The 71,322-nt window shown below is 42.6% G+C and overlaps 4 protein-coding genes across 6 annotated transcripts in view; 1 reads left to right on the top strand and 3 right to left on the bottom strand.

Annotated features, from left to right (window-relative positions):
• stxbp6l (syntaxin binding protein 6 (amisyn), like) overlaps positions 1–7,453 on the bottom strand; it is an 11,673-nt gene extending 4,220 nt beyond the window's left edge. The window contains exons 1-5 of the mRNA XM_040126059.1: positions 7,372–7,453; positions 6,025–6,192; positions 3,153–3,283; positions 2,691–3,018; positions 2,489–2,587 (exon numbers count right to left, since the gene is read on the bottom strand). Coding sequence (XP_039981993.1) covers positions 2,489–2,587; positions 2,691–3,018; positions 3,153–3,283; positions 6,025–6,178 — 712 coding nt within the window. The 5' untranslated portion in view covers positions 6,179–6,192; positions 7,372–7,453. The remainder of the gene's footprint in view (positions 1–2,488; positions 2,588–2,690; positions 3,019–3,152; positions 3,284–6,024; positions 6,193–7,371) is intronic.
• Positions 7,454–22,289: 14,836 nt separating this feature from the next.
• Positions 22,290–42,301, bottom strand: ddhd1b (DDHD domain containing 1b). The gene is made up of 13 exons (XM_040124651.1): positions 41,284–42,301; positions 39,581–39,757; positions 38,995–39,123; positions 37,791–37,938; positions 37,586–37,695; positions 33,405–33,511; positions 32,914–33,170; positions 29,993–30,068; positions 29,618–29,767; positions 29,255–29,319; positions 28,725–28,903; positions 26,275–26,532; positions 22,290–22,588 (listed from the first exon to the last, which is right to left on the bottom strand). Exons 1-13 carry the CDS (start codon positions 42,017–42,019, stop codon positions 22,404–22,406), a joined length of 2,577 nt encoding a protein of 858 aa, XP_039980585.1. The 5' UTR covers positions 42,020–42,301; the 3' UTR covers positions 22,290–22,403.
• Positions 42,302–42,770: 469 nt separating this feature from the next.
• On the top strand, positions 42,771–50,134 carry cgrrf1 (cell growth regulator with ring finger domain 1). 3 transcript variants are annotated; one of them, XM_040124655.1, is made up of 6 exons: positions 42,771–42,923; positions 44,148–44,284; positions 44,669–44,879; positions 45,587–45,734; positions 46,251–46,358; positions 47,362–50,134. In XM_040124655.1, the coding sequence occupies exons 1-6, from the start codon at positions 42,898–42,900 to the stop codon at positions 47,713–47,715; spliced, it is 984 nt and encodes a 327-aa protein (XP_039980589.1). In that variant the 5' UTR covers positions 42,771–42,897; the 3' UTR covers positions 47,716–50,134. The 3 variants fall into 3 exon arrangements, with proteins under 3 accessions (XP_039980589.1, XP_039980587.1, XP_039980588.1); XM_040124653.1 differs by having other exon boundaries at positions 42,772–43,001; XM_040124654.1 differs by having other exon boundaries at positions 42,774–43,001; positions 44,702–44,879.
• A 98-nt stretch (positions 50,135–50,232) lies between these two features.
• Positions 50,233–63,088, bottom strand: psmc6 (proteasome 26S subunit, ATPase 6). Its single transcript, XM_040124652.1, has 14 exons — positions 62,948–63,088; positions 62,446–62,525; positions 61,571–61,610; positions 61,022–61,074; positions 59,994–60,061; positions 57,865–57,979; positions 57,591–57,678; positions 57,234–57,295; positions 57,024–57,147; positions 56,395–56,456; positions 52,265–52,385; positions 52,091–52,171; positions 50,695–50,766; positions 50,233–50,608 (listed from the first exon to the last, which is right to left on the bottom strand). The coding sequence occupies exons 1-14, from the start codon at positions 63,030–63,032 to the stop codon at positions 50,490–50,492; spliced, it is 1,170 nt and encodes a 389-aa protein (XP_039980586.1). The 5' UTR covers positions 63,033–63,088; the 3' UTR covers positions 50,233–50,489.
• Positions 63,089–71,322: the final 8,234 nt, after the last annotated feature.

The following is a 71,322-nucleotide window of genomic DNA, read 5'->3' as shown; positions in this document are numbered from 1 at the left end:
AAATTCACAATTTTGAGTTTTCTGTATCTTTAACTGCAAGACTGCCCTCAACCCCCTGTGTCAGTAAGTATCACCCTGCTGAAGTGCCTGTAAGCAAGAGTCTGCAATAGATAGACAATTCCCCTATCTGATTCACTGAAGCATCATACTGCACTGTCATTATCAATTACACCACATATCACAGGTCGACTGAGGTTAAGCATGAAGTGCTGTTGAACTGTAACTTGGTACTTTGCTGCAGCCTGGCACGTCTCCCACCGATTACACTGCCCCTGTAAGCGGGTTCAATAGTGCGACGGGCTCCCTCTTAGTCTCAGAGTCCCGGGCTTCCTAAAGACTGGCTATTGTATCCACCTCCCTGAAACAAACAAAGTCTCCTCTCATCTGACCGCCACATCACAGAAGAGCCTTTTTGCTGCAGCAGTGAGGACAATAGACAGAAAGACAGAAGGGAAAATGACCCAGAGAGACACGAGCCCAGGATAGTGAGACCTGAAGTTTGCTGTTTTGTGTCCCACAGTCCACTGGAAAAGCAGCACCTTTCCCTATTAAAATCCTAAATGTCCCGAAGGCCGAAGCGGTCTTCCTGTGAGCCAAGAAAGGTGTTCGTATTGTTTGACTCTCAACTCCACCAAGCATCTTCTCTGCAGGAGATTTTCATGGACCGGAGCTGCTAGAGCACTGTGATACCTCTTCTCTCTCTGCTAAATACCCATTTAGGGATGCAGTTAGGAATACCGAGGACCCACAAAATGTTGCTCTGCAGCCTCAACAGTTCTGCCGTCCTCCTCACAAGTCTGAAGGAACAGATCGTTTCTTTTCAATCGGTGCAGCTTTCTACACAGGGCAGGTAAAGGCCCATAGCTCACTCACACTTCTCTCACATAAACACGACGCAAAGTGTACTTCTACGCTCAAGTCTGTTTTCGTGCACTTTATGTGTGCAGTAAACTGCAGTGATTGTGTGTTGAGCTCTAAATGATGAGATGAATTATTGGAAATATTTGCTTTGTTGCAACTCTTGGAGAAAGATGTGAAAAACCATTGGGTCAGGATCAGACTACCCAATATCAGTCTGATGATGGTCTGACCCCCCAGAGGTGGGGCCACTGGGAAAGGAAAAAAATGGCGAGTGAGACAGTTGTTGACTTTTCCGTGACACGTTCAGTGACCAGTAGGAGCACAGAGTGTGCTTCTGTACACAACTATAAACATGGAGCAAAGAAAGAGAAATTATGTTTCCTTTCATTTCAGTGAAGCTGTGACTCTTTGGCTATCAGCCTCAGGAGCATTATACCAAATTGAGGGATCAGTTAATATTTTATGAAGCCTATCTTAAAACAATATGAACATCCCCGTATGTACAATGACAGCGTTATTGATCACAGTTTATCCACCCCCTAGAACCTGTGTCCTTCTCAGACTGCTGAAGCCTTATACTAGCTTCGGATGACCTTTAGAATGAATGTTTACACAGAACGAGGGCTGCGGATTTTGTCTCCCATCACTTACATTGGAATCGCTTCAGGAAAGGGACCTCTTCACAGCCAGTATGGGCAGGAGGAAGAATACAGCAACCAAAAACTATTTCAGCATGGGCATGCATGTGAATACTGTATTGAGACAGACTTGGTTTCTGCTGACTAGGAAGGAAAAAGAATGAGCCCACCTCCACCAACCAGTGACCATGACTGGTCATGTCTCTCAGCTAAAATGACACAATGACCATCTCAAAAGGAAGAAAAAATATTGTGTAGTCTCATACTGGAACTAGACACATCCAGAGGGTTGTCAAGGGTGCAGATCTCATGTAGCAAACCAATAAAAAAATCAACCAAACTGAATAAATACAAACAGACAAGGATAACATAACAAGAGCTTGTGTCCTATAACCAAAAAAAGGATGTATATGAGAGTGTGTTTATCCTTACACAACTAAATAGTTAAGAGGATACATCCTAGTAAAGAGCTATTGTTTTAGCCATGGTTTTAATTATTACATGCCATTAATCGTTTCCAGCCCTGATTTAAAGGATTGCTCGAGCAATTTAGTGTGTCACGTCATTCATGTTTCGTTGACTTGTGAGAGACAGATTTGAAAATAAGTCTAATGGTCAAAATTGAAGATGTCCTCACTTTTAATCACTAGTACGGATCAAACTCCTACATTTCCCATAATGCATCCAATAGCATCTGTTCTTGACTGTTAAATCTCCACATCTTTCAATCTCCACACCTCCACTTTATCACAAAAGCTTTCTGATATATAGACTGTACATATTCTCCAAGCACAACTGGAGAGCACCCTGATGACATCACTATGACACCACCATAGTTACTTTCCCCAACTTGACAAAGCTTCTCCGGAGCCACAGACGACATGAAACAACTGTTTCACACCCAAGTAGGACTAACCATGGCATGTGAACTTGATCAGACTATGAACAGTACATGCATGACCCGAGTGCCCCTGGGATCACGGCCTTACCCCGCCCTGGTGATCGACTTTGGTTTGCAACCATCATTTTCTTCATACGATTCAAGAAGGCTTTGCAGCGGTAGATGACCAGATTCATAGTGCAGGCATCTGAAAGAACAAGGACAGCACATTACAGATGGTCACATATCGTAGATAATCACATATCGTATGCATAGTATGTATATATACTTCAGTGATCATGTGGCACTACCTCCTGTGAGTTTGGACTGGCAGTTGATGAACTCTGTCTGTTTGAGAGGAACGTAGCTCTTCCGTCGGGCCTGCAGGGTTCTGGATGCAGACTCTTGTGAGGAGTCACTGGGACCAGCACTGATCTCACGGTGTGCATCCTGGCTTGCTCTCCCCTGGCGGCCCAGCTTGCCCAGCTTCCCAGCCTTTCCCGGACTCCCCGCTTTCCCCTCCCAGTAGGTGTGGCAGGCGTGGTACAGGATCTGGACAAAGATACACTTCTCTGCTGATGAGGTGGCCACCCACTGGTCCACAGCATTGTCAAACACCAGGTCAAACTCTGGGCTGTCCTGGAAGAGCAGGGTACAGGAGAACAAAGTGTACCTACATATGTGTTTGAACATATACAGTATATATAAACTTATTACACAGATATAATGACAGACCACCACTGGTATGAAGAGAATGTCTGAGTGCTGCTGACCTTGCTGGGGTTGATGCCGTTGACCTGTCGGAGTTGCTCCACCGTCCACTGGGACCTCCTGGTGAAGGAGGAGGAGCCACCAAATTGCTTCACCTTTGTAATGAGGAGCTGATGTGGCCTCCTGTTGGTCACTATGTGAACAGATCATATACAGAATAACAACATCCCTATTGAAAGTCTTCAAAAATACTTCTCGATGGAACAAGCGATTCACATAATTGCTGAAGACGCTGGGAAAGTTATACTGAGCAATTTTAACCGGACTTTTGTTACCTTGAATAATTGATCATTTTAGTCTATGACTTACACTGATCAACCACAACATTAAAACTAGGTACCAGCTTGAATATTGTGGCCGATCGGTTAAAGTCTAAGACTAAGTCAAGTGACTGACTGTGTATAGTAAATGGTTATACAGTTAGATTTGGTGATAAAGGTTTCTACTCTTTGGGGGAGTTCTCAAAGAATCCGAGCTGCAACGCATATGAATATGAGCAATAGAAACACAACAGCAAAGGGCTCTATCACAATCACATAAGGAGGAACCTACAGCAAAAAGCAGAGTTGGCGATTGTAATCGACGGAGTGTTCAGTATGTCAATGTCCATGTTTAGCAGTGGAGCTATCCAGTGTGTTACTTCCTGTTTAACCCTAATTTTCTAATCTTCTGATCTATAAACATCTCTCCAAGGTCTAACTGGCTCCAAATAGTAATATAATGCAACTATTGTTATTATTTTCACATACAGCACTGTAGTAGTAGAGGTAAAGCCCATTTCAACACAACAAGGGTTAAAAGAAAACAAAGAGAACAAAAGCCACAGAAACAATCATGATAGGAGTAAAGTAACTTGCGGAGTGAGAAGTGGGGAGCTGTTTTAGTAAAAAACAGTGCTGCATTGAAGTCAAGTTGAAGAGCGGAAAAAACAGTGTGGAACATCAACGAACAGTATGCGTGATGCGATTTACCACACTGAACACACACACTGAGTGATGCGACTGCTCAGCTTGGAAAAAAACACAAAAAAAAAAAAAAGTAATTCAAAAAAAAAAAAAAAAAAAACTGAAAGTAGTTAGTGTTGAGAGTTCAAGCAAGCCAGGTTGTGCCAGTAGCTGACAGATGATGCAGATGATGTGAATGATGGATGATTGAATGCGACAGCTGATATTGAACACCTGACGTGAGCATGACTTCAGTTCGCTGCCTAAACTCACTCAAAGTCTCATATTTGATGTAAAAATAGTAGACATTTATTGATGCATCTGAAATAATTGTGCATCCCAAAATAATTTCTAATTGGAATCAAAGAAGCCATTTTCCTGTGTTCACACTAGAAATATCCTTTTCAAGCAAACATAATGAATAATAACTCAAAATATAAACAGTGAACATACTTTCCTGTCTGGAAATGATACATTAACCAGCAGACAACACAACACTGGGGCACTACTACAAATTTCAAATTAGAAAAAAGTTTTTTAGTTTAAATACACTACAAGAGGTGAGGAACTCTTTTTTACACAGATGAAGCTTTACCTTGTGTCCTAACAAGCTTTTTATGTCTTCCTAACTTGGTATATTAATCTTTGTTCTCTACGTACTGTATGGTAGGTGTTAGAATGAGGTATTACGGTGGTTCACAGTTAGATTGTGTTTTTGGTGGAAAAGCTGGCCCTCACTGGGATTGAATGTGACCAGTTTCTGCAGCTCTTTATCTTCCATGTGCACTGGCAGCTCTGCTCCTGCATCTCTGCCATCCTGTATTCTCTTAAACAATGGCTGCTGTGATGCATCGTTCAACAATGCATCTGTTCTGAGCCACAATAACTGGGTTTAACCAACACAAAAACAGGCTTCGTTTGCAAAAGTAATGCTGAAAAACAAAACAAACAAAAAGGCTGGCGTGTGAATGTGTCTTCAGGTTAGAGTCCACAGACTGGCTGGTTGTTTACGGTCATGTGAATGAGCTGCTCTCTCTTGTCTGCTGCCATGACATTACCCATGAGCAAAGCTTTGAAAGTGAAATGGCTCAAAGTGGTTCTCAGTGGCCAACAGTGGAGGTCCTTTGTTGCGTGTCATACCCCTCTCTCTCCCCGTGTTTCTTGTCTGTATGTCTACTGTCACTATCAAAGAGGCGAAAAGCAAAAAAATATTGTTGTTTTGTTTTCTATTGAACATATGAGTGTTTTCTGGTCTTGAGCAAGGCATTGTTGTTTGTCAACAACTATTACAAAAAGGATTCAGTTATCAAAAGACTGTCTCCTGATCTTCCACAGCTGTGTTGAAGGTGTGGTTGAGAAAAGCATGGGGTTAAGGTTAGGAAGCAATCAAGGTCATGGTTGAAAGAATGTTGACTGTTGGCGGGAAAGCAGCAGCAAACGACAGTGTTTAGTGTTAAAGTCACACAACAGCCATTTAAACATAAAAACATGACAGTATTTAGGCATCTGAATGATGAATGCTGTCTTTTTTTTTCTTCTCCTTTAAATAATTCCAGTTACGTTCAAGGTGAGCAAAAAATGCAACAGCCAGTACCTGTGAAAGCTCATTTTGGCTCCATGTCGGTAGCACTAGTCTAGACTTTGATTGTTTAACTATAGTTCATTTTTAATTGATACATTTAAAATAGATACATTTATTCTTGTAAATCTCTGTGTTCGCCATGGAAGGGAGGGAAGCTCCAGCTGCTCAGCTGACAAGACAGGGTCTTTCTTTAAAGATGTAAATGATAACAGGCCAATCACAGCTCCTGTTACTGATCTGAGGGTTGGCTCTTCTTCCATATTAATTTCTCCATCTGTGTGTAAATTACAGACTATGAATGCTTAGCCAGTGTTCCCGAATAAAGGAGGTCCAGAGGTCGGATTTTACCTGACACACAGATGAATGTGGCGTAGTCTCCTTTGGCTCCAGTCGGCAGGAAGGACATCCTCTTCCTTTTCCTCCTCCGCACCTCCACTGCCACCAGCATCCGCTCATCACGAGGGATGAAGATCTCTTTGTTGATGGCAGACTGAATGTTCATTGTGGTCCTGAGACCTACACATGTGATGGATGGACATGACTGTGCTTGTTAGGCCTGTTTAGACACTGAACTAATGTCCGGACAGTGTTGCTGTGCAAAAAGACTAAACAAGCCACAGGCTCAAAAGTCAGGTCTGTTGTTTTCTGCCAATGAGTCTCTTTAATGAGAACAGCTGATCAGAGAAAGCAGCAGAGCTGATCTCAGATCATAGCCCTCACAATATGGAAATATGTCAATGAATGATTCTCTGAGGGTTACAAACATGACATAACAACGACTTTATATATTTTATAGTACAACAATATCATATAGCACTTCATATGATTTTTGTTCTTTTACAATTGCCATAGTGACTTGATTTAGTTTGACTTGATATGAGATCAATAAAAACAATTCTCATGACGTTGTGTGGTACAAAATCTAGAGAGAAAATGAATCATCAACAATATGATCATTTATTGTTAAAGCAAAAAACTGCAGTCACGCTCCACTTTGAGGATGTGCTGCTTTTCTGTCACAGTAAGCTGAACATCGCTTTGTTCTGTCGGTCAGAGAAAACCAGACACCTGAAGTCAACACATCAGGCTCTGGGAGACTTGGATGGACATTTTTACTGCTTTCTGTTGTTCCAAAGACCTAACATTTCAGTTCCTCAGAAAAATAATGAACTGATCAAACAAGAACAATGGTTAGTTCAGCACTTACAGAATCTACACCGATCACCGGCTGAAAGGTCTATGTATACATTAGTGTATGTACAATCTATTAATGAATACAGAGCATTCATAGATCCACTTGAAATGTCTTGTGCTTTTAGTAATTTCTAAAATCTTTCTCTTCAGTTGAAGTAGCAGTACCACCATGTCAACTTTTTCCATTAAACTTCCTGTATCTCCAGATTCTTCTACCACTGGACTGTGGTAGAAGCTGTGTATAGCTGTTAATTGTTTCCTTTTTTTACTTTAAGTTGAGTATATTACTTTCAGCTGTTGCTGTTAGGAAGAAGTTTATGAAATGAATTACATTTTTGTAAGGTAACCAAGTGATTCCTAATCACAGTTCAACATACCTTTCAGTACCTAGTATAAAGTCCACAAAGGACCTAATGATGTATTAATCTTTTACTTTCCTACAGTACATTTATGATTAATGATTCTACACGTGCAGGTGAAAGGGGTTTGTGGTTAGCCTACCTGTTATTGTCCTGTTCTCCACCCAAAAGCTGGATCGTTGACTCTTGCAGCGGTTTCTGGTCCAGGGAGACAGTCTTGTTAGTTCAAACGTTAAATTAGTGGCCTGTTAAATTCACTCAGTATTTCCAAGGATTCCGTCATGAATTTATACCCAGGCACACCAAACGGCGTGCCTTGCTGTGAAGGCACAAATTAACCACAGTCCATCCCATTTCAAGAGGTTGACATGCACGTGGTTAAAGGCTGGAAGTCAGAGAACAGTCGCCAGCTGTCTCATGGAGAGCCAGAGCCAGAGCTGACAAGCACTTTAACAGCGTGGGGGGGGCAGCTAGGGTGGTAGATGTGTGCTGTTCTCCTATGGAGACCCAAATTGTTTATTATTAAATACATTATGAAATCATACGAATGAATAACCATTAAACTTATTACTCTTTTATTATTTCATCCCTTTTATTGTCACGTCAGTTGTTAGTCAAGTTACTTGTCTTCATCAGCTGTTGCTTTGGTCTGAACGAGTGGACTGGAAATCACATAACTGACTCTACCCTTTATGTCTTGTTTGACAATGAAAAATAAAAAGTGCTAAAAGGTGGTGTTGTGAAATAAACACAGATTTGGAAAAGGGGCATTTTGATAAAAACTGCTAGAATGAAATTAAAGAGAACATTAGTAATAAATAAATAAAGCACTTTAACTGGTTTTAGTGAAAATTCTACTTTTTTCAGGAATATGTGAGCGAGCATGGTGAAATGGCTTTTATCAACAATATTAGATATAAATTAGCCAATATGGATGTGACTGATCTAGAGCTTCTTTTCATTAACTGCTGTTTCATCCATGTTACTTCCTTAAATGGTAAGTTAATGGTAATGCTGTTGCACCTCTCAGGTGTAATGTCACGATGTATTCCACTGCAAAACTAACATAGACCTCAGCAGCAGCTCCACACCTGGGGCTCAAACCAACAGCAGAATGTGCAGATTGTGTTTTTGATATGAAACATCATTAGCTTTTCACATGTCAATACCCAAGGGACAGTATGAAAATGATTGTGGTAGGGCGGGGGGCTGAATGTTATATTTCATTTTCCAAAAAAAACCAGACCCTCCCAAGGCTTACTTCTAGTTTTGTTGGAATTTCATCTTGACATTGAAAAAAATAAAATACCCTTCCCCCCAAGACCTCAAAACAATGTATTTATGGCAAACACAACTAAGAGGTAAAAAATACTGCTGGTCTTCTACTTTTAATAAAGAGTTGCTGAATAAATTGATTTATAACCAACAAATTTGTAAACTGTGAACAGGCTGAATATATTCACCCTGCACTGAGTGACAAGAGATAGCCTAAAAATAAATATGAATTAGACCAGATATGAGATCAGATGTCTGACTGTCCGTCATAATCAAAGTAATGACAAGTTGCCAAATCACATGGCCAAGCATGTTGAAGACATTTCCTCCAGACAGATTTTCCAAAGAGCGCTCCATTATACAGCACATCAAAACACAGAAAGAAAGCTTGGGGCAGCATGCACTCTTGCTCGATTGTCCACTAAGCTCTTTTCGCACAGTAACAGTTGTTACCAAAGAGCTGAATGAGAGAAATTGGTGGAATAGATTCTTTGCAATTTCTGTTGCCCTACTCAGGATTCAAAACAATACAAATAAATACTATTCATATCAGATTGTATTATAGTCTGTGAGACGTAAGATATCTGAATCGCATAAACCAATTTCATACATTATATGAAGCCTGAACTGCCTGAGTAGGCCTGCTGGGGACTGTGTTGAAGAAAATTTATGAAGGGTAGAGCTGTATTAAAAGGCCCCCTTAAACTCCATCTATAAAGCAGGAGGACACTAAGCTATAAACTGTAGATTGAACTAATGATAGTCTTCAGCCTTCAATCTGAACTTTATCAGACATCAGTGACGTTTTGTCTGACTGAGTTTATTAGTAAACCAAAACCATGACAACCCAGACCTGAGACCAGGAGGCAAAGTTTCAGTCTTACACGCTTCTCTGTGCTTCAAGTACAGCAATCACCCACCCAAACTCCCATAGAGACTGTGTCTGCCCCCCATCTAAACTAATTAACTCAAAATAAACAGAAGAGGAGTTGTACACAGAAACCTAATAAAAGAATAAGACCACCACTGCATAAGTACAACAAAACAGGAGAATTAAATGCGGACTCTTAAACATTAGATCACTCCCATCAAAGTCCGTATTAGTAAATGATCTCGTATCAGATCATCATATTGATATATCTAGTCTCACTGAAACCTGGCTGTCTCATGGTGAATATGTTGCCCAAATGAATCCACTCCCCCCCGTCATACTAATATACCCATATTCCTCCAGGCACCGGCCAAGGAGGTGGAGTTGCAGCCATTTTTAATTTGAGCCTAATAATCAACACTAAACCTAAACTCAGTCATAACTCATTCAAAGCCTGGTTCTTAGTCTTACACATCCATCATGGAAAACTTTAAAGCCTATTCTATTCGTTATAGTGTACCACGCTCCTGGCCCATACTCTGTATTTTTATCTGAATTCTCAGAGCTTCTATCAAGTTTAGTCCTTAGTACAGATAAAGTAATTATAGTAGGTGATTTCAATATTCATGTGGATGCTGATATTCCTGTTACTGGACTACACACTTTTATGCAGAAATGTCTTTTCTAGATGTCTATCTGATAGTGCTGTAGTTAAATTTAAGGAACTGATTCCATCAGCACTGAATTCGCCGCCATGTTTCAATATAACAGAGGAATCCTATGCTGACTTTAGTCCCTCCCACATTGACCATCTTGTTGATAGAGCTGCAGGCTCAATTAAAATGACACTCGACTCTATTGCCCCTCTAAAAAAGAAGATAATAAAACAAAGGAGGTTAGCTCCATGGTTTAACTCCCAAACCAGCATATTAAAGCAAACTACACGAAAACCTGAAAGGATATGGTGTTCTACCAAATTGGAAGAATCCTGCTTAGCCTGGCATGACAGTTCAGATAGATCCATGTATTCCTATAACTCTCAGTAGTGACGATTTCATGAGCTTCTTTAATGAGAAAATTCGAACTATTAGAGACAAAACTCACCACCTCCTGCCCTCAACCGGCAAAGATTTATCTTCAAACGCAGGCACCTTAGAAACAGCTGTAAAACCTGATGTATGCTTAGACAGTTTCTCTCCCATCGACATTCGCCAACTAATTTAAATAATTTCTTCATCTAAACCCTCAACTTGTCTCTTAGACCCCATCCCAACTAGGCTGCTTAAGGAAGTTTTACCCTTAGTTAGCATCTCTTTACTAGGTATAATCAATATGTCTTTATTAACAGGCTATGTACCACAGTCCTTTAAAACAACTGTAATCAAACCTCATCTCAAAAAGCCTACTCTGGATCCATATGTCTTAGCCAACTATAGACCCATATCTAACCTTCCCTTTCTCTCTAAGATCCTTGAGAAAGCTGTCACCAACCAGTTTTGTGACTTTTTACATGATAATAGTTTATTTGTCTCTGTACTTGTCTTGTTAGACCTTAGTGCTGCCTTTGATACCATTGACCATCATATCCTATTACAGAGACTGGAACATTTCATTGGCTTTAAAGGAACCTCTCTAAGCTGGTTTAGTTCCTATTTATCAGATTGACTTTAGTTTGTGCTCATTAACGATGAATCCTCCATATACTCAAAGGTTAGTCACTGAGTTCCACAAGGTTCTGTGCTTGGACCAGTTCTATTCACCTTATTTATGCTTCCTTTAGGCAACATTATCAGGAAACACTCCATAAACTTCAATTGTTATGCTGATGATACCTGATTGTACTTGTCAATGAAGCCTGATGAAACCAATCAGTTCGCAAGTTTGCCTTTAGGACATAAAGACCTGGATGACCAGCAACTATCTGCTGTTAAACTCAGACAAAACTGAAGTTATTCTGCTTGGCCAACAATGGCTCAGAAACACCTTATCTAATGATGAAGTTAATCTGGATGGATTTGCCCTGGCCTCCAGCACCACCATTAGGAATCTCGGAGGTCTCTTTGATTAGAATATGTCCTTTAACTCTCACATAAAACAAACTTCAACCTCTGCCTTTTTTCACCTATGTAACATTGCAAAAATCAGGCACATCCTTTCTCAAAAAGAAGCTGAAAAACTAGTCCATGCTATTGTTACACCTAGGCTGATTTATTGTAACTCCTTATTATCAGACTGTCCCAACAAATCTCTAAATACTCTCCAGCTGATCCAGAACGCTGCAGCGCGAGTACTGACAGGAACTGGTAAAAGAGATCACATTTCTCCTGTGTTAGCTTCTCTGCGTTGGCTCCCTGTAAAATTCAAAATAGAATTTAAAATCCTTCTCCTCCCCTACAAAGCCCCTTAATGGTCAGGCACCATCCTATCTGAAAGAGCTCATAGCACCCTATTAACCCAGTAGAACACTTTGCTCCCAGAACGCAGGCTTGCTTGTGGTTTCGTAGAGTCTCCAAAGGTAGAATAGGAGGTAGCCTTCAGTTATCAGGCTCTTCTACTGTGGAACCCTCTTCTAGTTTTGGTCCGTGAGGCAGAAATCCTCTCCACATTTAAGAGTCGGATTAAAACCTTCCTTTTGATAAAGCTTACAGTTAGGACCGGCTCAGGCTTGGCTTGAACCACTACCTAGTTATGCGGTTATAGGCCTAGACTGCCAGGGAACTTCCCATTATGCACTGAGCTTCTCTCTCCTCCTCTTCCTCACCATCTGCATACATTCATATTGCCTCAGTGCTCGTTACTAACTTGACTTCTCTCTCTCGTAGTTTTGTGCTTTCTCGTCTCTCTCCTCTCTCCTCCTGTCGCTGTCTGAGGGTATTTCTGCACCTGGTGCTAGAGAGTCTGGATCTGTGACTGCAAACCACCTGCTGCCCCAAGATCCTGCTCAACACCCACTGCTTCAAATATTATGATTATCATTACTATTATTATATTTAGTTTTATTAGTATTATTGTTCACCCTATTATTATAATTATTAGTTTTATTATTTGTCTCATTATTGTTACACATCTTTATGTTATACGTCTACTGTGCTATATGGCACAGGCGCTATATAAATCAAATTAAATTGAATTGAATTAAGTTTTCAGTTCATCACAGCGCCGTAATAATTTTTAATTTCCATAAGTCCATAAAACAAATTTTATTTCAACATGTGTTGGAAACAGTAGAACTCATTAGTTTTATATTGATGTAATGGTGTGAAAGCAACAGGGACTGGATGTGTGCAGGTCTGAATGATACTTGGTTAGCTCAATTACAGTCCAGTCTGCTCCCTGTGAGTGCTGCTGTTGAAGGAGATGGTGTTTGATAGAGCAGTAACTGCAAAATTTTGGAAAAAATAAAACTTAGATTTGCACAAATCCAATGTAAGCCTCTTGAACAGCTGTGCTTTCCTGTGTCAGAGCCCAGCCACCAGCTGTGGCTTCTAAGGGGTTTGAACACTGTAGTATCATCCAAATATTAGACTTTGATAAGAATCAGATCTGATGCTTTTGCCTGAGACAAGGTGTCTGACTGTCCATCACAATCAAACCAATCAGGCTACATGATTGTGAAAGTTCCAGGTGTGTTTTGGAGCTGCAGCTGGAGACTCAGACGGAAAGTTTCCTCTGGATTAGCTGAGCCAAACAGAGCACTGACAAATATCAAAACACAAGTTCATCACCGTCAGGTGATAGGAAACACAACTAACAGATGATCAAATATGAGTCCGGATCGGTTTGTGGGCTGACAGAAAAACATGTGCAAAACTAACCATATTAGTGTAAGCTATTTTATTGAGTTGCATTTTAGCAAAATGCTCTGAGTTCATTTAAATTCCCTCTGGTAAACAGTTACGCAGTACATATATCTATGGCTTTTATTGTGAAAGGTGAGAACAGAAGGAGTGTATCTGTAAAACGTGATTTTGACAATGTAGGAAGCAGTAAAAGTTTTGCCACCTTAGGTCAGACTACTGAGCCTCTGTGTTGTTATTTTATAATCCTTATAAGTATAGACGCAACTCTTAACCCTCGGCTACATTGGTGGCAGCAGTGGGAGTTCTTCCTGCTTTGACGCCTATCGTAAGATAAGTGTATCGTGTAAGACAGGTGAGGCAGTTCACGGGAGTGTTAGCTAATTAGCTAGCTACTGCTAGGCTTATCTTTGTACAGTGTTCAGCTACCACGAGTCATAGATTCCATGTCGTGTCTTGCATGGGGACTGAAGGGGCAGCATCTCCGCAGTCTTATTAGTTAGAGACGCTAGAGCACAAAATAGATAAATACATCTTTTAAAAAAGCAAAATGTGGAAGTACGAAGAGAATCTGCTGGACTACAGAGAGGAACACAGGGAAAAGCCACATGTCTGTTCAGTATTGCACAAGCGGCATCTGAATGCTGACTTTACTGCTGCATGTGCTGTGAATAGCCAGATCCTTGACACACCGGGCACGATAACTGCCACTTTACATCTAGGTAATGAATCTTGGCAGCATGTTTTCTAGATACTTAGGGGGTCTACACAAGCAGCACTGCTGGGCCTGGACTTTCTTGTCTCTAACCATGCTCTCTTTGATATTGCCAATGGCCGACTGCAAATATGGGACACTAATATTTCACTTTTGAGTGGCAAAGACTTGATTCCTGAGTGCTGTAATGTTTCCATTCTAACTGCCATGAACCTGGCTTACACCACAAAATCCAACCGAATTGAGAGCATTTGTGGATGTATGCTCCTCTAAAGACATTTTGTTGAGGACTTTGCCCAGCATGCAAGCCCCCTGCACCACCTAGCATGTAAAGACACACCTTTCCAATTGACAGCAGAATGTGAAGCATCCCTTAAGTATCTGAAAGGGATGCAATCATATCCCCCTGTTGTCACTATGCCCGACTTCAACATCCCCCTTCAAAGTATATACGGATGCCTCCATTCAAGCAGTGGGGGTCATGTTCGCACAAGAAAGGGAAGGATTAGAGAGAGTGGTAGCATATGCTAGTCAGTCACTCACTCTCATCGAAACGTGCTGTTCAACATCTGACAGAGAGCTGCTAGTTATAGTGTGGGCTGTACACCAATTCAGACGTTACATTGGATCAGCTGCATTCATCATCAGATAATACAGTAAGCCTCTATTGGACCTCCACGGCTTGTCTATTGGCAAGGATCCTACAGGAAAAAGATCAAAATGGATATTGGAACTGGATCCTTTCAACAGGGTCATACAACACAAGGATTGACAACGGCATACTTAAAGCAGAAACTATCTTGCAGTGCACTCAGGATCCTAAGCCCAGTATGGTAAATGATGCCTCATGGGAAGCAACTACCCAGTTGAATGCCATAGGCTTGGACCGGGAGTCAAGTGTCCCCAGACAAACACTCTGTTGTCTTAGCCACCCGCCGAGAAACCCAAGGCCTCTGACCTCACCACAGGGTGGGGCGGGGGGGAGCATGTGGAAATGGACAGTGAATCAGATGACTTGTCTTCCATGCATACACTTTCACATGAGTGGACTTGAATGAAAGAACAACAGGCAGATCCAGATATGGCTAGGGTGTTGTATTGGACTGAGAGGATTGGATCTCAATCACATTTGGGGCAGATGAGAGGTTGCTCCGGTGGCTTCCGATATTATGAACTGAATATCCCAGTCTTCTGTTGTGAATGGACTCTGGCTCTGCCAGATGGTGAATTACTCCCTCATGGGGGAAGCTCAGTGTCAAGTGGTTGTGCCCTCCCACACTTCATGAAGGCCCTGCATTGGCGTATGTCTCGGTGGAACGAGCATGGCAAACTTGTTACTTGCCCTCTGTTTTGATATTCGACAATGGTGTGGGCAGTGCATCCCATGCCAAACCCACAGGGCCCCCTGTGCCTAAGCATTGAGCACCCAGGAAGTACCAGGGGAATCCGCCATTCTAGAGAGTGGCAACTGATATTCTTAAATTACCATTGACTTCTAGGGGAAACAGACATATTTTAGAAGTAGAAGACTACTTTACAAAATTTGTAAATCTGTATGCTTCAATCATATTCTCATTGATCAGCTGGCCAAATCGTTGCTTGCCTGGGGAAGTGAATGAAATTATTATCTGAAACATGCGGCTTTGCCCATAACACACCTGCTCATGCCTGCACCAACTACACTCCTTACTTTTTAACTCATGGACAAGAAGTCCACGTCCCTCTGGATTTTGTGGTGCCATCTGAAATGGTGCACTCAGACTTACCTTAGTCATGCTGACTTTTGTGTCCTCCCTGGTGGAGAGGATGGAGACTGCCTTTAGTGGTGCCAGGCAGTGTTGTGCCGACAAGAAACAAAAGCTGTACTATAATGGAGCAGCTGAATAATTCTACGGAGGACCTATGAAACTTGCTTTGCACTGGAAGGGACCTACAGGGTCCTGGCTGTGTTAGACTGTAAGGGTGAACCTGGACTCACTATCATATTGGCAATCCTTTGAACTCTAATGGACAGTAGCAGGTAGTCCATTATGATACATTGAAACCCTAAACACTGCAGCTGCCTGCTGGTTCTCCCGAGTAGTCTCCCGGCTTCTCCTCATCTTCTTCCTCTTCTTCTCCGTCACTGCAGGTTGAGGGGTTGCCAGAGGGGGACCGTGGGGCGGTGGAAATACTAGCTGCTGGTGGCATGGGGACAGTTCATGTTACAGGCACCACTGAGCCACAGCAGACTCTCTCGTTCCGTAAAAACTGGGAGACAGCCAGTTCGTTTCAAGGACTCATTGTTAGCTGATTTGATTGAAGGTGGTGATGTTTGCATGTTGAGTACGGATTAATATGATTTCTCACTGTAATGCACATCATTTCAACGTATGCAGGGGTTAAAATAGGATTTGGCAAGTGGGGGAACCCTAAGATCTGGTGTAGCGGTGCAGTTGTCTGACGTTTGTAAGTCGCTAAAGAGACAGACAGGGCTGGGGAAAACTTAATGGATTGTTTGCCAGTCCACCGGTCCACATTTTTAGGTATGAAACTGCCAATCAGATTTATTTCTTTATTAACTGAAAGTGCTGGAACACTGTTCAGATCGTCCCGACCTACTTGTACTGTATGAATGGTATTTCAAGACACTATGGTGTATCAACTATACCTGGTGTACGATTGGGGTCGGTGTGGCATACTTTGTTGAGACCATGCAGTTATGTATTTGGACAATTATAATGATGTTTACTGTTGAAATTGTTGTGTTGTAATAGCATGCTGCTGCTGGTGTTTATTACATTTAAACCTTAACTATTTAGAAAAGAGGACGTTTCTTTTTTCTTCATGTCACTGATCAGAAGAACATGCACTCAGGTCCTCTTTCTTTTACGATGCAGAATAAAGGAGCGACTATAAAGGATAGTCATATGCACTCTTTACTGGAGATGTTCCATTAGTAATAACGTATAGTGTTTTTCAAAATGGACATAAGCTGCATGTTCGATTGTGATGAGTAAATTAAAGACAGACACATAGGCAAGACTGATGCTCTGCATGTAAAACGTAAAAGTATGACCCGAGGCACATAGGAAAGTCAAACTTTTGATGTATGTGAAACTGTATGGTGTGTATGTGTGGTGAAATTTGAAATATGTTTTAATGAGGTTCCTTAAAAGAAACACAATACATTGACCGCTATTGTTGAATTTACACCAAATATTGCATGGTAAATTAAATCTCGTGGAGCTTCTTTTGGTGAGATACAGGGTTTCTCTCAAAATGACAATGCAAAGAAAGCGGCTACTAAACAGTCATTACTGACAACGAAGATCCAGACAATCTTTTGAGTTGAAAAACCTGGTACAAAAAGCGGATTATGCATATTTCACAAATTTACAAAAAATATAGCAGCAAAGGCAGCTAGACATAAGGAACCTGTGGATATAAAGTATTTGAATGACAGATGTATATTTAGTGAGTTATCAACCAAAATGAGTGTACTTTTATTTTACTGCCTTCCTGCAGTTGACGTGGGTCTTCCTTTTTCTGCAGAATTATTGTTTGCAGGCTCTAACAGTTTAACATTTAGCACTGTTGATGGTTTAAACAGCACAACTGCTTTAACAAAATTAATAACAATAATAATAATAATAATAATATATCCAAAAAAAGTAATGTTCCAATACTGTTTTTGCTTGGATCCTTAATAATAACAAAATTCTTCATCAATTACAGCAACTAATGCCAAAAAAACACTACAACAACAAAACAAACAAACAAACAAGATCAGTTGCCCTGTTTTGGGTAGTAAAAGTAGTGTACAGTGACTAAATGATCTCTCTGGATCTGCAAGTATGTAAACACTGCTGAGGCAGGTGTTGTTTCTGGTTCAAAATTCAGTTAAGAGGTTTCCTCAGAAGTGGGTGGTAAGGGCGGGTCATTTTTACCCTTAGAGACAGGGCAGTCTACAGAGGGTCCAAAGACTAGGGGCTGTCTCATAAACAGGGCTTACTGTGAAAATCCTGTCTTGCATAAGCTTCCCCGAGTGAAGCGGAACTGAAATGCCTCATGAAGCCAATTTATGAGAAGAGACTCAATGAATGAATGGAGACCAGGTGGGTCGTGTAGGGCAGGCGTGGGTCCCTTTATTTAATGAAAAATCCAAGATCTATCAAGGTAGAGCACCGCATCATTCAGCGAGGGCAGAAAAAGTGAGCATGACAACAGACTGACAGTATCCTCGTGCAGAGCAGGACTCATTTCATTTACTTTCACTCAACTAAGGAAGTTGACCAGTCTCCAGAGATGTTTCAGTCATTTCTCCATGACACTGAGCTGCAATGTAACATCTGAATAATTTCATTTCACAAAATGAGAGATTGAAAAACGAAATGGCACTTTACAAAATCATTTCGACAAAAAATAAACAGTATACTGTCACGTCAAATCACAGCCACTCTTTAAACGGTTGGCTGCCAAAAACATTCTATATCCTCTTATATCACTGAATGTAATATGAGCAGTCCAACGCAGTAGAAGAGGATCCATCTTGTCACAACACCATCTCTGTCCTCAGTAGACCACACTTCATGCTGCTTAGATATGGCACAAGTAATGGTAGGCTCCAATGGTAGAGGTGCTCCACAGGAAGGAGATATTCATTCAATCCTATGACATTTATTAGAAGGAAACGTAAACAAGGACAAATACAGGTAAGAACAAAAGTCCTGCACGTGAACTGTTTGGTATTAGGATGATTCTCAATGCCCAGGCTGCCACCCGGTGCTGCGAGCTTGGTATGAGAACCTCCTAACCCTAATGCTACCCAGTCCCTATGATTTACAGTCATATGCAACGTTATGCAAATATATGTACAATATATTTGTAATGGCATCTTTTATTGCCAATGCAAAAAGTCTGATGTTACTTTCATGTATTGCAGCAAAAATAGGGTACATGGCCTCCTACTCAAACTAGTAGCCATTATTGACATTTTGCTACTTAACTCTATCCAGCATTTTTCTCTAAGCTTCACATAATGGTATTATTTGCAGAACCTTGAAATTCAGACTCATTCTTTACGGTTTTTACCAATGTTGAGCAAAAATATCCATCCTGCGTGTTATAGCATAGAGAGAAACTGTTGATGGATCATTAGACCAGACAAGAATGTCTGTTTTTAGGTAGGAACATCATCACATTGATGCAAAAATCATAACAAATCCATAAATCAGTCCTACTCTCTGATCAGAATTATTGCCCTCAGTATAGCAAAATCTCTGATTGTTAACACATGTACCTCATCGTATATTCCATTGTTCACCTGATATTTTACTCTGGCTTTTTTTAATATTCAAAGAAAAGAATGATAAAGTCACAGTTTGAACCCCCCCCTCCAGGTACTGAATATATAACTACTTGAATAACATAGTCAGTGAACACGCAGCAGACACAATCAAAACCCAATTAGCATTATCCCAAAATAGAATCGCTATTGCAAAACTGTTACATTTGAAAATAATTCAAAGGAAATGTGGTTTTGTAGTTGAATAACCAATCAAGCTTTGGAGTTCCACCCTCCTTCCAGAAGTTGACCATTAGAACAAATTTTAGACTAGTTGACTCAGCTGTGAAGCAGTTGGATGGCCAGAGGTGGAGAAGCCGAATTAGAGCAGAAAAAGCTCTGGTTGGAGGCAGAGTTGCTCTGGAGTCAGCAATCATTTTATTGGCAGAATTGAGTCTCACTGTGCAGAGTCAAGGCCTCTCTTCTTTGCAAATGGATTTTTCACTCTGAAAAACTGTGACTGTTCCTGTGTCCAGAGGCTCCATCTCTAACAGATGTTTGTAGGTGTAAAACTTATCTATGTCTCCTACATACTAAGGTACAAACAGAAAAACAGTGCTATAAGCACAAATCACAACAAAACAATGAACATGAAGGTAAAATATTCAGTAAAATATTCAATTATAAGCTTCATTTGTGGCAAGTTTGAATGTTTCATTTAATTAACACATTGAATCAGCAGGTTCTGGTCTGCATGCTCGCGTCTCCATGTCCCAATTAAGTCAAAATAAATCAAAGCCAATAATCTATGTACATGGCAAATATCCTTATCATGCTTTGTTTGAGCTAAATTGTAATTTCAGTTCCTCAAAAAATTCAAAATGATTAAAGATCAATGAAAAAATGTGAAAAAAATATTCTCTGATGTAACCTTTTCTTCGTGGATATCCATCCTCACACTCACTTCTTAGTGTTAACACTACAAAACACTCTGAAACTAGTTGTGACGAGTGAGAATTTGGTCAGTTGCCTCGTTACAAAGAGCAACAAAGTATCAAATCATGTGCAGTATGATATTTTAGTCCAGTAGTAGTTTGTGCCTATTATTGGCCTGAGATTGCAGTCAGCGTCATGCTGTCAACTTGCAAAGAGCGAGAGCTCTTACAGTTAAAACAATAACTAGTCTGTTGGCAACTCACAAATATTTGGCCACCGGTTTTGTATCAGCTTAACGTCAGTGTTATGTCCTTTATTCCTGACGCAACCAGTTCAGTCGGAGTAAACACGATGAGACGCCACAGGGGCAGTTAAAGCTCCATTAAGTGATTGTTTTTTTTCAGGTTAGGCTCTTATTTTTTCACCATCATCATTCCTCCTGTCCATACTGGCCATGAACTGATCCCTTCCTGAAACCTTGCGCACAGGTAATCAGCGAACACGTTGACATACACTGTAGTAACAAGGTGTCGGTGCGTGGCGTGTAACGCTGGTATCTTCCTTGGCTGCACTAAGCTTGTCTCCTCAGCTGCGCCCGTTTGGTATCTTGGCGACTCGCGTGCGCCCCAGTGAGAGGAGAGGTGTGGAGAGGGTGTGGTGATTTTGCACTCCTGGTTTCAGGAAGGAGTGCATCTCATGCGGTCCGCTAAGAGCAGGTCGACTGATAAGCACACCTGTGTTCTGTTTTATTTTGGTTGCTTTAGTTACTAGTTACTAGACTAGAATGTGATTGGAAATGACAGTCACAGCCTCTAACACGCCCACATATAACGTAGGATAATGTCTTCTTTCTGGTCCCACACTGTACCCAAGTGTTCCACATGTGCACCAGTTGAGCCTGGCCACGAAATACCGAAACAGTGCTGGCGCACGCTGATGCACTGACTGTGATCTGCGCTTCTCTTTTTATCAATCCAGCTGTGTCATGTTTGAGTGTGTGTTGGGCCCAGGTGACTCACACTCAACAATGTGCCTGAACGCATCCTTTGTGGACACAGTGTTGGAGTTGGCCAACTGTTTTCTAATAGCCACACGATAAGCTGCAGACAGTTTGTTCTGAATTCTCTCTTCAAAAATCACTTAATGCTGCTTTAATTCAGATAGTGACTGTTTCTGGAAAGTGTTCAGGTTTTAAGATTCAGTAAGTCTGTGTAGTGCACTGGGTTGGAAAGAATTCCCTTTGGCCTTCTCTATTATATGACCAACCATGATCACATGCAGTTTTTTATCTTCTCACGTGAGGCATGAGATTTTGAGAAGTGAGTCCACATGTTTCTCACGAGCACCAGGTTGGACCTGGAAAAAGCACCTGGACTTTCTCGCAGTAAAGACAGTCACAGACCAACAGGGGTTTGTGGTGAGACAGATGTCATCAGCAGGGTCTCTGATACAGCTGGACACTACAGAGATGACCAGGAAACAGGATAGTCTTTGGGCGTAAACAAATCACTGAGGCCCAGGTCTGAGCAAAGTCTGCTCAGTCTGGAGCAAAGGTCACATGGAGGTTAGAGTGTGTAAACTGGGACGACTTTAGATGTCAGGTGTAAAACAGGAAAGTGATTTGTGTGTGCTTGTGTGTCTGTGTTGGGTCAATGCATTTTCAATTCTCTCAATTGTAACAGTCATTTTAGTTTGTGTTTGAATTGCCATATGTAGGTGCAGGTTGTACAACAAATTCAAATAAGAAAGACAATTTCATGTTTGAAAACTTATTACTGCCAACATTAAAGTTAAAACTCCGCTTGTGCAGCCCTTTAGTGTTGTGGGGTTTAATGAACATCGCAGCCTTAGGGCCAGTAGCTCAGCTTAAACCCTTAAGTCTTATTTTTCAAGCCTTCTTCCTATCAAATAAAAAAAATAATAAATAATTAGGTCGCACCAATTATTATCCTCTTGATTATAGTGTCTTGAGTGTCATTCATAATAAGCTAACCTGCCATATTAGGTGACAGATATTCAGAATATAAGTACAATTTAAAATAAGAATTAGTCTTCCAATATTTCACATTTCCAAAATTAATAATTCATAAAATATTAAATAACATATTATTTATATTTAAATACTGATGAAATCAAATATTGTGTGAACCAGTAAATTATTAGAGAAGGAGAAAATTAAGTCTTTTTCATTATGCGCCGATCAACCGGTAACTGTTTTTAATGTTGTGGCTGATCAATGTATATTTCGGAAGGCGTGTATAGAAAGTGAATTGACCCCAGCTGGGAAGGTTCCACGTGTCAGTATGCACTTGTGTTACGAGGTGTCTGGGTTGTCTTCTGCAAGTTCAGGTGGGTCTTGTGGTCTGTACATGAAGGTGAGGAGGAAAAGAGCCACATCATAAGAGCACCAATAGGCCGTGTGTGAGGTCACCGCCGACCAGTAGCGGCTCTCCACCAAGCCCTCCCGCAGCTCAAAGTCGATGCGTCGCTCCAATTCCACTGCAACAGAGAGAAATGATGGATTACTATCCAGCAAGCAAGTGTCAAAAGAAGATATTTTCTTCGAGTCATTCAGACAGACCGACGACACAGTTTAAACCACGTCACTGCGTCGGTCTGAATGAGTGTGTGTCATTATGGCAAAATGTGTTCCTGAAGACTCCTGCGGTAGTGGGAACTACCACAGAGGAGGTTTTGAGTAATTTGGCAGGTGTTGTTCAGTTTGTGCACGTTAACGATGAATACTCCATCTACTCAAAGGTTAGTCACTGAGTTCCACAAGGTTCTGTGCTTGGACCAGTTCTATTCACCTTATTTATGCTTCCTTTAGGCAACATTATTAGGAAACACTCCATAAACTTCCATTGTTATGCAGTTGATAGTCAATTGTACTTGTCAATGAAGCCTGATGAAACCAATCAGTTAGCTGAACTTCAAGTTTGCCTTAAGGACATAAAGACCTGGATGACCAGCAACTTTCTGCTGTTAAACTCAGATAAAACTTAAGTTACTGTACTTGCCCCCAGCACCTCAGAAACCCCTTATCTAATGATATAGTTACTGTGGATGGCTTTGCCCTGGCCTCCAGCACCACCATTAGGAGTCTTGGAGGTCTCTTTGATCAGGATATGTCCTTTAACTCTCACATAAAACAAACCTCAACCTCTGCCTTTTCTCACCAAGTAACATTGCCAAAATTGGGCACTTCCTTTCTCAAAATGTTGCAGAAAAACTAGTCCATGCTTTTGTTACTTCTAGGCTGGATTATTGTAATTCCTTAGTGTCAGGCTGTCCCAACAAGTCTCTAAATACTCTCCAGCTGATCCAGAACGCTGCAGAACGAGTACTGACAGGAACTAGAAAAAGAGATCACATATCTCCTGTGTTAGCTTCTCTGCATTGGCTCCCTGTACAATCCATTATAGAATCTAAAATCCTCCTCCTCACCTACAAAGCCCCTTAATGGTCAGGCTCCATCATATCTGTAAGAGCTCATAGTACCTATTACCGCAGTAGAACACTGCTCCCAGAATGCAGGATTACTTGTGGTTTCGTAGAGTCTCCAAAGGCCTTCAGTTATCAGGTTCCTCTACTGTGGAACCAACTTCCAGTTTTGGTCAAGGAGGCAGACTCCCTCTCCACATTTAAGAGTCAGTTTAAAACCTTCCTTTCTGATAAAGCTTACAGTTAGGGCTGGCTCAGGCTTGTCTTGAACCATCCCCTACTTATGCTGCTAAAGGGCCTAGACTGCCGGGGGACTTCCCATGATGCACCGAGCTCCTCTCTCCTCCTCCTGTCTGCCTCCCAGACCCAAACTTGAAGATTGTTCCACGGTAGAGGAGCCTCACAACTGAAGGTTTAGATGACGACATTGTTGAAGTTAGTTGGCGATATATACATCAGGTTTTACAGCTGTTTCTAAGGTTCCAGTGTCATTCTCATTGAGCCTGCAGCTCTATCAACAAGATGGTCAATGTGGGAGGGACTAAAGTCAGCATAGGATTCCTCTGTTATATTGAAACATGGCGGCGAGTTAAGTGCTGATGGAATCAGTTCCTTAAATTTAGCTACAGCACTATCAGATAGACATCTAGAAAAGACATTTCTGCATAAGTGTAAGTGTGTAGTCCAGTAACAGGAATTCCAAAGTTATTAAATAATGGTCTGATAAAAGAGGATTCTGTTGAAAGTCTATTAAATGTTCAATTTCGATGCCATAAGTCAGAACGAGGTCCAGGGTGTGGTTAAAACAGTGAGTGGGTTTATTTCAATCTGAGCGAATCCAATTGAGTCCAATAATGAGATAAACGCAGTTCTAAGGCTCATTATCAGCATCCACATGAATATTGAAATCACCTACTATAATTACTTTATCTGTACTAAGGACTTAACTTGATAGAAGCTCTGAGAATTCCGATAAAAGTTCAGATTAAGGGGCAGGAGCACGGTACAACAGAATAGGTTTTAAAGTTTTCCATGATGGATGTGTAAGACTAAGAACCAGGCTTTGAATGAGTTATAACTGAGTTCATGTTTAGGGTTGATTATTAGGCTCGAGTTAAAACAGTGATCTGATAACAGTGATGTCATGCTGTACTAACCACACCTTGGTAACACTCCTTCCTCACTACCACAACTGGAGGTCAGCAAAACAAGACTTTCAGCGTTAGTTAAGTTAACCTATTAAAGTGAAATAGTGCTTACTTCACAGTATATGTTTTTGTTTGTTTGTTTATTTAAGTTTAATTTTCTCTAATTTTATATGGACATTTTTACTAAACATACTAAACAGCAACAACAAAAAAGGGTTTTGGATTGCAGTCCTGATCGAAAGTCAGTCATTATTTGACCTTAAGAATCTACGGTATTTGTTTCTGGAAACACCCTTTGTTTCAGTATGGAAAAATGACAAGCGTGGCCCGGTTCAAATGCCCTCTCTTACACACTCGTCTGTTGACTGGGGAGGATCTGTTGAACCTGTGACCACACCCAGCTGTGAAGTGGAGGGTTCTTGTTATACCACAGTATGTCACAGATGCACATGTATTGTCAAAGCCAGATAGTTTGACATTACTTACTTTGACATTACTTTTAAATCAGGGCTGAAGGCTGTTAGTCTGACAGACCTGTTTTTCTTATCAACACTGACACTTTATTAAAATACATACAGTCTGTAATAGGGGTGGATGGGTAAACAGTACAGATAGTACGGTATCCGGTATGAACTAGCCCTACTGCATGGATTTTGACTATACTGTGCTAACCGGTAGAACCCTCAAAGATCTATAGTGGCAATGACGTAACTACACCAGTGGTAAGCAGCAATGCCTACTCTGCCGGAGAGAAGAAGAAGATTTGCCGCAGGCTTTGTCTTCATCAGCCTGCGCTAGCAATTCTTCTGGAGAGTGTGAGAGTCCATGCCGCCCCCTTATGGGATTTTAGATAAGCACGCTGGCATCCCAGAATCAGAGACGTCACCTGTAACCCGACAGCTTCGGCATCTTTCCCACTACGCCAGGCTCTTGCTTTTTACACAGACGTCCACCCGGCTCTGTGACTACCTCCGCTGCCAGCTTAAAGGCGGAACAACAATGCCCCCCTCCATTCCATGTTTGTACCTTTTGTACAGAACAGCGAGGCGGAATAAAGGTGCAACATTCCCGCCTTGAACAGGCTGTATATAAGGGGCTGAGGAAATGATCTGAAAGCGCTGCACACAACAAAGAGAAAGGGCAGTTGTTGAAATATACCGGTGCAACTTCCATTATATAGAAATGGTTTGGGTTTTAAAAGTATGTACTGTGATATATACCGTTACTGTTACCGCGCTTCAAATTATACCCTGATATAAATGTTAGGCCATACGACCGAGCTCTATTCTGAAACATCAGTCAACACAAAAGTCCAGGTAAAATGATTTCACAAAGTGCTGCCCCGCTCCTCACACACAGTTTGGAGTTTTTACACATTTATGGTGATGTAACAGCTGATGTGTATTAAAGTCTTTCAGGGTTCAGTGCTGAGGACTGTGTGGGGGGGGTGGAACCAGAAATAGGAATGTGATAATGAATCAATCCTGATTACAGGAAACAGTCAAAATTTTAGGGGTTTGATGGATTTTGACCCTTTGACCCCCCTCAGCAGCTAAGTTCACTTGGGTCTCTCACCAAAAGCACAGTACTTACACGAGGTGCTGTCCATGACTGCTGAGGTGGACTGGGACATGGCAGGCTCCGCATCCCTCCTCTCCTCCTCTATTTGTTTGTCCTTCTCTTCGCTGTCTGCCACCATCACTCCTTCCTCTCCTGACGCCACGTTTTCCATTTCAGAGGTTCCACCCTCGCAATCTGACGGTTCCTCCTCCACTCCACCCACCTGGCTGCTGGAACGGGAAAAGCGAGAAAACAGGATTCCTCCTATTCCCTTCCCAAGACTCGCAGCACCTGAGGGGCAGTAAGATTCATGCATCACATTTCATTCATCCATTTGAAATATATTATACATACATCATCTCTAACAAGCTGAATTCTTTCACCAACAGAACCAAATGCAGATGTCTTTCATGGTTCTCCATACAGTTCTAAGGAGCTGACACACTTGGAGAAACACTAGCTAGCTGGTTCACCACCTCTGGGAAAGACTGAACAGCAGTGTTTCACTGACTCCTGCTGGTTCAGACTCTATGTCTGTTGCATGTCTGACCACACCCATCATGACTGATGTATATTAGTGATGGGAATTCTGGTTCTTCTTAGTGAGCCAGGTCGTTTGGCTCAGCTCAGCTTACGATTTGTATGTTTGCACATAGATCACTTAAATTATCCAATGTAATTATACTAAACCTAACCCTTTCCAGAATACCATTATTTTACATCACGTTTGTTATAAAAAAAATTAATGTAAAAACACCAAACACTATTAGACATATTTCAATTGAATGTTGTAAATTAGCATTTCGCTACAAATACTAAACACAGTGTAGACCCTTCCCCATTGGTTCCCTGTAAAATCCATTATAGAATCTAAAATCCTCCTCCTCCCCTACAAAGCCCTTAATGGTCAGGAACCATCATATCTGAAAGAGCTCATAGTACCTATTACCCTAGTAGAACACTGCGCTCCCAGAACGCAGGCTTGCTTGTGGTTTCCTAGAGTCTCCAAAGGCAGAATAGGAGGCAGATCCTTCAGTTATCAGGATCCTCTACTGTGAAACCATCTTCCGCTTTTGGTCCAGGAGGCAGACACACTCTCCACATTTAAGAGGAGGCTTAAAACCTTCCTTTCAGATAAAGCTTATAGTCAGGACTGGCTCAGGCTTGTCTTGAACCAACCCCTAGTTACGCCGCTATAGGCCTAGACTGCCGGGGGACTTCCCATGATGCACCGAGCCTCTCTCTCCTCCTCTTCCTCTCCACTGCTTTAAATATTATGATTATCATCTATAATTATTAATTATAATAATATCTATAATTATTATTTAGTTTTATTAGTACTACTATTCACCATATTATTATAATTATTAGTTTTATTATTAGTAAGGTAAGAGCTGCCAAAGAGTTTAACAGGGGTTTATGTGCTGGACTACTTCTTGGCTACTTCTTGGTTTTTTTTTTTGTACGGATGAAACAAACAAGATATAAAATGTTGATCAGGGAGCTGTAGAGGTAGTGGGATCGTACCTTTGGGCAGAGCCAGGCTAGCTGTTTCCCCCCATTTGCAGTCTTTATGCTGAGCTAGGCTAACCAGCTGTTGGTTGTAGCGTCACATTTGGTGTACAGACATGAGAGTGGCATCAATCTGAACAACTGACTCTCAGCAAGGAAATGGATATGTGTATTTCCCAAAACTATTCCTTTCAGAGAATTCTCAGTTGCTTACCTTAGTAAGGGGGTTAATTCTCACTAGATTTAAATGAATAACAATAACAATGTTCTTAAAATACTGATTGGTGAAGTTGAATTTACCTTTCAGTTTATGCAGAGTAACAGGTAATAGGCTCACGTCCTGAAAAGCCTTTTCTAGAGATAAATGCTGGGTCAGTGGTTAGAAGAAGGTTCTGGGTAGTTTCCTGGGGTGGTGCCCTGCAAGCTAAGTGAATTGTAAAGTTTTAATTGCCTGTAGCTGTGAATGGTTGTTTCGCTATGTGCGGTAACCCTGTAATACTTATAGCATCCTGTCCAGAGGCAACCCTGCTTCATGCTCAATGCATGCTGGGATAGGCTCCAGCCCATGACTCTCAACAGGATAAATGGATTATATATGTGCTTTCAGTCTCCACTCTACATCTGCTGCGTAGAGGAAAAGTGACATCATGTTGTCAGTCCGGGAGACAGAAGCTAATTGGATCTATTGATTTGTGTAGACCACACTGACTGTCCACTGCTTGCCTTGCTACAATATCAGCAGGGGAGGCAGCTCCTATTTCTCTCTGCTCAGATCAGGTGCACCGTGAGTGTGTGGCTTTTGTGCCTGAAAGGGCTGTTTTTTGGCTTTCACATCCATCACAGGTTTTTTCCTAATTGTTTCTTTTTTATTTCATACACTGGTTCTTAACCATGAAAACAAAGACTACCACTTATGTCATGTCCTACCGCATCTGCCATCCACGCAGCCATAGCCCTCTCTGTGTGCTCACCCATGATGCTTGCCTTGCCCAGGCTGGTAATTGACTCTCCGTAGTGGCGTCGGTTCTGGGGTGGGGAGGTGCAGGGGCTGGGGATGCTCTCTGAGTCTGAGACCGATGCAGTCTCCTTCGGGGGGTTGAGCAGTGTGGGCCGGATCTGATCGTACGGTGTCGGGCTGTTGGTGTTGTACCTGCACATCACATCCACATCAACCCCAGGTCACTGACATGTACTGTGATCATTCTGTCTGCAGCTCTGATTTCATTATATTGGGTATACTGTGGCTTTAGTCACTGTTGGGTAACATCGTAACAGACAGACTGAAACATGATAATTACTACTACTTCATTGCTGCTTATTATACCATTACTCTTACTGTAAGTTGTTTACACATATAACAGATGAGCAAAACGAGAGAGAGACGGAAACTGTGGGACGTGAAATAATGAATGTCATCACAGCCGCGACTGATTTGCTAAATTCACAGGAGAATTCATAAAATACTAGTATGTTACCTCTCATATATAACCACATGACTTACCAGTGGATTTGAACAGGTGCAATGTTACTGTAGTGTTTTAAGATAAGAGGCTCCAATCTGTACGCCTGAAACAAACAAATACAAATGCTTTAGCAGATGAGGGTTTCTCACATTACTTCTCAGAAATGTTCTTTTTGCACATTTCATTTTAATGTAATTGTCAGCATGTCATTTAGTTTTCATTATTTGGTAGTGAAGTATTAAAGAAGCACCACAGACCTATATAGTATCCATTGAGAGGTTTTGTTTCTCTTTGTAACATGCCAGAACACATCCCTAAAACTCATAAAAGTCAGAAAAGTGGGTAATGATTGTGATCTGAGCAGGACAGCTACGCAGTCAGTTGTGGGTACTGTAACTCACCACAGGGTCTGTGGGATGGAATATGTTGAAGAGGCGTTTGCAGATAGATGTGGGGAGGATACTGTCCTGCACACCGTTGTTCCCAGGTCGGATCCCTCGCAACGCCAAGAAAACAGCCAGAGGAGAGCCCATGCAGAAGAAATTTTCGACCTGCAACACAGAAAACAGGGCAGATCTAACATGAGAACAACCCTACCCCTCCCCCCTCTCTTAAGCGGAAGGTTTCTAGTTTGAGAAAAGATTTGTAGTTTCAATCAGAAGGTTTTTAGATTGAATGAGATGGTTTGTAGTTTGAAACAAAAGACTTGTGCTGAACAGGAAATGTCAGGTGACAGCTGATGACAGATACAGTACAATCAAACTTGGCAGGGTTACCTTGAATTTCAAGGCTGGTACTGCAGCACAAGACGAGGTCTGCAGACCCTGGAACTGATCCTCCAAGTCCCTCAACCTGGTGAGATGATGGATATTATGCAGAAATTAAAATTACTCGTATAAAAGGCACTTTCATGTCAGCAAGGCCAAATACAAGTTTCAATCAAAACCAATTTAATGAAGGTATTAGTTTATTAGTGAAAAGAAGAAATTTATTTGGTCAGAGATGCAATTCCCTGCAGCCGTCTACTTTTAGAAATCTTGGTGACCATAGGCAAGACTGCAAATCCTTCATAGCTGGGTGCAGCGTAGAAGAGAGACTGAATGCATTCTATTAGGAGGAATACATAATCAGCAGGTGAAGCATCAGTAATGACCAATTACATGAGCCCCTCTCCGCCCCTCTTTAGGAGACTGTTGAAATTAATGGAGGGGAGAGGCTGAGGTCTCTGAGAGAGAGAGGAAAGTTCACCTCCTTGAGGTACCGTGAAGCCCCAAACCACAAATCCACAACCAGTGGACAGTCGATTTTAATACAATTAAAAGTTGTAGTTAATGAACATGTCCATCCTACCACATGCAAATTTGTAGAACAAAGTAAAAGGGGTAAAACTCAACATACATGAAAAATGTTTCACGATTTTGGTTGGGTGCATCTGTCAAATAAAGACAATGACATTTCCTTGCATTTGCCATCAGGAGGTGCTCTGAGCAAGCAAATAGTTCAGCTTAAAAATTTTTCTATTCTAATTTCTTCTCTTTTCTTACAAATGAACAGGTTGAAAGGTACAGCAAACTCAAAATCAAAAGTTCTGAAAAATAAGCATTAATTGTGTTTGAGGTCTTGCTATGAGCTCTTAAAAATGTCATCAGTCGCTGTTAATTGCTTCCTTGTTATTTTTTTAAAGAGTTTAACTATGTTTCATCCCACAGACCTGGAGCAGTTCTCTTTTTGTGTGTCTCCTTTGTTGTGTGATTGACAGTCATTATACTAATTAGCTTGGAGATGAGACCGGTTCCAGACTCCTGCTGGAAGTGTAGTATTAAAACAGCACCACAGACCTATATAGTAGTGTTGAATAGTGTAAGGACTATTACGGGTGAAAAATGTACATTTGGTAGATTTTTGACCATAAAATTTCCATGCAGTTTATTCCAGGTGACAAAAAAAGGATACTTGTGTGTAGAGTTAATTTTAGCTGAACTGGATACAAAATAAACTGAGCTGGAGGCTCTGTTGTTGCAATTTTGTGAAGCTCAGACACAAAGGAGTTTTTTTTTTTTTTTTTAATTACTTTTGAATTAGCAGCAATACTGTATTCACATGGGTTGCCTGTACCGACAAACACTCATTCAAAGGGAAAGACATTGGACCACTCATCCAAGAGGCTTCCTCAGTTCTATCAAACCTTTGCTCGGGCTGAAGAAGCCACTGGGGACGAGATCTTAGGCAAGTCCAGTTGCCCTTTGAGTTGTACATTAACATGACCCGGAGGACTGAGAATCTTCACAGACAGGGTTTACTGTTACAGCTTTGGGTGGACGCTTACCTTCAAACAGCTTGTTGGCAAACAGTTAATTTACTCATCCTTCCCCTTCTCTGTGCTTCAAACACAGTGAAATGCAGAGTTCATGTGTGATTCATGGGGTTTTGGGGGCTCATCTCAGTCTCACCTCACCTCAGGTTTATCGATCATCAGTTAGTGTTCAGCACAAACTTCTCATGTAGTTTCTTGTTATTGGTGGCGGTTTAAGGCTGTGGGATTCCTCTCTGGCCTGTACACTGTGATACACCATGCCACATACACCCAGTTTGATTTGCATCTAATCCTATGGCCAGACCATCCTACAATATATACAGATACACATGGTACACATCAACAAAATCATCATATTGATTACTTTGTGGAAAATCAATAAAGATCATCAATAAAGATAAGCGGCCGTACATGCCCAAGCCATATCAGAACCACCACCACCATGTTTGACAGATGAGGTGGTAGCTGTGGGTCACGAGCTGTTTCTTTGTTTATCCACAGTTTTTGTTTCATCAGTCCATAGAACTTTTTTGAAGAACTTCACCGGTTTCTTTTTGTGTGTTTTTTTTTAACTGCAGCCTGGCCTTCCTGTTTCTGAGGTTTACCAGGGGTAGAGGTTCTGGTCCTAAAGTCTTCTCTTGATCGTTGACAAGGGAACATGTCTACCTACATCCTGGAGGGCCTTCTTGACTTGACCGTACAGTCATAAAGGGTTTTTTCTCCACCTTGCAAATGATTTTCCGCTCATCCACAAGGCTTGAGCTCCTCGGTCTAACAGCTCGTTTGACATTTTCTAGTTTTCCTGACCACGCCTGCTTTTTTAGAGCGTGTCCGGCTGCAGGATTTGGCAAAAGCAGCTACTTTTGATATATCTCTCTAATAGATTTTTGCTTTTTTGAGCCTGATTACAATCTTCTCCACTTGCATGGTCACCTCTTCACTCCTCATATTGACAGACAACTCCACCTCCATCTAAATGGCAACCGTCAACTGTCAGTCAACTCTGAGCCACGTTTGAGCTCTTTTGTGCATGAATTAATGCTGAAACAACACACAGCTGCCCGAGAAACATTGAGCAGCCAAGTGTCCAATTACTTTCTAATCCATAGACTTTGGGCACTCTGTGAGGGCTGTATCTCCCACACAGTTCTTTTTATATTGATGTAAATTCTGACTGTTCTGACTGTTTGATTGGAAGTGAACTTAGTTTAATCCACACCCGGGTTCAGAAAACTTGTAAATATTACCTCTCCTTATACAACAGAAAAACGTACAAGGATTGGCAGAGTCACTGAAATCTTCTGTACCTTTAGGTAAATCTATGCCAAAGCAGATGTGGAATTGAACTCCACACCTGTTCCAGAATAAAAACCCTTGCAGTACCTAAGGCGTGTGAGTCTCAGCTGCTCCTGAAGGTGGCGCTCCTCGTCACTCGGCCATCGGACCTTTGTCTCCTCTGGGTCTGGCGCTTCTTGATGATGAAAGCGGACGGGGTTCCAGCCTGTCATGATGTCGAAGGTGATGACGCAGCCCAGTGAGTGTGACACTATAGACACTTTCCCATTTATCTCAAAGTCTGGATTCCGCGAGCAGAAGAGTGAGTACAGACGATTCAGTTCCAGAGTCAAACCCCTGGTAATCTGCACACAAACAAAGCCAGGCAGTTGACCATAATTCAGTGCTATACAGCTGTGTTGGATTAAATCATTTTAGCCAGGATTTGTAACAAAGGGGAGTTGATTCAGACTCATGGAACTAACGAACTGGCAGCAGGGTGACGAAGTGTACCACCACAGCTGTGAGGAGACAGAGCGAGGTTGAACCTCAGGCCGAGTGTGTTTCTTAAAGGGAACTGGAAAGTGATTAAAGCTCACCTCGTCTCTGTACAGAGGGCTGGTGTAGTACATGATGTCCATGGCGCTGCTGTTCAGCATGTCCCTGAGACCTCGCACTTTGTCTGGAGTGATGGAGTCCACGGTGTCTACAAGGAGAAGATACAAATACATCCAAAACAGCTGTCAGAGGCTCCCAGAGGAAAGGGACTTCTTTTTTAATACTGTTTCATATTCTGTTGAAAACCAGCGATTCTGATGGAGGGACTCCACGAGCCTCCACATGGGCCCAGTTTCCCACAATCCTCCGCTTCTCAACTTCCTGCCTGAACTCCGCCCCCAGACTCAGTATTTACAGTATACCATTGGTTACCTGGTGACTCATGATATAATCTTATCACAGTAAATTCTTTCTTCTCTGCTGTGCCCTGCACTGGCAGGAAAGAGACCGCTTTTCTACAGAACAAAGACGAAAGGACCACGTTTCCTTACATCACCTCTGGCCCCGGTTGCACTGTAAGAGGACCTAGTCTTGTCCATCTGCTAAATAGCTGTTGTAACCGGTTCATTTTTACTGCAACACACACTGGACCCGGCCAGAGACGCAAGGCCCGACTGAGCTGACGAGCAGGGAGAGATTGGACTGCACATCTCCACTAGCCCCTGGATCTGCTCGACACTATTCGGTAGAACAGGAGGACAAACGCGCATCTGGTCGCTCACAAGCCGACGTCTGGGCAAAGTTAGCTACAAGACTGTGTGTGCACAGTAGTGTTCATTTTGAAATAAAAATATTTGATGATGACCTACGAGCTTTTTTTTTTCACAACGAATAAAGGATTAAGACTAAATCAAAAGTAACCTTTGAAGACAACAACTATGACGAAATGTATTGCTATTTTCGCCAACAAATACAAACTAAACGATGATATGAAAGACCAACATGTGTCAGCTGTGGAATCACACACAGTAGCTCCTGATTAGTAAAACAGTTTCCTCCGCTACTATTAATAATAAAAAGCCTTTGCAAAGTTATGTGTCTGTCAGTAATGTTATCTGATGTTACCTGTTCTTGGACGAAACACATGTATGGCCTAAATTCATCCACAGTCCACCGATTATTAGACGAGCGGCAGCAACAAAAGAGCTGAGACAAACTACGAAAACATGCAGGCAGCAGCACAAGGACATTTACAAAGAGATAAGACAATGTAACCATCAGGTGCTTTGAATGTGGAGGTAACGTTAACGTGACTTTCAGCCAGATAGCTTCAGTGTTGCTAACAGGATGAGTGAGTAAATTCCAGGATTGATGTCGGCAGCCTATCTAATTGTCCTCTAGATGTTTGCTCAACAAAGATCACACTGTTGATGTTCTCCGATAATATAGCGTCTGCTCTCAAACCGTACATAGAAAATTAACAGTATTTTAGTGAACAGGTGAGTGAAGAGCAAAGGTAGCTGCAGTATCGCCAGGTTAGCAGAGACGACTGTACTAGATCAGATTAGAGAGAGAGAGTTTGGAAATGCTGACCGGATTTAATGAGGTGAGTCAGTCTGTGCTACTGCAGAGCAGAGTGACGCCCGTAACCATGGTAACTGTACACAAAGATGGCGACAGCTGTAGACTGAAAATGTATTGAAGACATAAAATTCAAAAATGTCTGATGAAAATATCACTGACAAAAATTAGACTAAAATCTGACTAAAACTAATACACATTTTCATCAAAAGACCAAAACTAAATGAACCAGCAGCCAAATTTAGCACTACTTAATAGATAAATGGTTGCATATTTATGCTGGATGCTTAGTAGCATTTTAATTTTGAAGTCAGTGGCGTCCCGTCAGGACAAGGAAGACAAGCAGAGCTGGACCGGTTAAAGCTAAACATAGACTTCGATTACAAGAATACTGAAGTGAAAGCGATATCTGTCCTCACATCTCAGAACAGGATTCCGTCCCATAAAGGATCTGACGCTGCCTGTTTGCATTCATCTTGTAATTTACTGCCCTCTTGTGGCGGCGGTAGGCTATTGTCTCTGGAAGCTAGGTTAAAGGGTAACTGGACTGAATTTATATGGCACTTTTCTAGTCTTATCAACCACTCAAAGCGCTTCACTACATACCACAATCACCCACTGCACACACCCACTCACACACCGCCATCAGTGTGTGAGTGATGGCGGTGTGTGAACCACCAACCCTCCGATTAGCGGACGACCCACTCTACCCCCTGTGCCGTTCGCATCTATCATTTCTGTCATTTTCGTGGGTGTGGCTGTGTCCCATTGACAAAGGCTGGGGCTTGTCGAACAGAGAGGGGAGCAGCATTTTTGGACATTTGCGCATGCGCGTTGTGGATAATCCTGGGATCATTGACGGGCGACTAGCCACAGACTAATATGCTTGTCAAGCTGGCCTTGACTCAGCTCCCACCGTTCTGAGATGAGTTATGATATTGCACGCATTACTATACACGTGCGCAGACGCGTGTGGAAACTGCACTTGCGCATTAGGAAATAACTTCAATAGTCTTTTTTTCTTAGTCGTTAAGAGTTAGCAGTAGCAAGTAAACGAGCTAATTTCACTGTGATTTTTCATCTCAAATCCGTGTAAGTGGTCTCACTGAACACTTTGGTCAACATGTGTGATGAAGAGGAGTTGTGTGTATTGTGGAGCAGCTTTTAAGAACTCCGTTTTCTAACGAAAGCTTTCATAAAAATATTTATTCAATTGACATATTTACAGTTAACCATGTAACATAATACCCAAGCCTTTTAGTTCTGTTCTGCTGTGTAGTGGGGGTGTGGTTGCTTCTTCGGCTCTGCTTGCCAATCTGTAAACGTCACCGCACTCCACGGTGAGAAGTTATTTTGTGATTTAGTCTGTGACTGACTGGATTCTCTGCTCATTGTAACGTTTGTTTCAGCTCGGACAGATGTTGCCTGCTGTCTCTCTTTCTCTACTAACAAGCGGCACACATCTACACTTCCACACTGGGATCTCAGTGTGGGGAGCCAGTTAGTATAAAACATTAGTTTAGAGACTTGATTGGAATCTCGAGCTTCCCACCTTGGACTCATAATCCTTTACCTGCTCATTCACACCCACACACACAAACACACTAACACACACACACACACACACACACACAGACACACACACACACACACACATCTGAATACAGTCTCACCAACCTAGGAAGGTTTGTTTCTTGTGTTTGTTCTACTCAGTTGATGCTGGTTGATGCTTTTAGTGTGTAATAAACCTCTGTTATATTTTAATAAAGGGTCGCTGTAATATTAACAAAAGCGATGCTCTGCCAACAATTTTCAGGTTTTACAATGACATAAGTGCATGCTGATGATCAACAGGACTGTCCGTCTGATCAACACTCTGGTCTAAAGCTCGATAACTACTTGCTTGATAAATTTGGACCGGACATTTCAGATTCACCGCGGATGCGTCCGAAGGATTTTGGCGACCCTGAGATATACTGTGGTACGACATCAAGCAACTCTGTTCAGAAGGTCACTTTGACCAACCTTTTGTCCATGACGAGGTATCACAAAAAATGAATGACCACATTTCGGTGAAAGCAGATTTGGATATTCATGGTCCGCAGGGGATGAATCAGGGTTTTTGGTGACCCTCTAACCTTTGTAGTTTGGGATATAGAAAAGCCAATGTGCCACACATGTTGTTATCTAACCATTAAATTTGGGGATCAAACTCTAAACCTTATTAAGGCTAATGACCGGATGAACTTTCCTCTAGTGGCACTTAGGTCTAAAGGACATTTTTAGTCCCACGGTTGGGAAGGCTCTAGTAATAGCTTAACTGTCGCTTTCTTGTGCGTTTCCTTCATCGCCATAGTACTGAACACTTCTGGGGCAAATACTGGAGTTAATAACAACATCCAATATTTATCAATTCTCCAGTTTCCGCTTCAGTCAACTTGTTTCCTCTCAGCAGTCATGTCTTATTTTCCTCGTTAATGCGAAACCATCAGTGAGCACTACTGATTGCGTGTTTCCTGACATCAACTACACTGTCTGCAGAAAATATAATGTTTATGTGCCACAATAATGACCATGGTTACCATGTCAGTTGGTCTTGCATGCGTCATGTGCTTTATCTAATCCTGAATTAATCCCAGTTCTGATCCTGCTATTTTAAAAGGTGGAGAGGTGGGACAGTATATGCTGAGGTGTAACATACCTCCATCCAGAGCCAGTTTAGACCTCCACTCCACAGGAAGGAACTCTACATGCTCTGTAGTGCGATCAGAGAAGTGCTTCTCCTCCATCTTCCTGGCAGCATCTCTCATCCTGCGCACCAGCCGAGACACAACAAATTACTTCAAGAATTATTCTGATTCCATTCAGCTCTGTGTGCTCCCACCGGAAACCTCCCCGTATCTCACATGCTGGTGTTCCTGATGATGCGGCCTTGGTCCATCTTCTGGCCAATGCCATGCACCACAAAGACAATGTGTGTGGTTTCAGGTGGGGTGTCCTCAGGTGCTGCCTCCTCCACATACCCCCGATGGAGACGCGTGCCACTGCTTGAGGCTAAGGACATGAGAGGGAGCATTATTACTCGGCGTGATGTTCGCTAATGACCACTGAAGTGGCCAAAACCTTTTTCCCAGCAACCTTTTTTTTTCTGAAACCCCTCTACATCGCCAGGAAAACCCCGTTACAGTACACGTTCATATACAGACTGACCCTGATTTTTAGATGGGCCATTAATGCAGTTAACAATGCACGGAACAACTCTTTAGAGCTTGGTGTATAATGGTTTTGAGAGTGCGCCATGGAGGTAAGGTTCCCTGATATGTTAATGACAATCTACACCTGAGTTGGTTCTGTTACCTACAAATTGTAGTCCCGCTTTAATAAACTGGTTCATGGTTTATTTAAGGGTCAGTTCGCCCAAATGACAAAACAACATTTTTTTCTCTCTTCCCTCTGACATTTCTGCCTCCAATACAATGCAATACAGGTGAGGACAATGGAATTAGTTTGTGCTGCTCGCAGCACAGAAATTGACATTTAAAAATTCAACAGTAACATCTTTTTCTAGAGACAGTGTCGTCGTAGCCGGAGTAGTAAATCTACGAGGATGAAGGCTGATTAGACAGACAGGAGCTTATAACCCTTTAATTTTAAATTCTGTAATTCTGCAATTTCTCAGCACTGTGAGCACCACAGATAACACTTTTATTCCTTTAAAGTTTTTGTCAGCTCGGAAAGAAACTACATCTCAACAGCCATTAGGCTTGTAGTGCTAAAATGGCTGCACAATGTAAAAAGAGAACATCAAAACGCCATCTAATGGAGCGAATGTGTGGAAGATGTAAAATACATTCTGGTATTTTCCTGTAGAGGGGCACCGGTATAATAGATAAATACATAACCCTCCAATAGTTTATGGCTTGCTAGTTAATTAATTAGATTTTTTTGAAACCATACTTGCTTGTCTGCACTATAGTTTAAGTGCTTTGGTGACCTGGAGTTTCACTCCTGTAGTTCAACGTGTCAGATTCTTCATAGAGTGGCTCATGGAGCTGATTGGCTAAAGAGACCTCTTGTCTTGTGTGCATCTTGTAGCCTCTCCATATATACCTTTAGAGAAGCCCAGTTTCTGAGTGACGGTGCGTGCGATCTTGGAGGTGGTGGCGTCGCTGTACAGGTACACCTCGTCCACACTGTGCCAGTCCACATGACTCCTGCTCAGCTTCAGACTGTGGATGGCTGGGAGACAGTCACACTGTGATTAACAGCAAGTGACACACTTCACGCAGCATAATTACTTTACCATTCCCCATGAGAGTGTGTAGAATGTGGGTATGTATGTGTGTGAAACTCCATTTCACTGAAGTCCATTTACAAAAGCCATGATACAGACTGTACACACATTCAGTGCCTCCTCCTCAATCAGGTGAGCTTCCTGTTGGTTCAACAAGAGTCAGCTTTAACAACATCACCTGACTTGTTTTGAATGGCAGAGTTACAGCCACCAAACACACACACACACACACACACACACAAACCCACATGGTTACCTTATTCAGCACCTGCAGCCTCTGCACAGACCCACACTAAACACCCTCACTTCCAAACATACCTCGATCCTCTTCGTCTGTCACCCACACGTATACTGTATCTCTGTGGTTCCACTTTCTTCCACACTCTGTCTTACATTCCTTACCGTCCTTGCTGTCCACTGTGGTGGTCACTGCCTCCATCTCGTAGGTGTCCCTCATCTGTTGTCCCCGGAAACGGCCGAGGTGCTCCAGCTCGATGAGGTCGCTCTCGTCCTCTTCCAGGGGAAGCCACGTTCCATCAATGAACCACTGACCCCTCATCACAGGAATACGGTCTTGTTCTGAGGGACACCGCATGATGTTTACCACACTGTCTGAAAGGTTGTGTAGCCAATGCTTGCTTTAAATACTTCCCTATCTTAATCAAAGTACAGGAAACACTTGAAACAAAAGGCAGAGCATAAAGAGATGTTAAGTGAAAGAGACAAAGACAGAAAGTGGGGCCACACTCATAAGGCATAAAGTAAAAACTGAATATAAGTTAGTTAGTTGGCAATGGAAAAAATGATATCAAAGACAGAGCATCAAGGAGAAGAGTGTGAAAACAGTAAAGCCCTGGGAGAATATGCCCCATAAATGTGTTCTCTACTGTTCTGTGTGTTCCACTGTCCTGACTACCATCACCGTCAGTGCTATTAGTAGCTGTATTGTTTCAAAAGCAGCAGTAACAGTAGTAGCGGAAAATAATAATAATAATGGTGTTGACGGTTTTTGACGAGGCTGTTTGGCTGTATATAACAACGCCCACCACGTTTACTGTGAGACACTACGCAGCTCCTATAAGGCAAAGAGGCATTACATCTCTGCTTCCATGGCTTGTCCTGTTTTCAGTGTGTATGCGCGTGTGTGCGTGCGCATTCGTGCCGGAAACACACATTTCCACAGTTCCAATAAATAATAAATAAAAAGTGTACATAAGATACTTTTCTGTTTAATTATAACTGGAACAATTAGTTGATTAATGGATAAATCCAGTTAAATGTTGAGGTCATTTTTGTAAAGCAAAGATAGATCAAGTGAGGGAACTAGCAGTGACTGGTATTTTATCTTGGCATTTAATTACTATATCGTTTACTTGATGTCGACACGATTCATCAGTCAGTCAGTTGTTTGAGTCACTGATCCAGTAAAGATGGAAAAATGCCTGATATCCCAGTGGCTGTAGAGCCTCTGATTCTTCTGTTCTGGACGGCTGCCTGGACTAAACCTCACATTTCGCTTTTTGGACATTTTGGTGCCTATTTTCTGACATTTTGTTAAACTGTTTTTCAAAAAAACAAAGACCTCAATGATAAGAATTGCTTTTAGTTTACTACATAAACTGAATATACATACAAAAATAATTGTTAAATCTACATCCAGCAGATCTTTCAATGACAAGGAGCAGCCCAATTGTGGGGTTTCTTTCCAATAAGCTACAAACGATTACATAACTAAGGAGGTGACTACGTCTACTTTCAGCTCTGAAGAGTAGAAGTTTTAGCCCTGACAGGGGCAGGACTGTGTCGCTGCGACCATGTGTGTGATTCATGTATGGTGTATATCTCTATATAGCAGTGACTGTCTTCTATCCGCTATCCCGTGTTTGAAACAGTGGGGCTCGAGGTAATTTTTCATGGTGGTAGCTATTGCTTCCTAGGATGACGGGACGTCCTCCCAGTCAGGGCACTTGGGGTGGAGCAGGAGCAGGAGCAGGAGCAGGAGCAGGCTGGTGGTGACGGTGGCTCAGCTAACGGCACTAAAAACAGCGAGTCACCCGCGATAAAACAGCCTCATCGTCGGGGACGTAAATCGGGGGCATGCTCACGGTTCCAGTAAACGGGGTAGCATTCCTTCTCTCTGATGTCCACTTCGTAGAGCCCCCCTCTGACACACACTGCCTCCACGCTGATGCCGACGTCGTGCGGGTCCTTCGTGTCCTCGGACACCGAGCGCCGCTGCCCTCCGCCGCCGGCGTGCGCCCACGTCTCCGCCCGGGCACTTCCACTGTCCACGGCCCCGCTTTCCGGCTGGGTCTCGCCGGACCCGGCGGCCTCCTTCCCCTCGGCCTCGGCGGGAGGGACGGGGCGTTTGACCTTGTCGGGGTTCTGCTCGCAGAATCTCCGATAGACGATCTCGATTTTTAAAGAGTCGTGTCCGACGAATGGCTTCCACGTCCGCTTGTCCTCTTTGTAGAACCAGCGGACCTCCTCGGGTCCCAGCTCCGTGACAATGTCACCGCGGTGCCTGGAGCTGTTGGACCGTACGCGCTTCTTGGTCGTGACGTTCCCGTCACTTTCAGTGTAGTTTGGGTCCACGTCCAGATAGGACGAGACCGAATACTGTTCCCCCGCCAGGCCCAGCATCATGCCATCCTGGGGTAACAGCGGCAGGTGTCTGTCCAAGCCGGGCTGCGCAGGGTCCGGGTCCCCGCCAGCAGCATCGTCGGCCAGCGGATTGTCGTCGTAGCCGGACACGAACACATCGTTCGCCATGTCCCACTCGCTGCTGCTGACAGAGTTGTTCTCCGAGCTCTGCTGGCGGACAGTCGGTTTCTCCGTCATGTTGCTCCCCGTCCGGCCGCAGACTCGGTTAGACTCGGTACATGGAAACAAGCAATGATGCCCCCACCGCCAGACTGTTACACCGGATTAACGGCTCCTTCCTCCGCAGCTGCTAACATCTGTATGCCGAACTGCTCCGATCCACATTGACATCTACATTCCTTAACATCATAGCTACAGAATTGAAACGACTGACCGGCTCGTAACGCCGCTGCTGGGTCCCTGCCTGGACACACCGCCGTTCCCCGTCCCAGTTTTCGTGATAACTGCTGGGATGATCAATGAACGGTACTAGCCAGGATGTAATCTCGGCTGCTCCGTGCCTTCAAATCAACTTCCTGTTCCAACATTCAAAATAAACTCCGCATCCACGAGCAAGAAAACGCGAATTTTAAGATCATCGTCGTACAGTACGGAGCACACCCGTAAGATGAATATATACTGAATGAAAATGCAACTGTCCACGCAGTCGGCACCGTTTGTTTTCCAGAGCATAACCAGCTGGCCGCTCTTTCAATCTTTTTTCTAGAGACAGGCTTTTATTTAGTAGTTGGCCGTAAAAACGGCTAATTTGCTCTGGCTGTGTTTGCGGCGCTTGACTTGTTTGGGGTCTTCTCCTAAACACCTCGGATTGTGACTAAATTCAGTCATTACACTATTTCTAATCAACATGTTTTTATGAAGCGACTATCGAGTGTCTTTGCGCTCAGAATACAACGTACAAATACCTGAAATAAGCCTAGTGGGTTGTTGTTTGAGTTATACCTTTTAGGCCACCGTAGTTGTAGCTGAGGAGATCGCGTCATGGCCGACATGGAGAGAGTTTACCGGAGGACTTTTTAATAAAGTGGCTCACTCTCGGACACAAATAATGTGAAATGGCAGCTGTTTTCCTAGTGACCCTGTACGAGTACTCCCCACTGTTTTACATTAGTGTGGTGTCTTTGTGTTTCGTTGTTACCGCTGCCATGGTGCTCGGCTGGTAAGTGATGTTTAGCCAAGTTAGCTTAGCCACAGTCCTGGCAGCAGCAGCAGCCCGATGCTTTATTTCCATGATTTAGACAGAGACTGCGACTGCTCGTCGTTAGCATTGTATCATAATGAGACCAGAACCCACCACTGCCACATTCTTCTCATCACACAACAGCTATTCTCACGTCAGAAAACACATAACTACACACACACACACACACACACTGTATCAAACTGCTTAATAGTACACATGAAGTAAGACATAAATATCAACTGTAAGTTTACAGTAAAAGCTTAACATGGGCTGAATGTCTGAGATATCAATAGCAGCCAATGTATTGTCATATAAGGGAAAAAGAAATATGTCAGGATTTAAGAGCAGAGTCGTCAACCGGCTTCGTCGCAATATATTTCATTAGCCACCAAATCATTTACCAAACATGAAGCATTTGTTTTTGTTATTCCCTGTCATTTACTAAATCACACGCATGTTTAAACACAAGACAGTTCAATGGAGTATATAAGAGCCGATGTGAGTTCTCTGAACTACAGAGGCGATCACTGCATACAACGGCAGCAGAGACACAAGTGCTGCAGCAGCAAGAGTGCTCCTGTGCCCAGGATGTGATCTGACACAGATCCTTTTCTGTTTCAGTTTTTGGTATCAGTCCTATTGACAAGACTAATACAATGGATATTTTGAAAGTATTGATACTTTGTGGATCCATCCGCTCACCCCTACTGATTAGATAAATGAGACATCATATGCAAAGTTGACATGTCGACTGGAAGTTGGTGCAAGACGAAACCTGGTGGAGGGTTCACACTGGACAGGGTTCAGGAACATGCCTCATGCCTATGTCTGCCCGTTCGCGTTGGTTCTTTCTGGTGTGCGAGCGAAGGTGATGGAGGTAGTTGTAGAAATGTCCTGCTGTGGACCTACTGTAAGCACCGGACAGAGTCAGCAGAGTGGCATTTTGATTTGGAGAACAGTTTTCTAATCAGCCACCCAGAGCAGACCAGTAAAGTCCGTGGGTCCGATGTACAAAAGATTTCAACACATTTTTCTCACCTTAGAAGACTGAGAGAGAAGAGAGTGATGCAGAACATGATTGCTTTGTACTCTTTTGCACATTGCTCTGTCTCTTTCTTGCAGGTTTGGCTTTGATGTCCCAGTGATTCTTCGCAGCTCCGACGAGACGGAGTCAAACCTACCAACCCCTGAGAAGCAAATGGTTCAGGTGACCAATCCCTTTGCCCTGGAGATGGGCTCTGGGGCGGCATCTGTCACTGGTGAGAACAGTCATCGCCAGTACCATAACACAATGACTGGGAAGGGTGGAGTTAGCCTAGCCTGGATTTAAAGTGTCTGGGGATGTGAAAGGCCCTTGCCACTCAACAAATATCACTCACAAAAGAATGACAGTTAGCCCCAGTTAGTGATGTCTGTACAGTGTAAAGCTACAGTAGGTACTGCCTAGTCAGTCATATCGAGTACAGAATACAGATACCATTTCTGTTGTGGAGTTGGAAGCATCCGTGTGATTCTATGAAAATCCCCACTGAACTAGTTGGACCACGGTAAATATGCAGGGTTACGAATTCTGCCTCCAGATGTCCCAGCCTGTTTGTATCCATTATTACCATTGAGAAGTGACCTTACCTTTTGTGTCCCAGGCCATGGTGACATTAGCGAACACTCCCTTGCAGATGGTGCGTCAGTGAGGCCTTGCTGTCTGGAGCCCTGTGTCCTGAGCTGTTTCTGGGGCTGCGAGGTCAGCGCCCTGCAGGGAGCGCTGCAGGCTCACATGCGCGGGCCGAGGCTCCGCACCCCCCGACATTTCCAGGAGGCCCTGCACCTCCGCTACCAGCACTGCCAGAGCTTTTGGTATCCTTTACAGTCCTAACAAGACTCGCACGAAAGCAGGTTGTTTGATTGGAATAATATCACCTGTTCACCTCCGCCTAAACCCCTATCTTTTTGACATATTTCATCTTTTTATCGGGTTCTCTCTTTTGTCCCGTAACGTGACTGAGTAGATAGAAAAGCACCTCATAAAGTTCATTCATTATTTATTTACTTTTTTAAAGCATGGTATCAGGAGTTTGCTGGATTCCACAGGCTTATGGCTGGAGACACCGGCTGTAGATTTAACACAGCCTGAAACCTGAACATAACGTTTTCTCAGCTTACAGGGTCAGTTCAGTCGAATGAACAAAAAAGCCAGTTCTCTCCTGTTGGTGTGTATCCATGCAGACGACCGCATGTCTGATTTTCTGCTCGGTCTTCACTGTAGCTGCACTGGAAATGTTCTCTGGTGATTTCATGTTCATGTTAGGCCAGTTTCCTGCTGGAATAAGTCTCCGGTATGCGTCGGATGTCTAACAGTGTGGAAGTGTTTTGAGGTGGACGTTCTCTTTGTAGTGTTGGCACAGTACTACTGTAGCAACAGCGCGATGTCAAAGCAGTCAGCGCTGTCATTTTATCACAGCGATGTAACACATACTCCTGATGGCCGAGGCCTTTCTTTGTTTGGCTGATATACGTCGGTCCTAAGTAGCCCCTTGGTCGTCCTCTTTGACCCGCCCTCCCAGTATCAGCAGTGAGGACAGCGAAGAACGCCACACGCAGATTCCTGCTGACCGGAGGATCACAGACTTTGGACCGTTGCCAAGGGAACGCTACCCTCTTGTAGCCGTGCTGACGCTGGCAGAGCCGGAAGCCAGAAACACGTACAACCTCGTGAGTCCTTATCACATTTAGACATGTCGGCTCTGTGTGCTGGTTTGCTGTTTGTGTTTGAGTCAGATGAAGAGGTGTGATCATACACACATTACGTATAAGTGCAACAGTAACGCCCGCATGCTGACTCCAAGCCACAACACTCACCCAGAAAGACGCAATGTTTCAATCCCAGGAGGATCTTCGTTATCTTTCTCAGTATTTTGACCTGACGAAGGTGCTACCAGGATCGAAACCTTGCGTTCAGATGAGCAGACTCACATTTGTGTCTCAGTTTCATCTCTGTATATTCACTACTGAGCTATTTACGGGACATTTAGCCCACTTAGCACAAAGACTGAAACTACGGGCCAAAGCGAGTCCCATCGCACACACTGCCAGTGGACTTCTCAGGCCCACAACATCAGCTTTCTGGCCAGCCTAAAGTACTCCTAAGATCCCTTAGCACAGCAAAGAGAAAAGTGATTGAAAAATCCAAAGTTAAAGGAACTCATGGCGGTGTCTTTCTTCTTTCAGGTGGCCAGTGTGACAGTTATTCATGTTCCTGATGACAAATACAGCCTTTCTGCGCGCCTTCTCTTTCAGTACCTTCTCACCTCACAGGGAAACATGTACGAGTTAAAGGTATGCCACGTTTCGGTTCAAGCAGGTTGTTGCTGCTTTTCTCTCAAACTCTCATATTTTCTGTAAAACTGGTGGTTGGCTGGAAGAAAGAGTGGTGTTTAGTGAGGTAGCCGCACTGTGACCATGCCAAAGCACCATTTAGAGAACCAGCACAGAGTCGGGCAGCTCACTAATCGTGGGTCGTGGCTCTAAAGGATTCTACACTGCACAAGGACCGGTCCGCATTGTGTAAGTCGGTCTTAATACAGTAATCCCATGCCCGTATTACACTGAAAGCTTTATTAGCTGCTGTGATTTTTCCTCCTGCTCATACTGGCGTTGAAGAGGTCCCTTGTCAGGTCTTTTTCACTGTAGGTGACGGGGACCAAATCAACAATCCTCCTGTGTAAAGGTCAGTTGTAGAAAGTTTGAGGTTCCAGCAGTCTGAGTCAGAAACACCAAGAGCTGTCTCCCAGAGTCAGAACCTTTTTAGTACCATGTGTTCCTGTCACTTCACTTTGGCAGATAACTCAGACCGCTGAAGCCCGGCTTTCTCTTCAGCTGAGCTTTGCAGTGCGTTTTTGCGCTAAACGAGGACTGTGGATTTTCTCCTCTTCTCTTATTAGGCTGCTGTCACCTCGGACCTGTTTGGTTCCGTTCAGACCAACTCTGGTGCATTTGCCCGTTTGGTGCGGTTCCTCGGGGCTGCTGTGAAAGCTGTCAGGTCTCGGTCCACTTCTTTTCCTTAGACTCTGTCTGTGATCATCTTGTAAGGCAGGTTTCCCGCTCTAAACTTGTCGTCTCTGAGCCTGACCCGAGGTAGGCTTGATGGCGTCACCGTGACATCACCACGGTTATGTTTGAGTTGTAGTGAACAGTGAACTGCAGTGAACTGATGTGATGTGTAGGACTAGTGGTGATGGCTGTAGCTCTGGCTCACTGTTGTGGCTCAGCGTCAGGTTTTCTCTGCTGTGAAAATCCAAGCGTCCACTGTGATAAAAGCCACGTCTCCTGTCTCCCGCAGCCTCTCTTCATGTCAGCTGACACTGGGGGAGCGTCTGGGCCTCCCGACTCAGAGCAGAGTACCACACCCAGCGAACCCACCGAGGAGGCCCGCAGAGTGGAGCAGAGTCCAGTGCTGGAGGAGGAGGGCGAGCACTGGTCAGAGGGGACGGGCAGGGACTGCGTGGTCTGTCAGAATGCAGCGGTGAACAGAGTGCTGCTGCCCTGCAGACACGCCTGTGTGTGCGACGGCTGTGTGTCACACTTCCAGCACTGCCCCATCTGCAGGGCCTTCGTCCTGGAGTCCTTCACCCTGACACAAGGACCAGCTGCAGACCAGTTACTCCACACTGAACCAGTGAATGACATTCAATAGATAGTATGCGGCGAGGCGGTCGTCGCTGCTAAATAAGCCCTGTAGCTCCCCGACTCCAAAGCTTGACCTCGGAATGAATTTACATCCGGCTTCCATGGACGGAAAAGTTCAGCTGGACTGTAGAAATGTAGCATCTGTAACATCCGTGGGTTACACTGCGGCAGCTGCAAGCAATGCAAGCCATTCCATTAGACCGCCTCCAGCAGTAGTGCATACTCCCAGTGTTTGTAGTCGAGTGCAGTGCGGATTTGGGATCGAGCTGCAGTTTTCCAGTGGCGAGAGCGATGGTGTTCAGTCGGGCAGCGGCACCGCCTGGCGTTCTGCCTCGCTTAGACTCGATCCCACACATCTGACTCACAATTCGCTTTATTTCAACATCAGCTCTTAGCACTGTGCAAACCTTCCTCCCTGGTCGCTGATGCTGTCAAACAGCGACCTGAGAACTGTAACACATTTGCTGCCTTGGCTACAGTGCGGTTCACACGTTCATAGAAATACATGCACTAGTTTGTTTACTGCTTCCATCTCTGCTTTCAGTCCAGCTGAACTGTTCAGTTGGAAGCTTGAAGTATATGAATAACATGAAATATAAATGGTTTTAGTAGACGCCACATATGTTAACTAGATAATATGCAGAGGCTGTCATCCTGAAATCAACACACTGAACCTAATACTGAATTATCTGCTTTGTTGTGAAACAAAGAAACGCAAAGCTGCTTGATTTGCACTCGTTTAAACCTGTCTGAAGTTAGTCCCGTGACACAGCTGATCAGTTTCACATAATAGCTGTTTTCATGTTTGCAAAGGATGTAGGGAACGTTTTTGATATTTTCCATGTACAGATTATTTATGGATTCTCCACTTTGTGAATGTATTTGTTGTAGAATATGATGGTTAGACCTCTTCTCCAGGACCAGGGCAGTATTTATTAACCACAGCCGATACTAACCTTTAATCTGACCCATTGTAAATGAAGGGGAGTGTCAACGGAGCTGTCAGGAAGCACTGAAAGGACTGAAGATTCATTTGACATGCATGTGTTCCTGTTCTAATGAGTGAGGAAACACCAGCAGCTGTGAGCCTGGGGACGGACGGACGGACGGACTGACATCCAGCAGAGGGTGCCGCCAGATGTAAACCCCATCACACAGGAGACCAGGGTTTGACGGGCCACCTGGGTCTTCGCAGGCTCATAGACATATTGGAGTTGCATATTTGAAAGTTTCTATTTTTGAACTGTGATACCGGTCAGCCTTAGATGGCCAGAGCCAAAGAGATGACTGAATTCGCTATGGTCATGTCTCACCTGGGACTTTGACACTTCAGAATCAATCAAATATCAGTGCGACCTCCTGTTTCTGAGTGAACTGGCTGCTCCTTCTGTCGTTTAAATCCTGTCGAGAGCCACGTCCTTGGATTTTATCAGCTCAGAGTGAATAATGGAGGAAGTCATGCATGTTTCTGATGATCTGAGAGATGGAAATCTTTTAACACCAACATATAGGCCTGTTTGGGAACTAATATGATGACAGAAAACCTTAAGGCCATCAGGAGAACAAGGCCCCGTAAAAACTCATCAAATGGTTGGTTGCAATGTCAGCTACTGGTCCTGTTTTTTAGCCTGTACTCATTTACATCTTGTCAGACTGTCGCCATTAAAAGCTGCTGAATCGGCTGCGGTCAGCTTCTGTTTGCAGTGTAGCCATGGATGCAGAGACAACTGTCACTGGGTCACTGAAGAAAACTTAAAAACATGAAGATTCTGAATGAAGGTCTACAGCCTCTTTACCCTCTGAATTCGAAGTGGATTTCTGGAGCTTTATTCTGGAGCGACATCAGATATCATGACATCCTCGGGAAGTGGAAGTCAAACTGAATCATATCAACATGGGTTTCATGTTTGAGAAGGACTGAGAAGTCCTAACTGAGCCCCCCACACACACACACAGACAAACTCACCCACCCGTCTCCCTTTTTTGTCTTTGTCCTGCTGAATGAGCTTTGAGTTAAATTACAGAGCACAGTGAAGCACAATGTAATGTTCATCCTGTCTGAATGAGGCTTAAATTTCTATTATTTCAGGCTTTTCACCTTGATTGCTTATGTAGTCGCGCATGTTTAATAACCCTAGAGGATATAAATAGTAACCATAGCTGCCAATCTTTGGAACTTTGTTTTCAACACAAAACTTCAAGTTACACAAAATAATGCTGACTCTTTAGTCCACTTACTCGCTTTTTCCAGAGCTTTCAACTTTCCGCAGGTTTTATCAGAAGATGGACTTGTAAGTTGTCATCTACTGATGAGGACCGTAAGCGGCTGAAAGGCCTGAAAAAGCTAGTAAGTACAACCTGAGTCATGAATACCTTTTGTTAAATGACTATATCCCAAGTTAGGAACAAACGTTTACACTCAAAGTGCCATTTGTTTAATCAGTTCTGGACAATCCTGGATGTCCATCACACTCAGCTGAAGGTAATGAGAGAAAAACGGAGAAGAAACAGAGAACACACGGAATTATGGTATATTTCAGTACATGAAATTATTTTATACAAGTGTTTTGTAGGATGCCAGAGTCAAACTAACAAGTGGAAAAAGAAGTTACTGAGTGAAAGTCAATTTGCCGGCAACTGTTAGAACAATGTACTCTGTAATATGTTGCTTCCTACAAACTTAAACTGTTGTTTCTGGCCTTGAAGCCTAGAAGAAGGCAAATCCAGGACAATGCAATGAAAAACATCAGGTAGAGAAAAAGACTATGACACACAGAGGGTTTATACGGGTTTGTAGTCCAGCTTGGACTCCAGCTTCTTTGAATCGGCCACCTTCCGCACGGCTTTCATGAAGTCTTCCTGAGTGACGTACTCACGGTCAGAGCGGATGGCAAACAGACCTGCAAACATGAACGGAGCTGTTAATGGAGAACGTGGACTGAGGAGATGAAACTACGGAGGATGATAAAAGAGTTTCAGGTCCCACCTGCTTCTGTGCACACGTTTCTCAGATCAGCGCCATTGAAGCCATCTGACAACTTCACAATGGCCTCAAAATCTGCAAACAGCCACAGGAAAGGTTCTGCTCATCACATGTCTCTCTCTGTTTACAGGAATACTGTTTAACCACTGTTTCCCCTCTATGAATCCACCATGCATATGAGTTAGGAGCGCCGCTGCTGAATTTTCACATGGTTCATTAATGTTCATGATGAAATGTAACCACCAAAAATGGGTATTAAAAACAAAAAAAACAAAACAAGTGGTTATTTGGTTGTCATTTTGAAATAAAAAATTCTAATTCAATTTGCTGTTTCCATGGTCAAAAATGGATGAGCGGGAAAAAAAAGTTAGATTTTCATTTTCTGTTTCACATCACCAGAAATCACCAGAAAACTACGAAAAAATGATCCCCCCCCCCCCCGGGTTTGTCAGTGATGATAAGTTATCAGAAGTCTATGGTTTATGAAGGTTTGGAGTAATTGGACTGAAGGAGAATTCTTGATACACTTCATCTGAACATTTCTGAAGGTAAACTCTTTTCTGTTTGTGATCAATGTGTTTTGAGGCAAAATGTTTCAGGCAGTTATAGAAAATTAATGTGAAATAAGGTTTTCAAATGCAGACCACTGAACTGGTGTCAAATTCACTCAGTCAAGTCAAACTTGATAGTGTGCTGATCGCGCCACTGGATTCCTCCCTCGGTTTTATTTGATGTGAGTGTAAGGGGTGGTTGCGCTGCTGATTATAGCTGTCAAGGGAAGTTTTAGCTATTAAGTCATAATTGAATGTCTTAAGTTCAAAGTGTCGAGAAAAAATGTCCCAGATATATGTTAAACCACTTGATTCATGCATCTCCAGAAATAAAGTCCCAGCGTGGATGCAGGTGTTTTTCATTACATCCCTTCCTTCATCAGACCAAGTAAGTGGTAGATGTTTGAAATTCACACTGTCAAGCTAAAATGGCCTACTCATTACCGCACTTGACTCCTGTGGGGATGCATTATTCAGCAGTTGATTTTGTCGCTGCCGAGATTTGCATTCCCTGTTTTTCGTTCTTTAGCCAAGACGGGGGTCGATCGACAGATCATCTAACTCTTTCACCTGTTATCAGTTATTTACTTATTACCTCAATCTGTGCACAAAAAAGCACTGATGAGAAAATCCGCTGTGTGAAATGTGTAATGGGATGCAATGCTGGCATCGGGATACAGACTCTGACGGAGCATCCAGTCAAACATCTGCGTGACGACCTACCGATCATGTAGGACAGACAACTCATGACGAAGAAAGTCAGCTGCAGCGAGCAGGCAGAACGCCGTGCATACGGCAGCAGAGGAGGCCGGCGTGGAGAGGAGGGGAACTCAGTTCTGCTCACTAACCTATTTCTCCGTGCTTGGTGATTGGACTAGAGTGGATCTTGAGGATGTCCAGACGAGCCTGTTCATTGGGCAGTTCGATATCTGTAGAACACAAGAGGATTTTCGTTTTGCTGCGCGTGGTCACACGGAGCGGCTGACAAACAGATGATGATCAGGAACAGGAGGAGATCTTACGGATTTTACGGTCCAGTCTGCCGGGTCGCAGCAGGGCGGGGTCCAGAGTGTCAGGTCTGTTGGTGGCCATGATCATCTTGACTCTGTGCAGAGTGTCGAAGCCGTCCATCTGGTTCAGCAGCTGACAGGGCGCGCACACACAGAGCACATTAAACAACTCGATTAATCACTGCCTTTTATCATCTATCCACTGTGCTGACTAACAGCTGCACTTACGACTACAATAATAAAAGTCTCCGATCTGTGAAACGCAACACCCACTCCTGCTTTGCCGTAATAAAGCTGAACTTAGAAAAATCAGTCAAACATGCTGCTGTCTCCACGTCCACGCAGCCGTCACACTGCAGATAGTCTGTACCGCGCTTAAGCTTGCATTCCCCATTGGATTGAAAATGTCAGCCTCTTGCTCATCGTACAACAGGAATGTGGTTTTAGCCTGTTTGCCTCCTTTATCTGAGGTTCACATGTAGAGAAGCTTTCTTCAGTGAGTAACAACGAAACAAACAGATCATGATAGCAGAAGGACTAATGCGTTCAGGTCTCAAGCCTAAACCACTAGTTGTAGCGATACCCGAGAGTTTAAAAAACCCTAAATCCCTTTAACAGCCTATATTTGTCTTTTAACATAAACACATTAACAGTTTAAGGATCCTTTAAATTTGTTTAAATAAAGAATCGTGCCAAAGGTATGTACTGAGCAAGATGCTTTCCTGCTGATAATTAAACAAAACTAACAAAAATAGCAGTAAATATTACACAGTTAACTTGGATTGAGTGTGAGAGTCACTGTTGGGAAAAGAAATGAGATTTGGGGAATTAAATAGTTGGTCATTCATCATTTGGCTTTTCGATTGGCTGGCAATCTTCAAGATGACTGGTCTTGGTCTTACATAATTTGAGCTGGCCTGAGAGCAGATACAGGGAGAGTACAAGCCTGGACATTTCGGTACGGATGCACCAACGGCCAAAAAGCGATAACCCTCATCCCCGATGCATTTGTGTGGCGTCTATTTGTAATCAAATCAGTGAAACGTTAATTCCAGTAGAGGAACAGAGCAGACCTGAGCGAGCAGGAGATGGAGGAGGAAAGTCAGTCAAGGTGACTGAGCTTCACGGAAGGCCTGCAACCTTTGCTTTACATTCCAAGGCATTTCTTGTAAGTCATTACATTCACACTCATATATTACAGTCATAAGACTTAGTGGTCATAAAAACCCCAAGACCGAACCACAAACCACTTTATCAGTACTGCCTGTGCCATGACATGTAAATGTGGGCTCGTCTGCAATATGGACCGGTCCTAATTAAAAAGGACACCTTGTTTCTTTGGGGTTTTGTTCTGTTAGCTAATGTGGCCACTTTGCTTCAGCTTTAGCTTCGCACATTCGCTCTGTGTGAAACTGGAAATGGCGCTCGAGTCATTTTGGGGATCACTGCCAGATCTAGACAGACTAATGTGCCCCTTAAGCGTGGATGAGCTGTTCTGTTCAAGTGCACTCACACACAGAAGTCTGAGTAGGGCAGGACTCTAGTTAGCAGTCAGAAAGGACATAGCATTTGGTTTTAGTTTGAAGGAGACATCAGTGATTGGACTCTTTGTTAATTTTTAGATGGGTCTGTAAATACCTGTTGCTGACAGTGACGGTGATGTGCTGGTTCTGGCTTGTTAGAGGTCTTGTCGTGCAGTGTGTGCGCTTTATAGTTATGCTACGGCACTTAATGCGTGGTTGTTTCAGTGTTTGCATGTCAGCAGTTGTAAAGACATGATTATTTGCAGCTTGTTCTGTGCAGCGTGTGCTTGGTGATCGTAGTTCAGTATTTCCATGGAGTTTTCAAAGACTTTGCTTTTACAGTCTTTGTGTATCAGCAATTATAAACTTGGTACAATGGCTTCTGATTGGTAAGACTTCATGTTATGAACCGAGGATGCTACCTTTTGATGAAAATTAATTGACCTTTTTTTTTTTTTTTTTTTTTTTACATGTATGAGAAAATAGCCTCATGGCCTCAAGAAAAATGGCCTCTTTTGATTCAGGGTGCCTTAGTTGGGAGTGAGAGCACCTGCAGCTCAAGACAGTGGCTCAGGTTTAGACTATGGGAACTTGAGGAAAGCCGTGCTGGGTGCATACGGTAGTGTTCCAGAAACCTGCAGGAGAAGGTTTTGTGAACTAAAGACAACAGCATGAGTTGTCCTGATTTTTTAAGACCTAATTTTACTGTAGTAGTTCAGGATCACTGTGCCGCATGACAAAGAAAATCATAATCTGGTATAGAATATTTGAAAGACTGTAAAGTAAGTAGTCCAAAACATGCAGCCGACGTAGCTGATAGACATGAGGTGGTTAACAATGATAGGACTAGTGAAGTGGTTGGAAAAAGGAGGACAAGTGACAAAAGGAGTGGAGAGAACAGAGTCGGGCGCCCTCCGCTGCCTGAGACGAGCAGTTTAACACCCAGTCAGACCTGACAATGTGCTTACAGTCAGCAATCGGCGTGCCGTCCCCGAAATGACAGAGCATCACTGGCACTACTCTTAGAAATGGGGGCATTAAAGAGCAGTTGTACAAAGTTACACGGCTGGCAGCCATGGATCAAAATGTTAATGATGACCCTCAGGGCTCCGAAGGTTTCCTTTCACGAGGAACGATTGCTACAGTGGCAGATGGCCCGCACATCTCAGTCACCATACTAAGGGACACTGGTGGAGAATAGACCCTGACAAAGGGTGGTCTGGTGGAGCTGCAGTCCAGTATTATAATCTACAAGATTTACTTGCCATCTTAAGTAATGTCAGGACATGTATGTAAATATTGCTGAAGTACATGTCCTTTCCATAGCTTTGACCTGGTGATAGGAAATCATGTAGCTTATCACAGCTCAACAACCAACACGGCAGATCATCTAAAAACGGTAGGTCACCGTGTCTGTGGTAGGATGTTCCGTCAACCTTCGTGTTTAATGCTTGAGGCTTTGAGTGTATATTCCTCAATAGTTCTTGTGCTGGGATCATCAGTTTTATTTTCAGAAATCAAGTGAATATGAGCAGGTGCATGCTGGTTGGCTCTGAGTTTGTTGTTACCATTTCAGTTTTAAATATAATCAGGTTAAAAGGATTTAATGTGCTGCAAATAATAGCCTTTTCTGTTTATTTATAATACATTTAGGCTGCATCTAGAGATAATGTGCAGATCATTTTTTCCCTGCCGCTAATCGATAGGTTGAAGAGTAGTTGCGATCTCGGTCGACCATGATTTCCTTTGGTTGACTACAGCCCTAAAACCTAGGTATAGTTCTTGGAGTGCATCCGTTATGTTAGCTGTTCAGAAGAAAAAGATGACAGAATTTGTTTGGACTTTAGTAAAGTGAACAGTGCGATAAAGGCTGACGCTTTCTGAATTCCCCGTCTTGAGGACTGTATATCCCAAGTCGGAAGAGCATATTATGTCACGAAGGTTGATATCTCAGTAAACTGTATTTTCAAGTACCACTGAGTGAAAGAGTAAGAGAGATTGCGACATCTGTAACAAATGATGTATTCACTTTTGAAATGAAGAGCACAGCTGTCAATGTACTTACTCACACAGGGATTAAAGAATATGGTCACTTGCGTTGGCTTCAGAAAGTGTCCAGACCCGTTCACTTTTTGCATACTTTGTGTTGTAGATGAATTTTAAATGGATAAAATCACCCTTCTTACCAATCAATCTACACTCAGAAAAGTGAAAACGTGTTTTTAGACATTTTTGCAGATTGCAAAAACTGAAATCTCTGATTTATGAGAGCATTCAGAGCCTTAATTCAGTACTTTGCAGAAGCTTCCTTGGCAGCAGCTACAGCTTCTGTGCTTCTTAGGTAAGTCTGTACAAGCTTTGCACTTGTAGAGAAAGATAAATATTGAAGTACTGCAGACTGTTTGGTTGGGCTGAGCAAATCTTACTGGCTCCTAACAAAACAAAGGACTCAGTCAATTGGATTTTATCATCAGCCATTACATCATGCTAATAAATAATTAAAAAAAATGGAGAAAAGACAGTAGCATGTTTGTGGGTTTACATAGAAAATAACAGTGGTGGCTGTTGTGATGTGTGTTTTTGTCGTGAGAGCCTGGGACATTACGGTTACTCTCTTACCTCCATCAGAGTCCTTTGGATCTCTCTATCAGCAGAGGTTCCCTCAGAGAAACGACGGCCGCCTACAGGGAACAACACGCAAACATGACGGAAGACATGTAGTGACGATTCATAGCGCTCAGTATGGAAGGTTTTAACTGAACCAACGTGTTGATGTAAAGCTCCCAATTTGTAATGATTAAAAACTGTGTTTATTCATTGCATAGTGGAGTTAACATAACATCCTATTTTTAGTGACCATGCATTTTTTATTTTGTTCTTTTTGTTCATTCTATAGCCACAGTTATGTTGTTTATTTTGTTTAGTCTTTTTAATTCATAAAATTGTTGTTAAACCCTAGGGCCTTGTTAAAGTTCAGATTTTACTCACAAAAAAAAAAAAAAAAGAAGCACTGAAAATGTACAAATCATTACACAGCCACATTTTTACTCATTGACGAGTTAGCAAGTGCTAACATCAGGGACAAAGACTACAGAAATCTTTGGCCGTTTCACAAAAGAAGGATTACATTAGTTAGCTGATATCTAAAGCTTTGATTGAAGCTTACCCTTTAAAAACCTGAAACCTAAATTAAAATGCTTAAGCCCCAGGAAAGACAAAAACCAAACCAGATGCTCACGATGACTCACCGATGGCATCAATCTCATCCATAAAGATAATGCATGGCTGGTGGTCTCTGGCATAGTTGAACATCTCTCTGATCAGCCTGGCACTTTCACCAATGTACTTGTCCACAATGGAGCTGGACACCACCTGTGGCATACGCACATGAGACACCATCAGCTGACTGACTACACTGCAGTGTGGCAGTACATCCTGACGGCGGTGCTGATACGCACCTTGAGGAAGTTACAGTCCAGCTGACTGGCCACTGCTCTGGCAAGAAGAGTCTTCCCAGTGCCTGTTGCAGAAGGAAACCGCTCATCGTTACAAGATAAACAGGTCTGAAACTGATTAAAGATACAATTACCTTACTACGCTACACTGAGAGGATTAAACTTGTATCATTTCATTCAAATGAATAATATGAAGCTTACACAAAGAAGATTCTCAAATGCGTTTTTGTTTCAGAAACATCGACCTGCCTAAATGTGTTTTTTGTACTCACAAACAAATGTGATGCGCATTCATGGATGCCACTGCTGTGTGACGTAGCCCAATACAGGAGATAGGAGTGTTTTCACTGAGCTACTAACCTGGAGGCCCATAGAGCAGGCAGCCTTTAGGGGGGATGATCCCCACTCTCTGGAAGAGCTCGGGGTTGGTCAGAGGCAGCTCAATCACCTGCCACCAAATAACAGCAGCATTGTTTTGGACTCAATGGACAGAAAAAAATAATCAACATTTATCATCGGTTCTTCAGATCCTGCCAACGCATGCATCAGGAAAACAAACCCAAAAAACAGCCAAAAATGAAGAGCCTGCCTTGCGTGATTTAATTGCAGATTATTGTTGTAGGCTTTGATGTACCTCTCTCAGCTCACGGATCTGTTCGGATAAGCCTCCAATCTCAGAGTAGGAGACGCTGCCAGGGTCCTCGTGGGACATGTTGTACACCAGAGGGTCCACCTCTCTGGGCAGGTACCTTTGAAAGAACAGGAAACACTTGAGCTGAGCGAACACACTCATCACAAACTATGTATTTGGATTGCTCTTTATCCAACCACTATGCACCTCCATCGTTGTGGCACATTTATAACTTGAAGGGGCGAAAGGAAATACTGCACTTATGGAGTCACTGCTGGATCTGTGTTTGGTGCAGCGAGGAAAACCTGCATGTGTACACACTAAAAAGTGGTTCACGGGCTGTAAGTCTTTCTGTAAGGCGCACCAACATTTGTAAATGTTCAATAGGTAACCTACAAAGATGAGACAGTATTACTCAAACTTTCCTGTAGTGTTTGAGGTGGGCCACCTCAACTATTGCTAACATCATAAAACAAAGAACCTGTTATGAAATAAAAGATTTTCCTTAAGGGAAAAAAAAACACACTGAAAAACAATAACTTAAAACTCATGTGTCTACACTGCTGCAAACTTGCCTCAAGAAGAAGTCATGGCGGAGAGGAACAAACGGTCCAAAGTGTGGCTTTATTTCACACAGAAAGATGATGACAGTGTTAGTTGTAATGCAGTGTTTCCCATACACAGAAATGCTGCTCGTCCGTTACCGAAGGGTAAATATCCCAGGTAATAATAACAGAGCAATAACAACCACGTAGGAAGGTTTAGCAGATTTCTTTCTTTGACGAAGAAAACCTACATGAAAACGAATTCTGTAAAAATATTCTCAGATTTCATCCATTTTAGCTGATGACAGACAGACTGTTGCTCCAGCTAACTCTCAGGCTACGGCCTGTGTTCAGATTCAGAGGTAATAAAACAGTTGAGCTGATGCTGAAACCTGTCTAGGCCTACTTTTTTTCCCACAAAGAAAATTGATCAGGAATCATTCAAGGTATTGATTGAAGAGTCGGACCGATAAGCAGAAACGATAATGGAATTGGTAGCGATAAAATCGTATCAATTCCCATCCCTATTAATGAGTGTTGAGGCCATCAACTACTAATTAAACCGATCACGAGACAGGACTCGTCAGGATCTGGGTGGCTTACCACCTCAGCTAAACAGTGTCTTGGGGGAAGCCCTGATTCGCACATGAAAAATCATGGCTTGGCTGAAAACTTGGTTATTATTTAACAAAAGATGTTCATCCATATTTCCCAGCATGCCCAGCTAATCAACCTTTTATATTCAATATTTAAACAACAGTCAATGCCAACCCATTGCTTTAGTCTTGAGCTGTAACTGAACCTTGACTGAGAGACTGGAGAATTATTGTCTTGCCTATGAGGAGCCCCGTAACGCTCATACATTGCCTGGACTGCTCTCTACAGAAGTTGCTGCTGGAAAACACCAGTTCCATTTTGTACATGAGCATACGAACGCATGTTCCCGACGCCGGTATCTTTTCCGAGCGGCAGTTTCTAAACACTGTTGCCTGCTGGCGCTAATCAAACGTAATAAATAGTTGTATATCACTATCACTTTTGTGAAGCCCTGGAAGTGGCTGGTAAGCGGGACAAAGACAGACCAAGAGACGCACTGTCCAGCGGGCTTAGACACGCAGTCAGACAGAGAGAGAGACATACACATCAACTTAGTGCTACTGTTATTTGCTGACATCAGACCTGGAGAGAAGAGAACAAGTTCAACTGACTGCCGTTCCCGCCATTCACTCTCATGGTGTTTTTGTTTTCCTTCCTTCGTGACCAGGATAGTTCAGCTTCATCCTTCATCGAAGTTGTAAACACTGACACCTGCTTTGACACGAGGGGGTGGGGGAGGCGGGGATCGTGCATAATTTGCGGGCCCCTACACAACTTGCTTAGTGAGCCTATAGGGCCGCCTGGCTCTGCGTAACAGCCCCCTGCCCTGCTTCTTTCCCCCCTTTGGATCTACACTATTCTCATACATGGCCTCTCTGGATTCCAACTGACAGAACTCTGTTGTAGCGACTGAGAACTTTAATCCCTGAGATTCTTATTGACTTGTGATTATTGTTTAGCAATTTTAAGTGATGATTATATCCAGCCTACCTCATTATAGTGAGCGTGGTCATGTCCAAAGCCACTCTGGTGCCTGGCTTCAGCTGTGACTTGTCCAACTGGGATGAAAGATTTTATCAATTAGAGTTCACATTCTAAACACTACAGTCAGCATTTTAACTTAATAAAAAAATCATCTAAAAAAATTAATTTGGGAAAAATAGTATGTATGTAACGAAGTATGTATTTGCCTGATATTTAAATTGCTGGATCAGCCAAAAACAGATAAAATAATAAAAAGGTACGGTAATGCTATTAATGCTATTAATGCCAAAACCGTCAATCAATCACTGATTTACAACATTGCCCAAAATGGACAAATGGACTAATGCAACCTGAGACAAAGAAACACATACCATGGTATAGGGTATAGCAAGTCTCTGACAGTAGACAGATTTATATGATCTCACAGTACATAAAAGAGCACACTACAGAATTAGCATGCCACTCCTATAACACTGTCGGACTCGAGGGGGTCTGTTAAGATCACTTCTTTCTAACCTCACACCTCCATATTTTTTAACTTTTCTAACTTGTAGGCTTCAGCTCAGTCTTCAAATCGCTCAACCCTGATGTGCGGCTGACAGCATCAAACCTTATAACCATTTCGTGTCACGTCATGTCTCACGGTTAACACAAGTAGAACTGTTGTACTGACCTATCACATTGCATTCATCTACATACAGTTCACCTACAAAAACAGATCAAATTAATTATTTTCATCTGACCAGTCTATTTCAGATGGCTCTGCGGTTTCTGATCCTTTGAGTCAGGACACAAATATATACAGTTAGGTTGGCAATATATTCATTTTTGTTTTACATAAATGTCCTTCAGTGTCTTGAAAATGAAAGAAAAAAAAAATACGCCACACTTGAATCCTGACAGCAAACTATATGTTGTCATGAGAATTATTTTAGTCATAAAAAATATGTCATAGATCAGGAAGAGCTCAGAAACTCTGGAGAAGATGATAGATTACAGGATGCTTGATACATGAGTGTTTGTTCAGGACCTACCTGTCTGCGGCATCCAACCACATATCGGGGGCCATTGGTGGCCTTGACAATGACTGGAAATAAACCAAAAACACATTAGCATCACATCTAAATGAAACATGGTTTAACATGTGTCACAGTCGCAGGTTGTCATTTTTCATTGGTTACCAAGCTTTAAGGCAGCGGGTCTTACAAAATATAAGCCTGCCAGAGAACAGATGCAAAAGAACAGAGAGGATGAATGGAGATGAACGCACCAACCATTTTTTGTAGAGACCATGATGGATGATTACTGACAGCCCTCAGTCCTGAAGTATTTTGGTTTTGTTTTTGTCTGTGTGTTTGTCAACTTAGATAAAATGAAACCAACTGAACTAAGTATACAATTGCTAACAGGAAAAGAGGACCGGAGCAGGGCTGGCACATCCACACGGTCGAGCGAACAACTGTTACTAGCTGATGCAGCCATAAGGCTCAGTGGTAAGTGAATCCCCCAGACCTAAAATCATTTTACTGGTACAACCTGTGACATGACACATGTACATATGCGATATCTCCCAGGGAACTTACATTTCTCCTCAGTCAGCTGTTTGAGCACTTCTCCAACAATCTGCAGGGAACAAGGCACAGATGTGGTTGGTAAAGACAGAGCAAATCAGCCCACAACCCTCTTCCTCCTGTTTGTGTGGATAAGTCCCTCCACCATCTCCACCCTCGGAACGCAATCAGACAAATTGTGATGTTCGATAATAGTGACAGCAACATTGTACTAAATAATAATAAAAACTTTTTAAAATGCATTCTAAACACTGTGGTCAGATTTTAGAAAACATACTGTAAATAAAGTATGTATTTGAACATTTCTCACCATAGCTAGAAATGTTTTAAAGCCAACTTAGTCTCTCCTCTTCTGACTATGCTCACATAACGAAAGATATAAAGGAAGATTGTAAACAGCACAGCAGGTCTTGGTTAGCCAGATACTCTTTTTGTTTGATCAGCAGCTAATGGTAGCATATGTTTAGTAGATGATCAAAACGGTCACAATCTTATTTTTTGTGGCCCCAAATGTGTAATAATTGTAGCTCTACAAACCCCCCGACTCGAACCTATGCTCAAAACCTAAGTGTGTGTAACCTACTGCTGAAAGTCGAGTCCTCTGACTCAATTCTCCAGCTACATGATGATGCCATAATGATACCGGAGCGTTTGCAGAGTGTTTACTGCCTACTGAAGTGACAGTAGAAAATATAACAAGTCGTGCGTCACCACAGTCAGCCCTACAGTGTTTATGTACTTTGAGTTTTCAGAAATTGTCAGGGCTCTTCTGTCGACTGCCTGTAAAATCGTTGACATACCAAATTAAACCTGAGTCTCGTGTTGTAAACGTTCCGATTAAACCCAGAGGAGCTGAAATGAAAAGACGCGAGAGGTAATCCTGTTACCTGTCCGACACTCTGCAGAGCCTTCAGGTCGTTCTCCGACTTCTCGTACTGTTTGGTCTGTTCTCTCAGCTGCTCTCTCACTGGAAAACATACACAAGATTAAACTCAAAGACACAGACAACTCTTTCACTTACACTGTCGAACACTGCTCACAAGTTAGCTTAGCCGAAAGTTCCGTTAGCCTGAACAACACAAGTACAACGTGTGTATCAAAGTAATGGCTGCACAGGCCATCGTTAACTAACTTAACAAGTTTTCAACCAGCTCACTGTTTGGTACAGTACTGCTGTCTGTCTGCTCCTCGTATGCTAAGTTAGCAGTGTTAGTGCTAGTGCTAACTGCTTCACTTCCATTCATTTCCCGCAGATGCTAACTGCATGACAAAGCACTAGCTACCTGTCCAGCTAGCTGGTGCTGGCGATCCAATAATATGGATCTCATCCACCCTAACCGTAACCCACTTCTGCCACACCACAAACGTCGACGTTAAATCGTCTCTTACATTCCTTTAACCGCCCGTCAACCTCTTTGTGTTCGAGTAATTTTTTCCTGTAGTCCTGCAGCGCTTTCTCCCTGCCGTCCGCCATGATCCCCCACTGAATTCTGGGGAACTGCAGCGTCACTACGCTGTGTGGCGTCACCGGCCGCGCTTACGTCACATAAAAGAATGAAGTCACGGATGGACGTTTAACTTCGTTTGTCACATTCAGGGCTCACTGGGAAAAAGCCCTAGAGCCTGTAAAGTCAAGTCCTCGGGTCATTTGGTTAACCCTTTTACTTATTTATTGATTCTTTTATTTATTTATTCTTTTAAGATATTTTTTATTTCAACTGTTTGGCATGGCACAGACCACAGGAATGAAATGGTAATAAAACCTCAGTCTTTGGTACTGTGTGACATTATGATCCAACGTACATTTTTAGTATCTTGTAATGTGGTGCTCATTGCAAACCACATCAGTCATTGCAGAACATATTATCAAACATGAATGAATGAACTAATTAATTAATTAAAAAGCGGGGAAGGGGGAAAAAACACCAGGGAAATCCCTGCCCTTGGTGAAGGAATAAAGATGAAAGCTTATTTTTTTGCATTAGTAATGTCATGGCTGAGCTAAATTTGGCTTTTATGAAGCTTCAGGGAGCGTGTTATTTGTTCCAGAGTAATACATTTCACTACTACTCTGCTATAAACAGAATTTCAAGGAAATACTCTCGACTCCTCCCTTCTTTCCCTTCAGGTGTCATTCCCAACACCGAGAATCTTGGGTTTTGTGGGATGTCAATATAGATTGTTTCCCAAACAGGTGGGAATACAGCATTCCAATGTTTTTTTCAGTTTCGGGCCATGACCAGAATGAATGCGTATAGTTGCCCAGCTGTGCTCCGCAGTTCCTCCAACAGCTGCTCGAAGCTGAAGGGTTTATCTTAGCTGTTATATGTGGGGTTTGAAAAACCTGCTGATGGTCTTCCACTTAAATTCTCTCCATGTATTTGAACATGTAACCAGGTGTGCCTCTGGGCATACTTCCTCCCAAGTGTCTATTGGTATTTCCTGCTCCAATTTGGTCTCCCATCTTTCTTTTAATCATATTGAATTATTTTGGTCCATACATAGCAACACCTGATATAATCTTGATATGACTTTATCCAGCCTGTTCTCTGACCATATATTGAACCAGAATTTATCCACTTCAGTGGGATTTGTTATTTTTTCCAACCAGCCTTATTTGATCAAAATACCTCAAGTTCCCCTCATGAAAAAGATGGTGTATGTAAGAAAGTCCATAATCTGTCTACTATTTAAACCCAGTGTTTAGGAGGTTTAGAGCAAAAAAAAACAATCATACATGCAATCTCCATTAATCCTGTAAGGGATATGGGTAGGGGCGTCCAGCATTTCAGGTCATTCTTAAAAATGTTGCTATTTACTTTTTATTTAATCCCTCCTTCAGGCCATTTAAATCTGATCTGGGATTTGACCAAAAGGGGAATTCCACAGCCTGTGTCCATTGGCTTCCGTTTTACTACATGTATTGTATGCTGTGAATAAAACCCAAACGGATCTATGATCTTTTTTAGAGGAGATACTGTCATCGTGGGATCAGACAAATATAACAGAACATCATCTGCCTATAACAGTAATTTATGCTCTTCGTCTCTGATCAGAATGCCTTTTATTTTCCCGTCATCTCTAATTAGCTGAGCTAAAGGTTTGATTCAAATGGCAAACAATAGTTGAGTAAACACCTGAGATCCTACGGCAGAGGTTTAACAAACCTTTTTAGAGAACACACCTGAGCCTACGGCTGCAGTTAAACCAAACCTTTTAGAAAACACACCAGAGCCTACGGCAGCGGTGTAGCGCAACCCTTTTAAAAACATGAGACCCTATTAAGCGCTGCAGTTCAGTGAATGCTGGAACATGTCAGGTGAAATATATGAACCTCAACACCTCAACTTCTAAACTCCATTAAAAGTTGCAGAGTGAATTCTTAAGGTTACAAAACACTTTGTGACAGCAGACGAAGTCCTGAATGTTGTTATGAACCTTAAGGGCAACAAATCTCCTTGACAGTGACAGACTCACCACAGACTTTTGTCTGAAGAAATGTTCCGATAAACTGGCCCCCGTTCTTTTCAGGGTCCCATCTGAGAGTATTGATTTTGGATTTTTACTACCTACACTAACACAGGGCCTTGTCACCCTCATCCCAAAACCCAAAGAAGAGTTGCCCTTGATAGACAACTGCCACCCTATCTGTTTGCTGAATAATGACCACAAAGTACTGGCTCCTATTCTGGCCAACAGAATTAAGAAAACCGGTGCCTCTGTAATCGACAAGTAACGATCTGGCTTTATGTCAAACAGCGAATTGCAAACAGTATTAGACTGGTCCTGGATTTGCTGGATTGTCCCAAACCGATGAATAAAAATAGCTTTATTTTGCTTTTAGACTTTTATAAAGCATTCGATTCCCTAGATCACAGATTTATCCAGCAGTCACCTTACAGTTGCTGTAACTTTACTCAGATGTTAATTCTTCGGTCCAACTTCAACACGGTGCCTCACCCTGTATTCAGTTGTCTCGTGGTGCTCGTCAAGGCCGCCTGGTCTCTCCTTATGTATTTTTACATGAAAGCAATATTCAGTGTATTTGGCTGATGACACTGCACCTTTTTAAGAAACTCAAAGCAAACTTCTCTTGCAATAAAAAGATTTGAATATTTTCTGCAGCATCAGGTCTTTGTTTAAATAAAAATACCTTACTCTGTAGCCCAGTATCCTGTGGGAACTTTATTCCAGATTACATCGTTTATAAATGAAGTGGTCTTCCTGTTTATCTCATTATTACCTTTAAATTAAATGACAGCTCAATTACCGTTTAGATGCTCATTTCCCCAAACAAACGCTTGTGGCCTTGACTCTGCGTGAATATCTCATTTGTAGTAGCCGTGACATACACTCAAAAACAAATCTCTATTTTTGCCAAATTGTTTTAACGATAATATTTTACTGTAAAACAGTTATTTAATTCTGAAGGTCTCCCGATGAGTTAATCTGAATTTTTGTACGTTCATAATAATAATAATGCCGTTCCTAAAGGTGTAATGATGTTATTTAAGGCTAACACTGAACCCCCCTTTTTTCCTGGTCCTTTGTCGTTTCCTACTGCTCCACAGTAGGAAAAATGTGTTTCTTATCCATCTCTTCAACCCGGAACGGAAGGATCAGATCCCTCTTTCAGAAGGCCATCGTCACCAACCCATATGTAATCCACTTCTCAAATATCCAGTGGAAAAAGGTTTGGACTTTGTCTCAAAGACACTTCATCACAAGCAACCGTAGTGACGTCTGTTCCAAACTTATCCATCGCTGCTGTCCGACCAAACATTCTTTCCAAAGAATAAGAAATGGCGTTGACATCAGTTGCTCTTTCTGTGGAGCTGATGCTGAAACTTGTTTTGGAAATTCGACTCCGTTCAGAACAAAAACAATCTTTTCAATCATCTGAGCAGAATTTAATTTTCACAAAAGCTGATTTTATAATGGTAAACCTTTAGTTAAAATGCTGATCAACGTAATGCAACAATAAATACAAACAATTCAGGACTCCGCAAGCCCCGAAGCCTTAAGACTCCCAGTGTGTTTAAGGTGTATAACTGTCTGAGCTGCTGGACGTCCTTCTGTGTTCTTTGTTTTCCTCCTCTATGTTTAATGTCTCTTTAACCCCTGGTTTGTGTGTGTTGCCTTGGGCGACAGAGCCTTCTCCAGTGCTGCCCCTGCACTCTCTCTTCCCGAGGACATTAAACGCTCTGCCATCCTCCCCAGCTTTAATAAAGCACCTAAACTCACCTTTTTAAAGTTGCTTTTAACTTATGTTCATTTCTATCACTGACACTTTTTTATGAGAGTATATCTTTCATCTTCTTCTCTTTTTCTGTAGTTGTTACTTTCATCCACCTATTTATAAGAGTGAGTTTTCCTGCTGTTCTTTTTTTGTGTGTAACCTCTTTATGCTAATTGTTTATCTATGTAAAGCATCTTCATGTATCTTTAATAGGTGTTTAAATAAACATTATTATTATTATTATTATCTTTTTTTTCATTGCACTGTTTTGCAGTGAAAGGAAAAAAGTGTTTGTCAGTTCGCCCAACTGACGCCATCATTTCCCACCCAGGGATGGTGTAAAACATTCTGTAGCCGGCAGGGGGCATTAGAGCTCCAACCAAGACCAACCGGAATGAAAACTTTTTTTTTTTTTTCTTTCAGAAAAGTTCTATTCAATGTGTTCCCTTCCATAATTTTTAATTTGACTTGTATTTTACGCCTGTAACTTGGATTATAGAGATTTACATTAGTCCACAACAGGACTCAGCAATTACTATAGGTTTCGCCACTCACCATTTTTTTGGGCATTATTCACTGGGGAGTCAGCGTTATGCAGGCCTGTATCCCTTCAATATGCTTTGTTTGCTTATCTATTTCAATTTGTTGAAGCATGAAATTGTCTCTGGTGGCTGATAAGTTACAGAATCTTATATCAATGCTCATTTGGCAAAAAAATGACTCCAATGTTTGTTTTGTGCTGAAACAGAGACTGGAGATTTAACTAATTAGGCCCAATAATCATCAGTGGCCTGCTCAATTCATGCTTGTCTAAAAGTTTTGCTGTTTCCATTGTTGTTGTCATCCACCCAATAGACTGCCTTTTCTCTGTTATGGTCAAACAGACTAAAACTGAGGAACTGAAGCTGTGTTGAAATGATTTAAAGTATATAACATTATTTATCTGTTATGCAGGTTTATCACACTGAACTTCAGCATCCCGGAGCAGAATGAGGAAAAGCAGCTGTGGTTTGCACATCTCTCCCCAAAATGGAGCAGTATTAGATGTTATGGGTCCGTATTTGTTGGGATTTACATTGCTCTTGTATTATACAAATATTTTTGCTGCAGGCTGGACTTGGCCCATGGTTTTGTTGACAATAGGAGGTTCTACTTTGAGTTCAGTTTATTGAGCAGATCAGACAGACTTTTCTGTACCATTTATCACAGTGTTGTCTGCAAACCTAACATTTCATTGTGACATTGTCATTAGTGTGCACCATAAGAAGGGAGAGGGAGCAGAGCCCTGGAGAAAACCAGTTGATATGGGGGACAGAGGTGTCCATTCTGGTGTCTCCAGAACAAAAGGGATATTTATACAAACGCCGAGTCTCGGTATGGGAGTAAAAGCCACGGAAACAACCTACGCAGTAACGGCAGGTACTGTGTGCACAAATAACAGGGCCAACTGTCACAGTGCCTCAGTCTGGATCTGATGCTCACTAACCTTTTGGGTCAATGTTTTTCAAGTATAAAGGAAATATGAATTCCTTATCAAGATGTTAAGCTTTGTGATGGTAGTAGTATAGTAGTATATTTCCACTCCACTCAGAGTACATGACCATGACCTGTCTGTGTACAACAGTAGCTTAGATGACTCCTCTGCTCCTCTTGCCTCCTGTGCTGTGTAAACTGAAGCCAGCCAACAACTGAGTCAACGTGACATGTAAACACTGGTCTGGGATCACATGTGGTCATCTCAGGCCTTGTTCTCGTCATATCCTGTTACTGATCCTGGGAAAAGGTCTCGTGAAATATGGAGAAGACGGCACTGAGGTCATGAAAACTGATCTGCTAGTGTCTTTGTTAAACATAACCTCATTTTCCTTTCTCTTGTCATAACATCACAGACCCAGGGACTGCAAACAGCTTGTGCTAAAGGAGCCCGAATGACAAAAATGGAAGTAGCAGTTATTTTTGGTGCATTTTTGATGTTGACCTCATTACTGGAGCAGGGTGAGCAGCTGGGCAATCGGCAGGAGAAGAGTGGTGGTACTGAGCAGCTCCAGCTCCTGTAGGACGAGCGTGGGGATGGAGCAGAGGAAGCATGGGCAGTAATCATTTCACCGAAGAAGAGTTCTGTTGCCTATAGTAAGCCTCTGAAGGGCTGTGCAATGTGACAAAATGTCCTTGTTTCCAGTCGCCCTTTCTCCTCCTCCGCTGCATGTCAACTCTGAAAATCTGCAGCATAACGAAGATTTTTTGAAAGACTTTAACGTTGCATTGAAACATCTTTTTATATGAATACTAATTTTGCTCTGTCTGCTGAATGTGTAAATAGGCAAACTGGTGGTCGAGCAATTTAAACAATCTGTATGTGAGACTTTTTATTTTGCTCTGACAGCAAGACGGGAGCTTTTATACGTAAGGTATGGAAATGTGAAAATGGGACAGACCTTCGGTAAACTGTTTGTGAATTCATTCCCTGCCTCAAATGTTATTACTACATTATAGCACCTGTTTAGACCTATCACCACCACAAAAGTGACTGGGTAGTCGCTCCTAAGACTACTATATAAAAAAATAAAAGCGGGAGGGACCGCAACACACACACACCAGGCAGGAATGCTCGCTTCCGTGACGCAGGAGTGAGATTTTTAGTGCATTAGAATGAGTATTACACACTGGGAAATAAGTACATCTAAGACTATTGGAATTGCAAAATACCAATGAACTGAGATCAGTTAAACCAGGCACACAGACTTTCCCTGGGGGGATAGATGGTAAATTACTTTGGCCCGGAAAAACTATGGGAACGGCACTTTGCCAGATAAACACAGACCCATTCTACCTGGACACAACGCAACAGAGCGACTGACAGCTGCTGATGCATCTGGAGGTGAAGTCACAGTTTTACTCAAACCAAGAAAGTCAAGAATGCCACAGCTGTATGACAAACTGGATCCAATAATCAGCTCGTGTGCAACATATAAGGTTAGCCAACAGTCAGGTTGCTTGCTACAACAGAGCCAGTACATTTATCTTCTTTTCTCTCACGTCACTTCAGTTCATCATACTTGGTAAATTGGAGCAGCCTGTTTAGTTGACTGAGTCCCCATCTTCATTAGTATGAAAGCACTGCAGGGGTTACAGTCTTGAACAAGCGGGGCTACCCCACGTTTGAATCAGTGGCAATGTGGAGCTGTTCCTTCGGACGTCAGCCTTAACACTGCAGTGTCAGTGCCAGGATACTGGTTGCTATCATTTCATTTGGCCTCTTCCTCTAACATCCGTCTGTTTGTGTGAGCACATGAGTGTGTCATGCGACCGCCAGAATGGGAATATTTTAGCCGTGATCTAAATACGGCTTCCTGTTTATTGATTGGTTGTAATTTACAGTTTTAACCACATGCAATATATAACGCAGAGACATCCTCTCACATCGTGACTGCTGCAGGTCAGCGCAGCTAAACTGACCTTCTGATAGAAAACGTAAAGGAAGGGCAAAGGAACAGATATCTCCAGTTTTAACAAAAAATGCTGAATTCTGGGCAGGAGTTCCAGATGGATCCTGTGCTAATGTTTTAGTTTATATATATAAATATATATATATATATATATATATATACATATATATATAAATATATATATATATATATATATATATACATATATTCCACTGCAGTAACATATTCAGTAAAGGGGTTATTACTTTCTATTGTCATTCATTGACAAAAGCAGGGGACCCCCACCCATCTCCCTGCCAACACCTTCTGCGGTTGCTGCATATTGGAAATCTCTCTCTTACAACGTTGCCACTTCAGTAGATCTCAGTTGTTGCTGGGTAAAATAATGTAAGAGTCAAGCACAGTGTAACACTCCTGGAGCAATTTCAGAGCCTTACTGCCTTGCTGAAGAGCACTTATCGGAGCTGGTATGTACCACAGACATAAAAGCAGCCACCCTTCAGCCCCGAGCTGGAAAACACCTGCCTGACTGTCAGGAAGTGAACCAGCCACATGTCAACAAGTTGCCTGCCACCTTAGGCAGTATCAGTGTCTGTGTTAGCCCATATTACATAGACACTACCTCAGAAAGTGTCAGGAAGTTCCCCTCTGTACCACTTCAGACTTATTATCGCAGCTCACGATTGCACCATTGTTATCGTTACTGGGGAGTAAAGGTCGGCCAACAAGCTGAGAATTTCCTCAACGCTGTAAGAGGGCTGTCTTACTTGAACTGAAGGGGACGCAGTGAGATGCTGACGTGCTGCAGCTGAGCATCTGGATGCAAGCAGTAGTCCTGCCCCAGCTTCTTGCTACGCAATGGGAAGAGAGCTTTGTTTGTTTACATGCCTGCAATGTGAAAGTTCACTATCTGCTATTTTTGTTGTATAAAATCATCTGGGTATTTGGCAAAGGATTCAGTCTTTCAGCAGCAGTCAACCTGCCATTTAAGTTCAGTTGTAAAACTGAAGCCAGAAGATCAAGTGGAGTTTGGACTTTACAGATTTACAACTGCAGCGGTTCCCAACCCAGCACAGGTC

This window comes from Xiphias gladius, chromosome 4, assembly GCF_016859285.1.
Source record: "Xiphias gladius isolate SHS-SW01 ecotype Sanya breed wild chromosome 4, ASM1685928v1, whole genome shotgun sequence".
Taxonomy (NCBI): domain Eukaryota; kingdom Metazoa; phylum Chordata; class Actinopteri; order Istiophoriformes; family Xiphiidae; genus Xiphias; species Xiphias gladius.
Note: the sequence above shows the minus strand (reverse complement) of the source record. Positions and strands in the feature narration are given on the sequence as shown.

Coding starts and splice junctions, on each gene's coding strand:
- psmc6 (XM_040124652.1), bottom strand. CDS start 63,032: ATGGCGGACGGCAGGGAGAAAGCGCTGCAGGACTACAGGAAAAAATTA. Junction 60,062..61,021: donor TGGTTGGATGCCGCAGACAG/GTAGGTCCTGAA, acceptor CTTTCATCCCAG/TTGGACAAGTCACAGCTGAA. Junction 57,679..57,864: donor AGATCCGTGAGCTGAGAGAG/GTACATCAAAGC, acceptor ATTTGGTGGCAG/GTGATTGAGCTGCCTCTGAC.
- cgrrf1 (XM_040124653.1), top strand. CDS start 42,898: ATGGCAGCTGTTTTCCTAGTGACCCTGTACGAGTACTCCCCACTGTTT. Junction 45,735..46,250: donor CCAGAAACACGTACAACCTC/GTGAGTCCTTAT, acceptor TTCTTCTTTCAG/GTGGCCAGTGTGACAGTTAT. Junction 46,359..47,361: donor GAAACATGTACGAGTTAAAG/GTATGCCACGTT, acceptor TGTCTCCCGCAG/CCTCTCTTCATGTCAGCTGA.
- ddhd1b (XM_040124651.1), bottom strand. CDS start 42,019: ATGACGGAGAAACCGACTGTCCGCCAGCAGAGCTCGGAGAACAACTCT. Junction 39,124..39,580: donor CACAGTGGACAGCAAGGACG/GTAAGGAATGTA, acceptor ACTGTCTCCCAG/CCATCCACAGTCTGAAGCTG. Junction 33,171..33,404: donor GCCCTCTGTACAGAGACGAG/GTGAGCTTTAAT, acceptor GTTTGTGTGCAG/ATTACCAGGGGTTTGACTCT.